Raw genomic sequence first — 72,089 nt, 5'->3', positions numbered from 1 at the left:
CACAAGTTTCAGGGCACACACAGGTTTGAAGAGAAAATCAGAGGGTATGGAAAAGAAGGGAAGTTTTTTGTAGCTTGAAGGATTTTGCTTACAGTAGGAATCTTTATCTAGCTACCAGAGTTTAGCATCAGATCCAGGTAGGATCTCGTGGTTTAATTGTATAGTAGTTTTCACTTTTCAAACTTCTGTCTGCTCCGTGTCTTTTGCATGTGTTGTTTTCCTGGTATGCAAATATTTGTTCTTGATTGAGAAATATCTGTACATGGCTTAGATGAATACTTCATTGAGTTTATTTTAGAGGATCATATTTGAATAAGAAATTAGTTAAATACGAGAATCCTTAGGCCTTTGAAATCAAGCTTGAGATTTAAAAGATAAACGTCCTCTCTAAATAGATTTTAAGAATGAAAATTAATTTGAGAAAAAGTTTGAAATAAAAAGGAAAACTTTGCATTAGAAAATTGAATGGTTTAATTTGGATTTCTTATCAAAGTAATAATGTTCATGTTAATATATATATATATATATATATATATATATATATAATCGTAGAATGAAATGAGTATCATAATTTTTTTTAATAAAATAAAAATTGTAATATTATAAAACAATTCTTATGTTTTATATATAATAATTCTAAATTTGTTTTAATAAAATTTGTATTAAATTTTTAAATGAAATTAAAAATAAAATAAAATTTAAATCAAATAAGCTACCTACCCCCATACTTAACTTGTGCGGCTGTATTTTGCTGCACAACAGCTATGACTGCTGTCGTAGCAGTAGGTACTGTTGTAAAGGCAGTACGCTGCTGCTACTGCAGCAGCATAGCGGCCACGGCAGCCACCCTTTATAAGGGTCGGCAATCATTAGCCATAGGCGGGGTTTTTTTTTTTTTTTAAAGTTTTAATAATAGTTATTATTTAGTAATATATATTTATTAATTAGTATTAATATATATATATAATGCTATTTAATATGTAATATATATTAATCAGTTTTAATTTATAAAATGATTAATGAGTTGTTATTAATAATAATATAAATTAGGTTTAAATAAACTATTAATATTAATTTAATTAATTGATTTAAATTTTGAGAATATTTAATTTAAGTCTTAATTAAATTATTATTAAAGTAATTTATAAACCATGTTCAATTAGAATTTGATATGAATCTTTTATATATTAATTAATTTAATTGAATATGATTTAATTAGAATTAATTAATAATGAAAGTTGTTTAAGTTATAAGTTTTACTTAATTATTGTAATATTAATTTTTAATAAAATCGTAGTATTATTAACAATTTAATTATTACCCTTGGGTTGTTTTGGGGACTTAACTTGAAATCAATTACGGGTAATTGTGTGTTTCATTTGGATATAGGAACAAGATATTTTTGCAAGGGTAAACTATGTGATTTATCTGATTAAAACATACGTTCAACCAAAAATGGAAACCTCAGATTAACTCAAAAGTATATTATCAATCAATTGAACTATGAGACTAGTTATGTAAACACAAACATTGAAAAACTAAAACTTTACTTGTAACCCGATTATGTATTTTTAAAACAAACCCAAACTATGAAACTGTGATGTTGCTTGTACTATCTATGGTTTGGGATTTTGGAGTTGATTAGATGTTGACCAGTCTAGGACGTACACCAGAGGTTTTGTGGGATTTCTGTTATACCATTTATGTGGCTAGTTGTCATGATGTGTTATGTCATTCAAATTGAAATTATAGTTATGAGGTTTACTTTATGAAGCATTTATGTGTACTTGGGTGGGAGAACCATCCTATTATCAGGTTGCCTGTTAAGGAACCGCGTTTGATCTTTAGGGTTGTTGTGGTATGGGACACAACTGTGGATTTATGTGTTTAGGAGAGGTTGTCTAGGTACGTGACTTGGGAGTGACTTGCATAGGGGTCCGAGACCCAAAGTGGTCAGTGCCAGGGTAACCTAATGCAAGTTATGTAATAAGTGATAATCTAGTAATTAAAACTTTTGGGGGCAAAACACACTAAAAAGATAAGTTAGAGATTTTTGATCTACCCATACCTTGAGTGCTTGTATAGACTAAGGATGGGAATGAGATGAGTGCCTCGTCTTCTTAAGAGGGCTTTCTAGTTTCCATATGTGTGATGTTGAGGGTCCGGGGTTCAGAGTAACCAGTCTAGGGTAACTCAACGCTTGAGGGTCAGGGTTCTATTAAGAGATCAGTCCAGGGTAACTCAAGCAGCCATGTGATGACACTCCCTAGTATGTAGCCTAAGTCTCCTCTGTAGATTTTGTGTACCTCTGGTGGTGTACTTATTGTTGGATGTGGTGTACTTATTATTGTCAAATGTGTTTATTATGGTTATTTACTTTCATTGAGGATGATTGGTGATTCATGGATGATGTACTTTTGACATGTGGCTTTTGACTTGAGATGATTATCTTTCGTTGACTTTATCTTATGATCTTGGTATTTGGTTTATACTTGGTTTTTGTATGATGTTTGGTTATGTGGTGTTGGTATTGGATTGAGTGTTCTTTCTTTCTGGATTATTTTATCTTCTTGAGTAGCATGTGTTACCTTTGAGGTAGTTTTGGCTATTAGGGGTACCTTGCCTAGGAATGTTTTATGTTTGATAGCCGTATGTGGATCGTTCATTATCTTCCCTACACAGTGGGACTGGAAGCCTGATTAGGTAACCACGCGGTCGGGAGGTAGTGCCTTCTTACCATTTGGGTCCCTCTTCACATTGCTAGTTGTTGGATGTTCATTGCAGAAGATGTACCTTTATCATTCTTATTTCTTATCTCAGAGACTTCTTTTCTGATGATGTATATATGTTATCATGTATTCTGATTTATTGTATCTATTTTCACATACCCTGCGACATGTGCACTGGATGTTATTTAGTGGATGTACTCTCATTGTATTGTTTATACTTATGCATTTGCTTACGTGATTATGTATCTGTTATTTCTTTATGATCTTGAGACATTGTACTTGGAACTTAATCTAATTAATTTAAAATTATTAAATGTGACTCAACATAAAGGAACTCTTGAGGAATTGAAACTGTATCTATATTTGCATATGTGTGTTTGATGTGTATGTTCATATTGCTTCCGCATTAATGTTATCTTGATGTTGTTAAAAAAATTTTAAAAAAATAGTTCAGTAAACATTGTAACATGTTAGGTTTAGTTCTCTTGGGTTCCCGAGTGGGGCGTTACACCTAGCTAGTCCAGATCCACACTCTGGTAGAAACCTCCAAGATCTCAATTTTTGTTCGCAAGCCTCCAAGCAATCTCCTTGTTTTACAAGCCTCATCAACCAGCTCTCTTCCAAAATCCACTCTTCTAGCTCCTCCTTTTATCCAAGATGAATGAATAATTGTTAAAGACTTTCCCCACAACCCCTAATTATACCAATCTAAGCCACAAGTTGGCCTAGAACACAAATTAAATACAAATACATAAATTAAATGCCACAAGTCGGCCTGCAACACCAATTGAATGCCCAAAATCGATACTCAAGTAAAATTGTGATATCTCCTAGCTCCAATTGAATTAAAACTCGTGCTTCAAATTGTGGTTAGTAGTCTATGCCCTCTTCAATAAATGGAATTTTCATCCTCTAACTCATTATGGAAAATTAGTTACATAGCCTACAACTGGTACCAAATTCCCAAGCAAGGTCGAGCTCTAAAGACCATGTCGAACAACCAAAGACCATGTCGAGTCCCCAGACCATGCTAAGAAACCAAAGACCATGCCGAGTCCCCAGACCATTCCAAGCAACCAAAGACCATTTTGAGTCTCATAGATCATGCCAAACAACCAAAGATCATGCCGAGTCCCTAGACCATGCTGAGTCCCTAGACCATGCCGAGCACCAGTCCAAGCACCCTCCAAAGTAGTCACCAAGAAAACTCAAGATGCTCCATGCTGAGCACTAGTCCAAGCACCCTCTAAAGTAGTCACCAAGAAAACCCAAGATGCTCCTGCATCACAACTTAAGGGGTTCTTTGGTCTCTACGGGTTTTATAGGAGATTTTTTATGGGATTTTCACAGATTGTTGCACCCTTGATAGACCTTACCAAGAAAGAGGCCTTCACATGGACAAAGGAATCTCAGAGAAGCTTTGATCATTTCAAGAAGGTGATGTCATCATGTCCAGTACTAGCTCTATCAAACTTCATGAATCGATTTGATCTCCATTGTGATGCGTCAGGAGATGGGATTGGGGTAATCTTGATGCAAGAGAAGCATCCCATTGTTTTTGAGAGCAAGAAGCTTCGTGGAGTGGAGAGGAGCTATTCCATCTATGGTCGAGAGATGTTGGCTATTATGCATGCATTGGCCAAGTTTCGGCCCTACCTAGTTGGGGGAAAGTTTGTTATCAAAACAAATCACAACAACATCAAATACTTCATGAGCCAGTGTGATTTGAATGATAGACAAAATAAGTGGATTACAAAGTTGCAAGCCTATGACTTTGACATTGAGTTTGTCAAAGGTAAGAAGAATGTGGTGGTAGATGCTTTATCCAAGAGACCTCATATTTGTGCTCTAGCTAATATTATAGGAGATTGGAGAAATAAGATTACAAAAAAGTATGCGAGGGACACTTGAGATTTTGGAGTGGTTGCAAGCACCATACAGGATGATCATTACGTGGTGATGGATGGATTGATCAAGTTCCAAGACAGGATCTATTTGATTCCTTCATCATAGTTTAGAGAGTTAATATTGAAGGCATTTCACGATGCGCCTACAACTGGACATCCAAGGATCTTTAAGACCTATAGGAAGATTTGTGAGCAGTTCACATGGAAAGGGCTCAAGGATGATGTTCAGAAGAATGTTAGGGAGTGTGTAGTTTGTCAACAAAATAAGGGAGAACACACATATCCTATAGGGTTGTTACAGCCTTTACCCATTCGGGATAGGAAATGGGAAAGTATTTCTATGGACTTCATCATTGGGTTATCGCAAGTACAAGGGAGAAATTGCATCTATGTGATCATTGAATAGCTAACAAAGTTTGCTCACTTCTTTGCTATTCCATCCACTTACACAGAAGCACAGGTGGCCTATCTTTTCTTTAGAGAGATATTCAGGTTACATGGGCTACCTAGTTTTATTGTTAGTGATTGGGATAGTAAATTTATGAGTAATTTTTGGCAAGAATTGTTTGGGTTGTGTGGTATAGATCTTACACCTAGCACTAGTTCTCATCCGTAGACAGATGGGTAGATAAAGATTGTGAATAAATGGGTGGAAGGATATCTAAGGAACTATGTGACTACACAACAGAGGGCTTGGGTCAAATGGCCACATATGGGAGAGTATTGTTATAGCATCACTTATCATATGTCCATCAAGATGACTCCATTCATGGCATTGTACGGTTATGAAGCCCCTAGTTTCATGGATTTGGTTTTGGGGGATACTAGAGTGCCTAAAGCAAAAAAATTATTACAAGATAGTCAGGATATTTTGAGGGTGCTCAAGGAGAATATACAAAAAGCCCAAAATAGTAGAAATTGTATGTTGACCAGCACCAGAAAGAGCACAGCTTTGAGGTTGGGGATATGGTTTACTTGAGGCTACAACCATACAGATAGTCATCACTCAAGAAAAGTGGAGCAAAAAACTTGAAGCCTAGGTTTTATGGTCCCTATAGAGTGATTCACAAGGTGGGCAAGTTTTCCTACGAGATTGAGCTTCCAGAGGGAAGTTAGGTGCATAATGTGTTTCATGTGTTGAGGCTTACGAAATCCATCGGTCAGATAGTTGTGCCTTCTGCAGAATTGCCACCATTAAATGAGGAGGGGAAGCTCGTATTGATTCCTGACGCTATCCTAGATACTAGGGAAAGGACTCTACAAAAAAAGTTGATTAAAGAATATTTAGTCAAATGGAGACACCTACCAGAGGAAGATGCTACTTGGGAGAGTGAGCAGGTGCTACAACAAATAGGATTGAGATTGCTTGAGGACAATGAATTTCAAGGAGGGCAAACTATAATGTCCCCATATTTTTAGCAACTTAGTGGAGTCCTTATCCTTTACATTATCCAAAGGCTAAGTGGAGAAACAAGGAAAGATTAGTTAAATTAATTTCTTATAAAGTCATTAAATAAATTAAAATTAAAAGGTGACTTTATATTTAATTAATTTAATTTTCTTGAAGCACAATTAATTATTGTATTGCAAGGGAGAATCTTCTAGAGAGTGCATTAATTATTGGAAAGGGGGAAGCTTCTAGAGGATGTAATTAATTAATATTTTATTTCCTTCTAGAAGGGTGAAGGAAAAGAATAAATAGGGGTGAGAGCCTCATTTTTTAGCATCTGATTATTGTGAATTGCATTTGATAAGAACTTGGATGTGTGAGTTACAGATCTGTTCTTGGCATTAGAGGACGTATATCCTCTCTTGTGACATTCCAGATGTCATTCCCTTGGGGTTTGGCCTTTGTAATTCATTGCTATCAACTCATTAACAAGTAGCTTGGATGCATTTCTAGCTACAGGAAAATTGGGTGTAATTAGTGAGTTGAAGAGTTTGTTATGTATTTGATTTTATGATGTTGGAGTAATTAGTGAGTTTTCTATGTATTTAATTTTATTAGTTTGAGAACTAATATTATTTCAGCAGTAGTTCAATCTTCAGTTTGCATAAATTCCTTCTTGTTCATGTTATGTGGTTTCAAAGTCTATGCAAAAGCATTAAAATCTTTATCAGTAGTTGGTTCAGTTCTTGGGCATTTCCAAGGTGTCCATTACAGAAGGTGTTCTTTGAAAAACTCACCATGCATTTGAATTAGTTCCTCATCAAACTTGAAGAACTTTCACAGGCTAGTTTCATCATTCATGCATGCTTTCCTATGTGAGTTCTTGCCTCCCATGGGAAACCCACCAACCTTAGCTATAACTTCTTCAATGATTTGAAAACTCATCCCATTGATGGTCACTTTTTTGTCATTCTACGAGTTTAAGTACTACATAGAGTTGTTCTCCTCATGTTTTATCATCCCTTCCATAAAAGGATAGGTCACCTTCCCACAGATAAACAATTGTCGCTTCACTCTTGCTGATGCAAGCCTCCACTCTCACAGGTTCAATACGATCACTGGTGCTCATACCACCACCCAATTCAACTACCAACTCCTTTGAATTTTCTACCAAATCCTCAAAAATTTTCTACATTGCCTTGTTGCAGGTAATGTAGTTTCCGTAATTTAAATAAAATATACCCAAAATGAAAATGTTAAGGCAGTAAAAAACCATCATAAAGCCGCAAGGTTTCCCAAAGCTTGAAAAACCTCTCTCCACAACATGTGTTAATGGTCCCTTTCCTTCCGTAATCACTCGATGCCAACTGTAGTAGGAGTGGGGCATGAACGAAGTGTCTTTATTATCTTTTTTTGTCAATTATTTGTATATAGGAAAATCCACTACCTTCGTCCTTTTGTGGAAATAATTATAGCTCGCGACAAGAGGATCATAAAAGTGTATCCATATACAATCTTGTCAAATGAAAACTTTATGAAAAGAAGTTCACTTGCCTTCCCACCCACATGAATACTTTGAGACATGCCACTTGGTGTGATGATTCATGTGGTGTTGTGAGAAGTACACTCACGTTCCATCATCACTTGAGTTGATGATGGAATTAGGTTGACATCTTCCCATTCGATTAGCTATGTGACACTATGATCAAATTTAGCCAACTCATTTGCCATGTCATTGCCTTCATCATAAATGTGGTCCACATGGATTTCTTGATACCCCTCCATCAAATTACCAAATTTTCCAATTATTGCCTTGATCACCCAACTACCCTAACCTTCTCCTTTAATAGCTTTAATAATTAATACCAAATCCCCCTCAATTGCTAACCTATTAATTCCATGTTTATGTGTGATTCTCATTCCCCACAGAAATATCAAGGCTTATGCTTCATTGTTTGATCCTCCTCTGTAGTTTCCAGAATAGGCAACCACCATTTTCCCTATACAATTGCATAAGACACCCCTAGTAACAACACTTCCCATTATGACCGAGCCATCAAAATTAAGTTGAATCCATGCCTCAAGGGGGGGGGGGGAGGGGGGCTGGGGGTGGCGGTGCCACACCGTTCTCCGCCTAGCCAAAGCTTTTTATAATGTTAGGCTTTTCGATTCGATTGTCTTTCTTTTTTGCATCATTGTTTAGGATCGTATGCTATGGTCCATAAGGATAAAAAAGTGCAAGCAACACTGTAGTAACAAGTAAACAAATAAACAAACATAAAAATTTTTTAAAAAGGAAAAAAAAAGTAAACATAAAAAAAATTAACTATATCTTACTATTTTGTTATTATAGTTTATTTTGTTACTATTTTTACTTATAATTATATTTATTTTTCACATATAAATGATTTATGATTATTTAGAAATTTAAATGTAAAAGTTTAAAATATATATATATAATTTTTTTTTAAAAAGTTTTTTATTAAATAAAAAAAACAATATGTTACCTTGGTGCAAATGAATGGACTTATTAAACAATGGAATGAAAAAAGTTAATTTTCCAACTCTCTACCCTTCTTTTCACGTTCAATCATCTTATATTCTATATTGTTAGTGTTATTAACTTAAATATAAACATAAAATGTGAATTGACTATTGCAATAACAATAAAAACTTGTTTCAACTGATAAAATAGAAACTCCCATGAAGGCTCCTGCTTCTGCTCCCGTGAAGGTTCCTTCCCACCATGTTATTCAAACTTTTTCCTCTCTTACCCATCATCTGTTGGAAGCTTCTGTGGAGGATCTTAGTTCCCTGAGTGTAGTTGTGGATGTTCCACCTCCTATGGTTGGGTTTGTCGATGTAGGTCCTTCTCCCACTGACCTTGCTATTCTTGTTGCTCAATGTTTTTCAGTTGTTCCTGTCCAGGATATTTAGGCCAGGGTTCAAACTTTGTCTTCTCCCACCCATTGTTCTCTAATTAATGTTGGGAGTGTTGTTTGTTCTATGGATGTGGCTATGGAAGCTCTTTGTCCCCTTGGGGTGGCTCAGATTGTTGTGGATGTTGTTCCTGTTGCTTCTACTATAATAGTTAACCATTATCCTAATGCTAAGTCTTGGGTTGCTGGGGGGCGATATGCAATCTCTTATGTTGATGTGGCTACTTATGAGGCAGGTATTGGGGGTCCTACTATGAAATTGGGGCTCCGTTCGACTATGCCTATCTCTATAAGTAACTCACTAGTGCTTCATTTAGATTCAAAAATTCTTGATGAGATCTCTACATATGATGCAAATTTCTCTTCTACAATTGCTATTTTTTGTTTTAGGGATTTATAGCCCTCTCTATCAAATCTGCATGCTTGGATTCCAAATATTGGGAACCTATTATCTTGAATCTAGTTCAGATTTACCTTGCGGCAAGGGGTTTTTTATTGTGAAATTTTCTAATGCTAAAGATCATATAAATTCCATCATGTGTCATGGTTTCTCTTGGGAGGAGAGTTTCCCTTTGATGGCCAAACCTTGGTATAAGGATTTTGACCCGACTACTGAATCCTTTAATAAGATTCCTCTTTGGGTAAGGTTGTTGAATCTTCTCCTTCACTTTTGGTTGGATTCAGTCCTGGAGGCTGTAGGGGAGGCCCTGGGGACTTGTTGTTGGTTGATTCAGAGTCTTCTAATGTGTTTAGGATGACGTATGCTCACATTATTACGAAGATTGATGTCTCCAAGGGGCTCCCTAAAATGATAATTTTGGCCTTTCCAAAGGGGTCTTGGCTTCAGCTTCTTGATTATAAGGGAATTCCCTTCAGATGTAGAAAATGTCATAAGACTAGCCATCTCGATGTGTGATGTTCCTCTAAAAAAGGTTAGATCAAAGAAATCACCTTCTTGGTGGTTGTGGGTTTCTGATGATCACTACACGATTTAGAAAGTATCCACAGTTGTGGATGGCCTAGATAGCTCTTCTCAGATTGATCCTTCTTCGGTGGAGAATTTTGTTGCTGACCCTAATGATTCTATTGTTGTCCCTACGATGGTGACTCAGAATCTTACTGATATCCCTACTTTTGTTGTTGAAACTATTGATTTGAATGTTGTCCCTCTGGCGGCTCATATTCAAATTGGTGTTGTCCTTTTTTCTACTGTTGTTCAAAACATTGTTGTTGGTGTTGCCAACAATTTTATCTCTTGAGTGTGAGGGTGTTGCGGGGTGATTGTGGGGTTGTTTATCTAGATTGGTAGAAGGTTGCTAGGAAGGTGGATGGATGGACATTAGCAAAAGGAAAAAAAGGAAAATCTTTCATTCCTTCATTTGATATGTCTTTACATTCTCAAAAGACGGGACCAAAATGTAAATGTTGATGGTATGTTTTGAATGAGATCTCTGGTCCTTTCTTTACCCATGGATCCTCTACTCTTTTAGAGGCTATTTCTTTTTGTCGACTCTCCTGGCCTTCTTTGGTATGTTGTTTCATTGTTTGTTTGTTATGTTCTAGGACTTAATGTCTATATCTTTTGTAAACCGTTTGGTTTTAGGAACCCATTAATACCTATTTTACTTAATCAAAAACAATAAAAACTTGTTATGTTTTAAGTTTTTATTTTATTTAATAACTTGTAAAGGAAAATTGCACACATTAAAAATAGCTTAGACATCATAGTTCCAAACAACATGAGTTTAATTTGTTGTTGAGAATCTTTAGATCTGAAACATATCACAAAAGGTATATCTTTCTATCGGGTAAACCATTGCACCTCCTTTTTGTGCAAGTACTGAACCAATGAAAAGAAATTTTCTTTAAGGTGTGTTAGAAATCTAGATACGTGGATTTGAGACAATTCATTTTAAACAAATTCCTGAATGTCAAAAATTAAAAATATATTTGAAGCTTGCCTAAGTTATAAAAGAAGTGGAAAGAGTTGATGCAGCGACTTGTTTTTATTTGGAGGCACAATTGTTGAGAAGGTGCACATCAATGATTCATTAATGCAGTCCCCAATAAATATTAGCCTCTTATGCCTCAATCTCTCAAACATTTCAGTGGGATTCAATCTTGAGCATAGTCAATTACAAGTTCTAAAAATTAGCCAATTTGTCCATTACATTATAAGACTGACAAATAGAGATCTATTACATTTTAGCTACGTAAGATTCAGGAACATAACATCGTAAGATTCGGGAACATAACATAATAAGCTTTAGCAACGGAGCACCTCAACACTACTTATAATGATCACAAACAATGGAGCTGGCTGTAAAAATGCAATTGAAAGAAAGAAAACTAAGACTTTAATTTTCCGAAATACCTTGGCAAGTCATTTTTTTTTAGGTTGCCATCTCCATTTTGTGTACTCTAAATTTTTATACGCTCATACAAGTACATACGATCAGAATAAAGTGGGTATGAATCATCATAATCCATCTGCCTCAATATAAGTCATGCTTTGATATCTTGTACGCTTTAAGTGAAAAAGTGTTGCGAGTATTTGAGCTACTGAAAAAGCATCCTTGGGATTTTGAAAGGGCTAATCTAAACTTATTTTCTCTAGTATAACAAATATAGAAAATGAAAGCTACACATAAGAAATTTCATTGAAAACAATTCTAGAATTATATCCATAAAAAGTATAGCATAATCATCATTCAACAGAAAACTCAATACGTTTATAAAGGTTTCCGATTAATCTATTTCCATTGAAATTATATTGTTGATATACGCATAAACTCTTAGCATGAAAATAATCGATAAATGTAATGATGCATGTGGAAATGGCTCCTAGTAAAATTGTTAGACTTTGAGATGACACCATTTATTTAACAAAAACTAAAATACTAGCATTTAGGTCAATTTGTAATGTAATGTACAAGATGGAGCCTTATGTGCTATCTAGAAGAAATTGCGACCATCTGCAAATAGTTCTAGGGTCAATTGCAAGGCGTGAGTGGGAGGCTATGACAATAGTGGTAATGGAGAAAAAAATATTGAAAGAAAATGTAGAGAAGGTTCAAGATAGGATGAACAAAATAAGGTTGAATTTCATGGCATTTTTGCACAAACAAGCCTTGTGTCAAACCCTATGGCTTCAGAACTTCGCTTACTTTCCCCTGTTCCTCCTTCGAATTTCACTCTATTTTCAATTTCTTGTGTTTAATGAAATTTCACATTTAATATATATAGCACATGAAATAGGCGCTTATAATATTCCTTTGCATTCTCACTTCTGTGAAATTTCTCTTTTTTGACTTATTTTTGAATTTTATTAATAGGCAGGGAACTAATGTTTCCATTAGAATTCATTTTCATTAATTAACATTAATTAGCATGGTAAGCAAATCTTACAATTCCTTGGTATTTTTTTAAAGATATTATTTTCTTTTTCTGATTGACTAAAAGCATTTTTGTTAAGGGTTATTTTAATTTTTAAATTTAAAAATTTCAAGAAAATTGTACAATTATTGAGCTGTCAGCAACTCATCATGTGTTGGAAGACATGAAGGCTATTTGGAGTTTTCCTAAAGGGTGAGAATGGGTGTCATAGTGCAGGCAGCAAACATTGATCACATAGAGATACGTTTTTCCTCACATCGGAGAGAGTGGAAAAAGGTGCTAGAAAAATGCTCAAATCTAATTTCTAAAAGATTAATCCCCTGCGCTAGACCGTATAACAATTGGGACAATTGAGGAGAATAGTCCACGAAAAGTTTAGCCATCCAATCGATAGCTGGAATATGGATGCACTACTAACGAGTCGGGTAGATAGATAGATAGATAAAATTTTAACGTCCACGAGGCTAAAAATAGCCTATGGGACAGCAAGACAACTCAAGCAGACTTAAGTAGCATTGTTCGCCTCTTGTGTAGACTAATGATGAGCCCCCCCAATTGCTCAATGTACTCTTCGTTGAACAGGTTATGCCAAGAACTGTCACATATAGTATCCGCAAACTTATCCCTGCTATCCTTGTAGGCCTCACATTCTAGAATAAAGTGTTGTTCAGTTTCCACTTTCCCAGAATTGCAAAATCTGCAAATTCTCTCTTCCCAAGCCTCCTTTGGCCTCTTCCAACGCTCGGTCTCACAATGAAGTTGGTGAGAGTTGGTTCTCAGCTGAGCAATAAGAATTTTAGCTCTCCGAGAAATGTTGGCTCCTATGTACGCTTTTTCGAGTTGATCACAAGTGGGGTTGAACTCATTTATATAATATAGTTTCTTCCTCCCAATCTTGCTTCCCCAATTTCTCTTGTAGAATTTCTCCATAACAAAGACCTTTATTTCTTTATTATTTGTGGGGCACCTATTGAAATGAATATTCCATTTACTCATCCACTTGATGTTTTGTTGCATCCATGTCCTTTTTCTCTTACATAGTGTGTCCCTAAAGACAACTTTCGGCCATCTATCCTCTTCCATTTTTTGGATTCTTTTTAGATAGCTTAAAAGGCGAACCATAGCAAGTGCCTCGATAGGTGCAACCCCCATTTCACTTAGCATGATGTCATATGGAACAGTGCTTTTAATTTTAAACTTGCTTGTAATCAAACGCTTTTGGATTCCTTCGATTCGTTTCCATTATGCTATAGTAGTGTTGCTGGCCCATAATTCACACCCATAAAGAACAACTGGCAGCACAAGAAGACCGAACAAGGTTTGGATAGTTTTCCAATCCCACAACTCCGCTTCACGGCACCTATTCTGAAGAGCGTAGAAAGCCTTCCATCCACCTAATGTCCTTTTATACCTGCAGCTAGACCAGTTTAGTTTTTTGTTGAAATCGATGCCAAAGTATTTATATTCCGCAACTTCTTCGAAAAAACTTCCATTTTAATAAAATTCATGTTGATGTTGTTTTTTATTATTAGAGAAAATCATAACCTTGGTATAATCCACATAAATATTTTACTTGAAATGAGATCCACTGGCCAAGACACAATATATAAAAGTCATAAAGTCAAAGACTATTTTTAACAAAACCAAGGATGGAATAGATTTATCTTAAATTGCGTTTAATTTAATTGACATGGATGTGTTGTGACGCATTTAAATAGCTCTCTAAAAACATTTTTGTTTCTTATGCTTGGTTGATTTTTTATTTATTGCTTTTCAATATTTTTTTTTGTGAATCAGATACTTTAAACTAATAAATATGTTTTAAAATATTCACTATGAGATGTATGACATTTTGATTGGTTTGAAGTATTATTCTTATAACAATTAATTTATGAATAATAGTATGGTTAAAATTTATTAATGTAACTATTTTACATCTTTAGGTTCTGCTTAAAATTTTAGAAAATTATATAGTTTAATTTAATGAAATAAAGATAATATTAAACTAGAACAATTATTTTAATTATGTTTCAATATAAATGCATTTAACTTTCATATAGATAAAAATAATATTAGAATTTATAAGATCAACTTTTGAAAACTCTATGCAATAAATAGACAAAAATTGATTAAAAATAAGTACTCATCATCTTGTATTAAATCTTGTTTAGTCATGCTAAAACTTCAAATATTTATTCTAACAACTATTTGTCATGGATAATTTTTTTTGAGAATTTATTATTTAAAAATAAATAGCACAAAAAATTAAAAAACTCGTGCCAAGAGATTTGAATATAATTGAAATTAGATATCTAAGTAGGTAGATAATGTACTTGACATCATTGCAAAATCCAAGATAAATATTCTATCAGTTTTTGATCATACAATTAAAATTTCAATAAAGCATTTCAATAATTATTAATATAAATATTTTAGTTTTCTTATTTATAAATACTAGTTTATGTTTTTTCACATATGTTCAATAATAATCTACTTAATCTAACATCCATAAGGCAAGGACTCTAGCTTGTAGAGAGTCTTGTAATGAAATCTCACCTTTCTTTGTATATGTTCATGAAATAGAAATCAGGCAGTTTCATGTTTTCACTTTGAGACAACTCGCTCTCTCATTTTAGGCGCTAGCACCTGACTTGGAAATTTCATTGTTTCTTTCCATTACAAATTCTCTTCTTTTGTATCATTTTTAAAAAATGAGGTCATTGATTTTGGATATCCCCGACTGATTCAGGGCATTACTACACTTTGCTCAATCCTAAATGGAATCCAACAACAAAACTTGGTCAAATCTCTGCAAGGAAAGGCATTTCTACATTTCAACATGCGGAGACAAAATGCAGAATTAGACTCGAACCAAAAATATTCCAAATACAGAGAATGAGAGACACCAATGAGCCTAAACTAACCCAAGGGTCTACAAGAAGACTTGGGACCCTTGCTTTCAACGGGGCATGAGTGCAAGACATGGTTGCGACTATATAAGATAAATAATATTCTTTAATCTTAAGATATCCACCAAGAAGCAATAGATGGCGCAGCCCTACAATGTTATATCAATGGTGCAAGGCACAAATACTAGCCCCAAACTTTGATAAAAGCTTACTTGAGGATAAGTCAAAGTTTAGAAGCGTTAGCAGGGAAGAATAGACAAACAGACATCTAGAGAACATGCCCCACCAGACATGCAGAGCTCATCATGGCTTGGAACACAGCACGTAGACCAAGTACTACTAAGCATGGATTATGTTCCATCTTGTCGATACGAATGTATTGTAAGATATGATCACCAGTATTTAGGCAGATATAGGGCAATAATACAGATATAAGGAAAGATAGATGATGCTCCAGCATCATCTTGCATCAGAAAAGAAAGGGGAAATGTTCATGGAAAAGAATACAAAATATGATGAAAATCGATGAACAAAATAAAGGCATAATAGAAAATGGATAATTTGTGGGTGTTGGAAAATATTGATGCAATAAACTAGGGTGGTCATTACAAATTTCATCGGCAAGCTGGTATGACTGGGGCTTCTAAACCAATGTGTTGTCCTATATTTAAAAAAATAAAATTCTCGGGTTATAAATAAAGAAAGAAAATTACACTCTATTGCTGAGTCTCATAGGCTTTTATATCATCGGGAAAGACTTTTTACAAATTCACAGATATTAGAAATACAATAGCTACAATTTTCTCATATCAATCATCCACAATAATTCGTAAGGTATAATCCATTGATTCCTCGTAAGTTTATAAGCTAAATGTATACAAATAATTGACTTGTTATGACAAGCTTATAAACCAAGTATTCTGGAGCAACACTAATAAATTGTTGGCAGACTGTCATTTCTATGATGAGATTGTTATTATTGTTGTTTTCTAGGATTGTTGCAAATGTATTAACAATGTCATTGTATTGATTGTGTTCCAAATGCAAATGAAGGCTTATAAATATGAGAGGAGACATGTCTCTACGGTTAAACAACACTAGTTAACATATTAATATAATAGTAATATAAATAACTATATATGTAACTCATCTTAAGCATATATGTAATATTAATACGTTAACCATATATGTAGTATATTATTATATTATTATATAATAATGAATAATGTATATATAATATATATTATATATATCAGATAGTTATCTTAAAGATGATTTCCCATCAATAAGGTATCTCATGTCAAAATCAATATGTCAGGAGCTACAACCTTAACACTCCCTCTTAGCTAGGGAGGATTTATATAACACATTATGCTCTCAAGAATATGAAGCTCGATATCATCTCAGTATGATATTCACTTTAGTATGAGACTAAATTTCTCACCTTTCATAAAACACAATTGAAGCAAATTCCTTAACTTTAATATAAGCTTAAACAACCCCTTAAGTGTGGTCTATAATAGTAACTATGTCATGGTATCCGACAAGATCCAACCCAAAGAACTGTGATAACCATATATGTAATATACTATTATATAATAATAATATAATAATGTATAATATATATAATATATATTATATTACATATTTAATATATATTATATATATAAGATATTTATCTTAAAGATGATTTACCATCAATAAGGTATCTCATGTCAAAATCAATCCAACAGAAGCTACAACCTTAACAGTTATGACAACCCAATTTTTAGGTGATGGGATATGTGAATTGTGCCAAGTTTGCCTCTTCTCTTGTATGGCTGTTGTGACCAGCAAAATACATGGGAGATCCTAAACTAATCAACTCACACTTCTAACGATTGAATGGGATATAGACCAAAAAATCCTTCTCATTTCCTAGACATGCAACTAGGTCTGACCTATTTAGATTTGTCTAAGAATATAGGCGAAACACCAATTTATTTGGACTTGCCTGGATGAACGGGCAATTGTATAGAATGGCCTATACTAGAATGTACTCTTTAACAATTGCTGGTGATAGTATTGTGCCCTCTAGTGTTGACATCTATTCGGAAAATCCAATGTTATTAATATATCACTAACAATATTGTAAGCTTTTGAATTGGCAGTACCTTACCACCTTGTCTACAACTTAGAACCATAGATCTACAATATCAAACTTGAAATTAGTTTAATCACACAATTCAGATTGGAATTGCCAATATCAATGGGTGGAAGGTTTCCTCCTCACCTCATACATCTGCTCCAGGGTTTTTTGCCCCTGAACTGAATAACTCGAATGGAAACTCATAAGCAATTTGAAACTTTGGATCGTGGATGATCTTATAAATATGCACTCATCAGATTAGGACTCATTGGACCAAATTTGTGCCAAGATTTGAAATCTGCCTGTAGCATGTTGAAGAAAACTTTTAATTTTGCAAAAACAATATTTAATCATATTTTAGGCACCAAAAGCTGATATCAAATGGCTATAAGCACAAAACTTGATTTCAATCAAATCAATCCTAACCTTAAACAGAACAGTTTACTGGTTTATTTTCACAAAAATATAAGGCACAAATTCGATAATGTACATTGCACAAGTTTCCTGAAATAAACCAGAGATGCTTATTGCACAGAAGTAATTGACGATAGAGACAGAGCTGTCTCTAATATGTTATTCGCACAAAATCACCATAATTATACTTAGTTCACAATGACAACATGAGCTTGAGACAAGCATCAAAACATGGAAGAACATGACATACATATACAGCAATGGCATTTACATATAGGTGAATTTGTATGCCAGGATAAAATCATTAGGCCATTAGACTAACACGTTCATGCTCTTATGACTCATAACTTATGCGTGTTTTTCAAATTATATGGGTTCATTGGCATTCGAGATTCCACTGCTCAACCACCTTTCCTGCCAAGAAAATCAAATGTCTAGTTCATCTTTTAGATCCAAGTAATGGAATTACTATTATACCAATTAAAATTGTAGTCATAACATAATTTCATGAACTTAATAATAAAGGTGTAGATGAACTTATCATAGTTACCAAATTTAATGCTAGACATGAACCAAAAGAACACTATCAGTTAGTTTACCTAGCATGGCGGTCCTTCAATAAGATGAGATAAAGTGGGTCTTGAGGTGAAATTTTGAATAGCTGGATTGCAATATACCAGCACGTCACCATACTGTGCAAGGCATAAAAATCTTTAAAATGTGTCTAAAAAGATAAAATCTGTATTTACAAATCAGACTGAAAAGTATTATTCCTTCATAGTCAGGACTCCTGAGAGCATTATATCAGAAAATGAAAAGCATTTATATACCTGCCAAGGCAAATCAACAAAACCGTCCAAATGAATGCACCTATCCATGTGGGCTCCTTGTAACATACCCAGGTCTGAACAATGGCACATGAACAACCAAAAGTCAAAATAGTTCATTCAGTCTGCTAATGAAACAGACTCATATTTCTAAAAGAAACAAAATTAATTTAGAAAACATCTACAGTCCAGTAAAAGGCTTCAAACAAAATACATCCGAACACAAACCGTGCAATCTATCTCCATGAATTTGTGAGAAAACAAAAGAACTAAAAAAATGGAAGAGTATCATAACCCACACAGAAGTTTCCTGACCCAGCTTGGGTAAACTCCCATGTTATGCTTCAACCTCATTGAAAGGTCCTCACTTCAAACAGCTATTTGTACTAGTACTTGTTTTCAGGCTCACTTTGTTAAGTTCACCTACATTTGTTGTACATTTCATTATTTTCTTTCTTTTCCTTGCGTTATTTTGTTAATGTTCAGGGCCCTTTCTGTCCTAGTAACTCACCATTTTAATAGTTGTACAGTCCAGTCACACTAACCAATTTTGGTCATTCATGGACATAAATATCATTTATTTCTCTATTTCTTTGTCTTTATGCACTTCATAGTCAAATGTGATACCACGGCCACCTGTGCATACAGCCTATAATGACATCTTTTAGAACCACATACAGAAATCATTAACATGAATTTTGAAGTTTATAATCATAGTTGATCAAACTTCAATGGTAAATCCAAAAAAACAATGATCTGCAAAACATTGTGATTATACCGAATTAATCATGAATCCTGGAGCCAGCTGATTTTTTCCCTAAAAAATCTTAATCTCTGATAACATCATTGACCAATTGTTGAACCAATTAGCAATGATTAGTTGCATTTAAAATGCAGTAAAACGACGTTAAAATACCTGAAAATGGCAAAAAGCATTAAAAATCATTGCAAAAATCTGTGAAATTCTAAAAAAAAAATTACAAACTTGCAAAATCACTCAAAAACAAGGCCGAGTCCACGAAGGAATCAAAATCAGTATGGAATCAAGGAGAAAACCCAAAACAAAAGAGGAGGAGTAATGGCATTCATCAACTGAACTTGAAAGGGCCTTAATCATCCAAAATTGTGGGGGTCGTGAGATAATGTTGAAGCAGTTGATGAATCAGCTCCAAATTGCACCTTCCATATAATCTGAGTTCTTTGCACACCTTGCCTAATAGATTTTGACATGAACAAGTATACTAGCACTTGCACCAAAAGAAGGTGCAATGTTTACGCCGATAGTAATATATACATGTTAATATGTTGGAGGGCACACATTAAGTGATAATAATGTATAATATGATATAGTAAACATAAATAGGTTATTCTAAACATCAAGGTAAATCAATTATTGATATTCTAAACAGATTTGGAATGATGGACAACAAACTTATGTCTACACCCATGGAAACAAATCTACATAAACTAAAAGATGCAACCTCTGAGTCAAAATTAGCCAATCCTACTCTCTATCAAAAGATAATTGGATCCTTGATGTATTTGGTGAATACTAGGCCATGCATTTGTTATGCAACAAATGCTCTCAGTCAGTTCATGTGTGAACCTAAAAGAATACATCTTGTAGCAGCAAAACACATCATGAGGTATCTACGAGGAACCATTGGACTAGGATGAAAATGCGATAATGTAGATATAAGTCTACATGGATATTGCGACTCAGATTGGATTGGTAGTGTTGTTGATTGAAAAAGTACAGCAGAAAGAAATTCTTAGTTGCACAAAGCTCTATGGAAGCCGAATACATTGCAACATCAATGGGAGCTCAAGAATGAGTATGATTGAGGAAACAACTTGTAGGGTTTTTTGGATAATCCATGGAACCCACTATTATACACTATGATAATCAAAGTTGTATAAAACTTTTAGTGAATCCAATATTTCATAATAGATCGAAACACGTTGAGATCCCATATCATTATATTAGAGACATGGTGTAAAGAAATGTCATACAACTGAGATACATCAGCATAGATGAGCAAATTGTTGACATTTTTAACCAAGCCCATCTCAAAATTTAAAGTGGATCACTTCAAAGGCAAACTTGGTGATAAAATGTAATTATATTTTCTAAGGTTGAGTCTCTGTTAAGTTTTAATGTTAAAAGATATCTATGTTTATACTGTTTTCTTATCAAGTGAGTTACTACATGAGTTTGTAGAAACATCATGAAAGGTGACGATCTTAACAAGGCTTAACCTGCTATCATGATGGATGTCATATGGATGATATCTATGGAGATCATGATAGTGCATATCTCTTACATATAAACAACCAAGTAGTGTTCGACTACTATAAGTTATTTTACTGAGATATGGCATGGTGTATAGTGTGAGATATAGTATCGCCGGAGACACCATGTACAGATATCTTCTTCGGTAGGAATCATGAGACTTGATGCTAGTGCACATACCAAGGAAGATATAAGTATGGTGAATATCTTATGGTTGATATTCATGTACGTACCGTACTTTTGATGATACTGTAAGTTAACACCTAGATGATAGATATATGTTGCTATCCTTAATCACACCATTTTCTATAATATCTTATTGAGATGATATTCCTCTCTCATAACTTAGGAGTACAATGTGTTGCTCATACAAACAATCCTCCCCAGCTAAAAGGAAGTGTTAATGTTGTAGCTTCAGTCAGATTAGTTTGATCAAGAGACAAATCATTTTAATCAGTATATTGAAATCATAATGCTTACGAGTTAAACATTAGGTCTGCTTATTAATTATTAGATTTCACACACACACATATAACTCAAGTATATATACATATGTAGATCTACACACACACACACACATTGTATAAGTTTAACAGACATCTAATAATTATTAATCATTGATCAATACTGATTATCGATCTGACTGAATCGATCATTTAAACTATGTGCAGAATTTATCATTTAACCCGACCATATAGTGTTATCGATTTAATGAAATTGTTTATTTGTGATGACCTCATAAGATTCAAAGTAGATCGTATTCCTTAATTATGTAATTGATTATCAACAACAATAATCACTGTTATGAAACAGAAATTAAATTTGTTATGAACTGGTTGTATTATGATCACCAGACATGTCTCTACGTCTCTATGTGGACTTGGGCCACGTAGAGACATGTCTCTACATGAGACATGCTTCCTTGGTATGTATAAATAATCAGATCTGCAAGTTCTTGGAACACATAGAACTGTACAAAACAGTGTTACTACAAGTTACAGCAATCGCTCACCTTTGTATTTGCATCCTATATTGAAAGCAAACATACAGATATACTTACAGATTGATAGCCAATCCACTTGTACAAAATTGCAAGAAGAATTTGATCAATCATATCAACAAGAAGATTCAAGTGAGAGTGCATTCATCACATCGAGAGATATATAGCTAAAATATAAAAAAGGTACTAAACCTGATCCTATTTCCTTAACACCTAGTACAGCTCCTTATGAAGAATCCCCATTGCCACCATTACTGTCTCCCTATTGTTATTCACAAGCTCACTACCATCATATTTCCAGGTATATTGATTCTTCATATCATACCTAATCATACATACCAGGGCAAGTTTTGGCCATGGTAATGCTGTTGGAAAAGCCCCTGCTTCTAACAGTCTTTTGTCAGCTATTTTTTGCAGCATTGACCCTTCTAGTGGATTCTTAATTCTCTCATGAAAACTGTCCAAATCAATGCCCGTCAAGGAGGCGTCTCCCATCTCAGGAAGATCACTAACCATATTAGAGGTCTATCCCAACTTAGGAAGTGTAGGCCTCATATTAATGTTACTGAAAGCCCAAGATTTATAGAACAAATAGCAATATAGCTAAAATGAAATGTAGGAGGAACTATAACTTTCTTCACAAACAAGCACAACTTTAAAGAAGGGATGAATGCTAGGACTCATCTCTGGTCTTCATCAATCCTCTTTTAATTTACAGGAAAATCTACTACTAACCATCCATAGTAGCCTACCCCATAAAGCTTATCATAACTAGGTCTTTGTGTCATGATTTGCTCATCAATTTTTTCAGTGCTTGAATACAACTTCTCAAAATGTTTATATGTAAGCTCTCCTTTCACAATAGCATATCAAGGTTTCTCTTTTTCATTCTGAATTGCTTGCTGGTTTGACATAGTGGACTAGACATTAGATAACTCTGCAATTCATCTTGATACCTATTATGGCGGTTTGAGGTTACTATGAAGGTGAATCATCTAAGAGATCTAAAGTTGCTGACGAATCAGATCTTGTGATCCAACAAACTGAACATCTGCAAGGAGATCTGAACAAGGAAGAGCCTAAGCAATCTGAAGAAGTACCTAATCAATGTGAATCACCTAAAGAAATAAAGAGGCAATTCACTAGAAAATGCTTTGCATGCAATGAAATTGGTCACATGAAGGACTGTACAGGTAAGTATACTAACCCCATCTCTGGTTATTGTTATAACTGTTATGCTTATGGACATAAGAGCTAGTGAATGTAGAAGACCTAGATTCAATATTAATAAGTTCTCCTTTCAACTGGCAGCACATAGGAATATGCTACTGAATAAATCACGTCTTCATTATTGATTGAATACTGGAATTCAGTTCATGATAATGTAATAAATTCTATCTTTCCATTCTCCATTAAAGTTATAAGTAATTCTAGAAGTTGTGTTGTTACATTAGTATTATCTTTACATTATATATATATCTTCAGAAAATTAAAATTAAAACAAGGGAACATAGAAACATTGTTCATTGGTAGGGATAATTCTGTTGGAGCATACATAGGGTTTTTACATGAACATACATACAGACAACGGAGGATATTTGATGGAGATGGAGATTCCATATCACCTTGAAGAAGTGCAGTCTGCTATTAATGCAGAGATACAGGAGTAAAGACAGCCTATGAGCAGAATTGACACCTACAACAGTTTCAGCGATTATATGATGACATGGTGGCAATACTCATAAGTCAACTTCATTTTTTAAGAGTTTGTCCAAGCCGCCATAATAGGTATCGAGATGAATTGCAGAGTTATCTAATGTCTAGTCCACTATATCAAACCAGCGAGCAATTCAGAATGAAAAAGAGAAACTATGATTCACCACAAAATAAAGACTTAGCATGAAAGTGATATGCAGAACATAGACATCTAGCAGAAAATGGAACAGGCTTATTCCAGTGAGCCTCAACTTAGTAAAAGAAGCACCGTCTACAGGTAAGAGAAACGAAAGGTAATTTCAGATATCTTTGCGTACAAGTTGAAGATGTCAAATTCAGTGCAATTTCGGTAAAACCAGGTCCTCTAAATTCCAATAGTGTTTCTAATGAGGATTACCAAACCGTTAGATGACTCAAGAAAGAAAGCAACAAGGATGGAGACATCTTCAAAGGGAGATAGTGAGTTGAATATGCTTCTACAGAGTATTTTGGACCACATTTGAACTATATTCAAACATCCGCATAAGATAGGTGAAAAGCCTGCCGTGAAGGGGTCATTCAGTGCTTCGCAAACTGCTTGCCATTGATCATCTCGCGAAAAAGAAACATTTGTCCAAGCCGAATCATCACGGGATGCAACTTTGAACAGACAAATATACTCAAATTTATCGCATACACATACAATGATAAGGCAAAGTATATATCAAGCATATTAGCAAGCAGGAATTGGAATCGTTCAAATAAGACAGGAAATGGAAGATAGTCAAAGGAGTCTATGATTGTGTCAAAGTCTACACAACAATACCCAGCACAACGTGCAACTGAGTAAAAACATCTGTGGCATATAAGACAAGGATATGTGGAGCAATTAAATACTCGAAACAATATGTGTGTCATTGGATTTTTACATGGAAGTCTCCAATTTGTTAAAGGAGTTTATTTACAAAACAAATAATCACCGTTGAGTACACAATTGAAAGAAGAGATGTGATTTCTAAAGCTTCATTTAACTAAGAACATATTATTTAGAAGAAACATCATGTTCTTTCATAAATGAAAGGACACCTTACTTCTACTTTCAGGATATAAATATGTAAACCTATCCATTGTAAAAACAAGACATATTCGACAAGAAAAAGTATTTTACATTCACTTGTAAGGAGGAATAAGGAGCAAAAATATGACTTTGTAATACAAAATTCAAATATAGTTTTGTAATGAAATATTAAAAATCTTTTGTTTATATTTAAGGCATGAAGATTTAAACTGCAGTTGATTTGTCCTCTATAATCATCTTTAAATTTTGTAAACAATTTAAATGTCAGATTAGTAGACACCGTCATTTAGCATCTTAAAAATGATCATCATAGATATAATGAAATATTGAATTGTTTCCATATTTGTGTCCAGTTTGTCTCCCTACCATAGAAGTTAAAGTTCAATCTGGACTAATTTAAGATTGCACATATATTTGATAAGTCGCATCTTGATTATTTAATTCTTGACAGCATAAGTGCAGAAAACTTTATAAAGTTGTAAGTGAAAATCTTCGTTGTAGTTGACTTTGTTGCCCGAATAAGCAAAGACACTGGTCTTTTGAATCATTAAAGTATTATTGGATTTATACTTTTGAGTCAAAAAATCTATATTTTCCTTCTTGCAAGCATCAACTTAATTATTGAAAACCTTACATAAAAATTCAACTATTTTAAGAAATCAGCATTCAATCTCATTTCGATCGAGTGTGAGGACTTTGCCAACCGGAGAACTCATAAATCTTAAAGTTGCTACAAAAAAGCCTTGAACTAGGCAGTCAGCCTTTGAGGTGAAGGTTTGCTCGCCTAGGTGTAGCGAAGCCTGAAGTGCAAGGGAATTGAAATCATTCCCATTTGTTGGCCATAATTGATTGAGAAATCCTATTGGAGAATTGACAAGCTCTTAGATTTCCAATCTATTGTTTTGGGAACCAAAATACTCGACAAAATGAAAAAGACCCTTGGAATTATATATTTTATAGTTATACATATACGAAATTATATATCATATTCCATGACCTAGGTCGAGTTATAAAAACTCTGCCAGGTTTGCTCGGCTCGACGACTTGAACAACTCGCACGACTCATGAAGAGTTATGGAACTATGATTTTGAAGCAGCGACCTCTAAATTAATAAATTCAATGCGACCTCTAAATTAATAAATTCAATGCCGTTGTTAATGGATAATGATTATTTTGTTAGAGTAATTAGTTGTTCGCACTTATTAATTAAATCACTTTGGTTTAATTAATTAAGTTGCCTATTACTCTTGTTTTCTTAAGCTATCTTGTAGGTGCATATAATTAATATTTTATTAATTATATTGTGCAACCTAGCTTTTTTAAGATTTAGTTTCCCTTTTCGGGTTTCGTGATTCCTTTATAAGGATTCACCTCTTTGTAATTATTAATTCCATTTTAGTCATTCACTTATTGGATCATAATAGAAATTTCTCTTTGCATGTCCATAAGACGTCTCTGGCTTTTTGGCCTCCATGATTTTTCCTTGCCTCTGTTCTTTGCTTCATCCATGTAACAGGTTTATGCATGCAGGTGTTCTTGGGAGATTAGTTTTTCACCTAATCTAACATGGTATCAGAGCAAGCTTGCTGCTCGCTGTTCGTGGTTTGTTGAAGCATTTCAGAATCTGCATTTTTCAAGGGTTTCGGAAGCTTTTTATGTGGATTTAGGGGGGACCTTTTTTTCTGGTCACTTTGGGCTCAAATGGATATCACCGTTGCGCTCAGAGCGCCCAAAAAACCTAGAATCCATATAAAATTTGTCCATTTTGGACACTGTTGGTGTGGGAGGCAAAAAAAATTTGTCCGACAGGGCCGTACGCCCCCCTGCACGCAGTTCGAGAAAAAAAATTAAAACAATTTGAAAAAAAAATTATTTTGCGGCTGTTTTAGCTGCCTCGGTTAATAAACCGCAGCGGAGCCGCTAGCGGTCCGCCGGCGGTGTCTTCCGCGGCCCCGCCCGGTGGCGGCTCTCCGCCCTCCCTCCTCCCGGCCACCGCTCCGCCGGCGGTGCGGGGGGGGAGGTGTTTTTTTATTTTATTTATTTAAAGAAAAAAAAAATCATGCATTTTCAGAGAGCCTAAAGGTTTTTCTTCCGTAACTTGAGCATACGGACGTGTTTTTCCAATCCGAAAAATGCGCCGGAAAGCTGGTTCCGAGACGGAGATGATGGTACAGGTTTTTTTGATTTTTGGTGCAGTTTGGTTGCCTGTTTTGGCAGTCAAAGCCAGATGTTCTGTTTTGCCTTCCGGGAGCCATATCTCGCTCATCCGGACTCTTTTTTGGGCTCGCTTTATATCGTTGGAAAGCTGGTTCTGTGAGTTATTTAGTTGCAGGGGTCTTTTATCCAGATTCTGCTCCAAGTTCTTTCTTCTCCGAGTTTTGCACTTTTGCACTCTGGCGGATTACTTGAATTCTACAGGTCCTGGGATCTCTTCTTCTGTTCTTTTGGCTCACTCTTCTTTCTGACTTCTGAGCATTGTATGCTTCTATTCTATTGCATTCTTTTTTCTGTAAACGCACTGAGATAAAGTGCCTGCTTTTGCATATCTGGGATCTTGTACACCTTGTGTTTGTTTGTACTCGCACTTAGTTATAAAGTGCCATGGGGGGTCATGATGTTTTGCCATTTTGTGCTCATCCACCTTTGTCAAGTGAATTTTTCTTCCACGACATTAGACCATGCAGTGTGTCGGTGACACCGCCCTTTATCCTGTGCTTGTACTTCTATTGCACTGTTGGTGTTCCTGATTCTTCTTCTTGCAGATGTTTTTGGCATTGCATTTCAGTGTTTTTGTCACCCCTCTCCTTGTTCAGCATTATGGGGGGGGTCACCTGTTGGCTCTATTGCTTCCTTGGTTCGGTTGAGTGATCTACGTATTCAGTTTTTGTTCCTATGTACTAGGCGGATGCAGTGGCTAGGCACCTATGCATTTCGGTGAGATGGTTCATCTACTATATAGACACTCATTCATTCCTAGTTTTGGAGGTCACCTCTTCGATTGATTAGCTCTTCAGACTTTGTCTTCTCTACCTGGTCATGCACTATTTCAGTGGGGGTTCCAGCAGTTTCTTCTGACAGTGTTTGCAGCTTCATGCTTCGGAGATACTTCATGTTTTTTTTTTTGTTCCTCTCTTTGGGACATTTCCTAGATTGGAGGCTTAGTTTCCTTCATCTAGTTCTTTTTCTTGTATTTGGGTACCTAATCAGGCCTTGTTGCTGGGACCCATCTTTTCCTGCTTTCTTAGTTGTGCTAGGTTAGCTTACCTCCTGAGCTTCGCTTAAGGGGGGGTGTTAGAGTAATTAGTTGTTCACACTTATTAATTAAATCACTTTGGTTTAATTAATTAAGTTGCCTATTACTCTTGTTTTCTTAAGCTATCTTGTAGGTGCATATAATTAATATTTTATTAATTATATTGTGCAACCTAGCTTTTTTAAGATTTAGTTTCCCTTTTCGGGTTTCGTGATTCCTTTATAAGGATTCACCTCTTTGTAATTATTAATTCCATTTTAGTCATTCACTTATTGGATCATAATAGAAATTTCTCTTTGCATGTCCATAAGATGTCTCTGGCTTTTTGGCCTCCATGATTTTTCCTTGCCTCTGTTCTTTGCTTCATCCACGTGACAGGTTTATGCATGCAGGTGTTCTTGGGAGATTAGTTTTTCACCTAATCTAAAATATTTGAATCTCCTTTGTAATATTTGGATGTAGATGAAGCAACTATACTTTTGTTCACAGCAGAGAGTTTCAAATCTGATTTAACATTCCTTAACCTATACAGATCTGCTGCAGCATTCTTCACACAAATGCTTCACTTTTCAAATCTAATTGCAGATCCTTCACATATATTTCTGTACTAAATCTTCGCTTGGTCTGCTCTAGATCTTCTCTAATTGAAATGATTTAAATTGTATTACATATCTTATTTCTTATGTCCAACTTACCTTCCTTTATACCACATCACACCTCTTCTTGAAGGGAAGCGATCTTTCAGAAGAAGTCGGCTACCTTTGAAAATAATAATGTTGTTTTAAGTTCTCCACGAGGGGCAACCATATGAAAGAGAGACATATCTACCAAGGAAGGTGCTACAACATGAGGTGTTTGGCTATTTATAAAAATTAAAATATAATAATCATTTCGAGGGTCAGCCTCCATTCAAATTAAAATGTGATAAATACTTTGACAATCAGAACATGGTCAGCCTGTGTAACAATAAATATTTCTAGTAACTCCAATGCTGTTATGGATGAGGGCTAGCCCTCTATTGGTTTTGATGAATCCATTACTCTCCTTAGCATATAACTTATTGTGATTGGCCAGCCCATTTATTTTCCTTTGCCTTCAATAAGAATGTTGTGATAGTAGTCCACCTTTGAACTCAATGGCAACAATATTTCCAACACATATAACAAGGGCTAATCCACATCATCATGGCTAATCCAACAAGTAAGAAGGAACCAGAACAGCTAATACAATTATCCTCTCCCAATGATCGAGGAACTCAATAAATACAATGGCAATTCCCTGTTCCAAAGTACCCAAAAGTTAGTGAAATGTCCACTGAGACCACAAGGAGATGGAAGTCAAGAAAAAGTCCAGATAGACAAATCCCAATTAATAAAGGGTTCTTCCAACTATGTTTTAGTTAATTACGAGAGGATAGCCAAGAAGGCTATGGATTGTTCTTGTAGCACACCTTATCTTAGGAGATAGTTGAAAACAACTTCTAGGCTTGAATAGGCCAAGGGGATCCTTTGTGTTGATGTGTGTGAACACCAAAGCAGCATTTAATTTCACTTGGCCCTTTTGCCATTTCCAAAAGGCACATTGGAGGTATTGCAGGTAAAAGCAAAATGTTCAACTGCATATAAAATTGTCTGAGAATTTTGTGAAGCTTTGATGGTTTGATTTCTTTTGAAAAATGCTTTTGCATTGTTTTGTCTGAATGCAATCTTTTTCCCTTTGCAAGAAAAATGTTGCCCAAAACCTGCATGGATGTTAATTCAAAGATTTCAGGAAAATATTGTAGGCTTGTCCTCTATAGAAAAATCACAACACGGTATTGAAAACATATGGCAGGTGGTGCTGCAAGTCCCAATTCCTATTCAAGATTAAAGGGATTCCAGTTCAATCAGTTGATCATTAGACAAGACAAAAGAGGTGCTTTGACAATTGTATGACTACTATACTTACTTATCAATATCATTAATACTGATGAAATTAATAGTAGTCTCTTTTTGCCAGTAGTAGCATAGTGTGATGGCTATATCATGGTATTATGATTCTTGCTACCAAAGATTCAAACTCTTACTATAGTGATATTTCTGACCATTCTAGTTGGGCATGAGGTCCCCCATTTGTGGTTTCATTGGTTCATAGCTCCAATTAAAAAGCTCTCTCTCCCCCCTCTCTCCCCACCAACATATGAACCAATACTGGTAACAGTTTATTCTATGATGCTATGTTGGTATTCTAAATTATTGCTCCAAATATGTGTACATTTTTTTATGGACCAAAACACCAATTTTTTTCTTTACCCAAATCCATGAACGATACCCCCAAACCCAATTTCAAGTCACTACCAAAATAAGTGATTTAGGTAAGCAGATGGAATAATGGCTACTAAGCGTCAATAACATGCCCACTTGGTTCTAAAACATCTAATAAATGTAACAATAGCTATAAAGTGTCAATAACATGCCCAACTGGCTCTAGAACATCTAATAGTTGTAATAATGGTTAAAAAGCATCAATAACATGCTCAACTGTCTATAAAACATCTAATAGTTGTAATAATGGTTGTATGGTAAAAAGTGCAATAAAAAATGTTTTTGCATTGTTTTGTGTGAATATAGTCTTTTCCCCTTTGCAAGAAAAATGTTGCCCAAAGTCTGCATGGATTTTAATTCAAGGATTTCAGGAAGGAAAATAATGTGCACTTGTCCTCCATAGAAAAATCACAATAGGGTATTGAAAACATATGGCATGTGGCACTGCAACTCCCAATTCCTATTCAGCATTAAAGAGATTCCAGTTCATTCAGTTGATCATTAGACAAGACAAAAGAGGTGCTTTAACAATTGTATGACTATTATACTTACTATGCAATATAATATATATTGATAAATATTTAAAATTAATAACAAAGTCTTTTCTTGCCAATCATAGCATAGTGTGATCAGTAAATCATGGTATTGTGATTCTTGCTACCAAGATTCAAACCCTTACTATGATGATATTGCTGACCATTCTAGTTGGAGATGAGGTCCCCTAATTGTGGTTTCATTGGTTCATAGCTCCAATAAAAAAGTGCTCGCTCTCTCTCTCTCTCTCTCTCTCTCTCTCTCTCACACACACACACACACACACACACACACCCACATCAAATATGAATTAATACTAGTAACAGTTTATTATAATAAGCTTTGTTGGTATTTCTTAATTATTGGTGCAAATATATGTACATTATTAATTTTCACACGCTTTTTATGGACCAACCAAACCCCAATTTTATTTTTCTTTACCCAAATCCATGAACCAAGGCCTCGGGCTCAAATCCAAGCTAGTACCAAGATAAGTAATTTAAAAAAGCAGTTGTAACAATGGCTACTAGGCATTCACAATTACCATTTTGTTGCCTAAACCATTTTAGGTACAAGGATAGGATTTCATTTATGTTTTATTTGAAATACTCTCTCCTTCAGGGGTTAAGTGCTCACCGTAAAAAAAAGAGTAGGCATATTCTTTGTGAGGGTCTAATATTGTTGATTGCAGAATACTGTAGAGACAAGGCTATGGGGCAATTAATGTCGTCTGTGAAGAAAAAATGGAAATTAATTAAGGGTGCTTTGGAGAAGGGTCATGTTAAAGAGTTTCTCAGGCTAGGGGCAAGGAAACTGATTCAGAGATTGGGTTTGAAGATACAGAAGAGGAGGTGGATAAATTGGAGAGAAAGAGGAATACGGGAATTGGAAAGAAGAAACCCAAAATTTCAGAAAAGGATACAAACTAGGATGATGACATGGAAGCCGAGGTGGAAGGAAAAAAGAAGAATGTGGGAGGTTGGGGTGAAGAGGCTACTATGGAGAGTGGTGGGTGTAGTTCAAACAATGATGAGTACTCTGCTAGCCAAGAGGAGGTGTCAGTTCAAACCATGAGAACTAGGAGTGGGTCGAAGAAAATGTCTGATAGTGAGGTTGATACCAGTGAAACGCCAGAATTGGAGAAAAGGAATCATGATGGATCTCAGAAGGTCCTCCTATCAGAGTCTAGAGATGTTCCTATGAAGAATTCTTCCTTGGATAAAGAGAATAAGAAAGATATGGAGCTGACTGAGAATAAGAAGGGGGATTTGCAGGAAATCTCGTGCAGCCCACTAAACAAACCTATGGAGGATGTGACTGAGATGGGCCATAATGTGGAGGAGCCGGATGATAATATTGTCATTAAGAATGAGAAGACTCTGTTAGAGGGTACTGTGGACACTAGGCTAGAGGATCTGAATAAGGGATGATGTGGTGAGAATGTTAATTATGTTATTGATGACCCCGATGAGATGGCTGGGAAGGAGTCGGATGGTAATCTTGAGTTTCTCCATAAGGCTAAGATGCATGCTGAACTATCCCTCATGGTTGACACGTGAATTTATAATGAAATAAATTCTTTAAAAAAGATGGTCAGGGGTCTGCAAGGCAATTTGGAAGAAGAAAAGAAATATAGAATGGAGCTAGAAGAAAAGGTTAGGGACATTCTTAGAAAGCTCTTGGACTATGAGGCCAAACTTAGGAAGCTTGTTAAGAACAATGAGCAGAACATGAATGCGGCTACTTCCATCTTATGTGCAACCACTGCTAGCTTGGTTAGGAGAAGTGCAGATGAGATTGTTTCTCCACTGGTTGTTTCTCTCAGTGGAGGTCCCAGCAAATGCACCAGGCAGAGCACTAAGAAGGCTATTGAAGCTCATCTGGGTTTGACTGCTAAAGAATCTATTGAGGAAGTGGCTAACATTGGTATAAACCTGGCTCAAGTAGTGAAGGAGCTCGTCTGAGGGGGTTTTGGTTTCCTTTTTGGTTCTATGGATCTTTTTGGTCTGTCGTCTAGTACTGGTTTCTAGTTCTGGTTGTAGTGTCTGGTCAATACTACTAGTCTTTTCTTTTTTACAGTAGAAAAGTGTTCTCCTTTGGGGATTTTGTTCAGTATTAAAATGCTTTATATCTAAGGTTTCAGGTCCTTGTAAAACCTGTTTATTTTGCTGAAACTTTGAACTTAACAATATATCTTAATTAATTGTTGTATGGGGTTTAGGGTCCCCTCAAAACCTGTTTTTACATTAATCCAAAACCAATGGCTACTAAGTGTCAATAACATGCCCAATTGGCTCTAGGACATCTAATAGTTGTAATAATGGCTACAAAGCATCATCAACAAGCTCAACTGGCTATAAAACATCTAATAGTTGAACTAATGGCTATATGGTACAAAGTGTAATAAACATTTCTGGAAGCCACCACCCTTCCCCTCTCCCACCCTCCCCCATCCACCCCACCCAGTCCAATCAAGCAACAATTTTTTTTTTTTAATGGATATTAGAGTGATAGGGATTAGATTGTTTACTAACATATAACACTATCTAAATTTTGGCACCAGAAGCATGCATTACAACATAGCAGTACTTCTCTTGGCAGCATGGTTGTCTTGTACATGATGTTTGCAGTGGATCCATCTCACCAATAGTTGGTTTAATTGAAATTTCGCTTGATAATTACCCCAAAACCTTATGCTCTGACTCTATAGGAATGCAGCAAAATATGCACACAAAACATAAATATTTTTTAAATTCTAAGGGTTCGGTAGATCTCATGGTCATAAGTGCAGTGCATCATGTCTTTCATCACGCATGCCATGCACTAAAATCTTTATTGGCAGAAGCAAGCATCAAGGTGCAGATCTCCATTTTTATTAGTGTTTAATGAACCCCTAAGCTAATCCCTAAGCCTTGTGGTCATTATCCTACACTGGATTGTTGATTTTTTTACAAGAAGCAGGCTAAACAACAGGGTTTCTAATAACTTGAAAGACACTCAATTCAAGGCTCAAATACACAAGAGTCAAATCACTTCTAGGTGTGAAACAAAAAAATTATCTTCGCGCACATCAATTTTGTTGATCGTCTGGTGTCGCAACTTGGTTCATAGACGCTTGACATGTCTCGAAACTTCTTAAAAAGGTTTCTCACCTACCGGATCCTCTCCCCAGAAACCCAATCTCTTATTAAAGCATCATCCCTCCTATCATGGCAATACCTTGAAGTAAAGAGAAGCCTAAACCTAATATGATAATTGTTTCGCTACCACCCCCTGTAAGAGTTGATCAGATGAAAGGAGAACGAGTGATGTGTATTCTACTTTTCCTTGAAATTTATTTTCCTTACAGAACATGTATGGAGCTAAAGTACCAAAATTTCTTTGTGCTTTTTGAATATCCATATCAAAACAGAGATTGCATTAGCTTTGAATCACATTCTTTCGATAATTAGCAGATTGTAATGGTAATATATAGAATTAAAGACAAAAAAAAGTATATGGTAGATGTATTCCATACGTCGGGACGTTTGATTTGAATGAACAGTTCCCCTCATATTTTGGACATCTTTTTACAAGCATGAGCTACAGTGTATGAAATTGTAAGAAGATGTGGTGTGATTTCATTAACAACCAAATAGAATATACTACAAAAACTTTAAGGTTCCATCCAACCGCATACCTCGGCAGTAAATACATAACAGAAATTAAGGAGATGGGGTAAAATATAAACAAATATTAGCTGTGAGAAGCGACTTACTGCTATGGCGGCAACATTCAGGTAGAAATCAATCAGTGTTGCATTCATCCATCTGCAAAAGATTAAAGTTGTGATGACTGTAATCTATAAAGCTAAGAAAACTTTCCGTGTAAATTTCATTTTCTTACGGTGTGAGGAGGTCTTTACGGAATGGAGAACCGTCTGCGATAATCGTGTAGAGAAGGGTGATGAGCATAATGAAGCCCAGTGTCACAAACACCACTCGCGCCACCACAACTGAGGATACCCACGATTCCATTTTCTTCCCTTCCCTTCCAACTCTGCGTAGATTCTCCTGACCAACCTTACAAAATGAGAGAGCGAAACTACGTAGCCCACGTCGCTACATCTCATCCACGAGAACTAATAGAGCATAAGATTTTAAAAGTTGACTCACAAGTGGTGGGATTAAATGAGCCGAAGTTTATTGTGGTTTAGATCAATGAAGAAAGCACTTAATCTTCTTTTTTGGTAAGAAAATTAAGGAGCACGATGAAAGAATCAAGATTGGTGCTCATAAGATATAAGGTAAAATTTAGCTTGAAATTTAAAAAGCGGCACTAAAAGGTTTTGAAATTGATATGAGAGGTAAAGAAGGTTATTTATTATTTATTAATTTAAGAGAGGGATGTTAATATATGTGCGGGGTACATGTGATAGTATCGGGCAAGTTTGGGGTTCATAGGTGTTTACTAAACTCTTTAGTACATAACATGTATCTTTTAGAAAATAAAATGTAAACCATCAAAATAATAATTGATACAAATACTAAAACTTTATGACGAGCTCATGTTATAGACATGCGCACACACACACATACACACATATGTAATTGAATGTAAAAGGGGTAGGTAGACAAGTCTGTCTAGATTAGACAGGGACTATCAATATTATTGACATAGTTTATCATGCCTAAATTGAGTCATATTTACAAAATAAAGATGTTCATATAAAACAAAAATAAGTTCCATAATGTCATAGTCATCTAAGACTTGCCAACTTGATCATCATCCGAGTGTAAATTATTTTACTATCATGTGGTTCCCCATGGACCCAAAAGAGGATGAGAACTAGTAAAGGAAAAGATCCACTACAAGATCTAATGCCCACTACAACATAGCCAAAATGACATGTATTGAGACCACACAATCCCATCCTACCACTTCATGTGCACACCTACTAGCCGTTTTGTGAAAAAAATCACCTACATCCACAAAAAACATGCAATGACACCATTTTCTATTGAAGGGAAACCAAATCAGAAGTAAATAGTGAAATCAAAGAAACTCTGTGAATTTAATGGAGATTCAAAACTCAATCTAGAAAGGGTACATACATTATTGAAGCCACACAAACACACATATGATTCAAACATGGAAATAAACCTAAAATCATCTCATTCAAATCATTATTATCATGAAGAAGACACAACAATCATTGAAGAGGAGGAAGAAGACATGGCAATCATCAAAAATGAATAAGCCATGTATTGTTCTAAGTTTTTCACTTGTTCCAATTTACTCTTGTTTTAAAGACCTTCATGTTTTCTATAAAATTGATGTACAAAGATTCATTAATGAAAACATGATATCATATAAAGATGCACAATTAAGTGGGTGAACCCACAATAGTGGGTTACACATTTGTGCAATCAATTTTTTAAGTTGGGGAGTTGTGCTACTAACCTCCCTAAGAATTTTGATCGAAAGTCTTGTCCTTTCGATTGAAAATCCTTTTTGCCTTAGTTTTGATCAAAATAAATAAGAAAAGTACTTTCAATCAAAAACACTGAGTTAATTTTGATCGAAAGTAAGTAGGTACTTTCGATCAAAAGTATATAGGTTACTTTCGGCTTTAAAAACCACCAAAACTCCTATCATATTCATTGTGATGTATTTCAATTAGAAGTATAAGAAACTAGGCATTTGACTCGTCAAACGCTGAAACAAGTAAACATTTTTCACATTTTTTAGTTTTGTAATATTTTTTAGTATATTTTAAATATGTTTGTTAGGTATTTTTAATGTATATATATGTGTGTGTGTGTGTGTGCGCGCGTGCGCGTTGTGTATGTATATATATGTATATATTATATGTGTATATATGCATATATGTATATACATGTATATGTGTGTGTATGCACATATTGATCGTATATGTGCACATATGTGTGTATATGTGTATATATATGTATATACACACACAAATATGTATGTATGTATATGTATCTACATAATTACTATTTTTTAATGTATATATGTTTATATTTTTAATGTATATAGGCATGTGTGGACATGTGTATATATGTATACACATGTACATATCCATATTATATATATGCATGTGTGTATAGGTATATATGCACACACACACATATAATGTATACATGACATATATATATATATATATATATATATATATATATATATATATATATATATATATATATATATATATATATACATGTGGATAAATACATGCATATATCACACATGTAGATATATACATATATACATACGCATATGTACACACACACATATGCATGCTTATAACATATAGAGTCTATATATACATATCCATACATGCATATATATAATATTTGTGTATGTTTGTGTATACATGTACATATGTAAACATTTATATATATATATATATATATATGCTTGCATATATACATGTGTATACGTACATATACAAATATTATATATATGCATGTATGGATGTGTATGTTTATAATTTATCTATTGTGTGTGCATATATGTGTGTGTGTGGACGCACATATATGATATCTCTCTTTAACCCTTAACTACTAACCCTTATCTCTCTCTAGACTAGCTCCTAAGGTCCCTAACATCTCTCTAACCCCTGAGTTCCCCTAAGTCTTATTGAGCTCTCTAGATCCTAACCCCTAAGGTCCCTATCTCTCTCTAACCCCTAATACCTATATTTCCCTCCCTCCCTATCTCCTAAGCCTTATCTCTACCTCTTAACTCTAGCTCTTAACTCTGAACTCTGAACACACACTCTCTCTCTCTCTCTCTCAACCCCTAACCTCTCTCTAACTAGGACAAACCCTATATCTCTCTCTTACCCCTAACTTCTATCTCTCACTCTCTATCTCCTAACCCCCAACTCCTATCTCTCTCTTACCCCTATCTCTCACTATCTATATCCTAAACCTAACCTCTCTCTAACCCCTAACTCTTATCTCTTTCTAAACCCTAACTGCACTATTTTCTTGGAAATGTAGTATAGACTAGGTCACTAAGAGGGGGGTGAATCAAGAACATTAAAATTTATACTTTAATTCATCAATTAAATCTTGACAATATAATTTGATCTAATTGCATGCATGAAATACTAAAAGTAATTAAACATTCATAACACTTGACACAATATTTGGTGACCCAAAAACCTTCCAAATAGAAAGTAAAATTGGGGTGGGGATGATACCCACAAGCTTTATGACTGCACTATAAAGTTAGCATGTTAAAGCTTACAATTGATCACTTCTGATGATCTATCCTGTTAGGAGCAATAAGGACTATTAGGTCCACCTTACAATACAATAAAGTATGTAATTGGTTAGGAGATTTGTACAAGATTGTTAAGTCCACCTTGTTAGAGGATTTGACTGGTGCACCTATTAGGATGAACTAATAGTAGATTTCTGATTTGCAACTTGGTTTGTTGAATGAGATTCCTTTGATGTATATTGATCACCTTGTTGTGATAGATAAGACTCTACTTTTCCTTATACTACTTGTAGCCTTTTTCTTCTAATTCACACTCATACTACTTCTTACTTGTTACGCATTCACATTTGGATATGACAAGATGTATTACATATATACCAATCCAAATCATTTTCTTCTAGAGTTGGCTAGAATACCCAATTCATCATAATTCACCAAGTCAACTCATTGCTGAAACTCGGGTCTAGAAGACCACTCGAGTGATGTTTTGACACTCGAAAACATTGTCAACTCAGTTAGCTCTGGTGCTTAGTTGACATTGGTACATAGTCCACATTGACTACTTGGGAGTAGCTTGAACTCGGTTAGCACTTGGTGATTCGACAAGCATTGAAGAACTTAGTAGATAGTAAAGAGATAAGATGACACCGCAACTCAGTCAACACTACCTTCATTCTGCTTTGTTAACACTGCCAGCTAGGTAGACACTGATAAGATCAATTAACAGTATAGATCTTGGTTAACACTATAGAGCTTGGTTAATACTATAAAGCTCGGTAAACACTGATGAGCTCCATAGACTCTGTGAAGCTTGACATGCACTGTATTTTGCCTTTAAAGCTCGGTAGACTCTTCATTATGTATTGAGAGCTTGGTAGCAACTATAAAGCTCAGTATACACAGCTATGTGTATGTGAGGCTTGGTAGAAACTATAAAGCTCGGTAGCAATGTAATCAATCAATATGATTAAGTGTTTAGTCATTAACTGACAAAATATTTGACCATAAGGTCAACAATATCCTCCTTTGGCATTAGTGACAAAAACACTTATCATACCAAAATATTGAATACTCAAAAGGATAAGTCAAAACTTCCCTATCCATATGCTTGGGTCTGCAACTCAACTTTGACTGTTGGAACTGTTGCTTGGTAGACTCTGACTCTATTTTTCAAAATTGTTTTTATAGCTTTGTTGTACATATTTTCTTCTTCCTCCTGATATACATATATTTCCTAATGATATACATTTCACCCTTTTATATAAATATCTTATTTCCTTATGATATACATTTCCCCCTTGATTTTGACACAAATGCCAAAAAAATTGCATATTTACAAGGTAACACCAAAATGTGAAAGGAAATCACTATGTACCTTAAAAATTATGGACATGACTTTGTCCCAATTATCATTCAAAACTTTGGAACTTTGCAAAGCTATTTGCACCTCAGTTGATAGTTCCATCATGTGATCAACAATTGAGAAGTTGTTGTCATGGATCAATGCTTTTGCATGTACAATATATTTTTGCATTACATTCATGTGGGGAATTATCATACCATGTATTTCTGCAAGTGTAGCCCTTATCTTGGCTTCTTCCCTCAACAACTTTTCCTACAAGTCTGTCAAATATTTGTTAGATTGTGGTGACTGATCAGGAAAGTATTGTACATACTTCATAAATAGTGGGGTTCGGGGCATCGCCTCGAAATTTTTTTTTTTTGGGAAGTAGCCGACATGGTAGCTGACATATTTTGGCTGACATATGGCCAACATGTTATAACCCTAAAGCGGTTTAATACTTGTATAAAAGGGGCTTAGGGTTGGGTATTTTTCATATGTGGTGATACAAAATTGGTTCTTGCGGCGGTATTGAGCTGTAAGGGATTACGGATTGTAATCAGGTTGTAACCACTGGATTGTAATAAGATCGGACTTGCTGTTTGGTGGACGTAGCCCAGGGATTGGGTGAACCACGTTAAATCTTGGTGCCTTGTGTTCATTTCTGTGTGTTCTATTATTTTCTGTTATTGGTTATATTTGCATGTAGTTTTTTATTTCTGTCTGTGGTTTATCCTAACAATATTTGATCTTTACAAAATGTGCAGAATTGGTGCTAGGATCAAATGACAACTAGTGCACACTTTCCTTCAAGTCAATATCTATCTTAGATAACCATTCCTTCATTTCTTTTATGAAATTGGTAGTGTCACTTAACTTAACAAATAAAGAAACAACATTATTTATAGAATTCTGAAAATTTACAAGAATAGTGGACAATTCCACTTGATCAATGGCAATTTTCTATGCCATTTTCTCCAAAACCTTATTGTCAAATTTCCTTTCTGCCCTCTGTAGTAGTTTATCTTGTCCACTCATTAATATTGTGAACAATGTCAACAAGTTGATCCAAAATGGGTTGCTTCTCATCAACCTTTGTACTAAGTGCATCAACAAATATACCCTTAATGTCTTCAGGCATTTGATTTTTCTTATCTGGGCTTCTGTTCTTTTACCGTTTTCTTCCATAGCTCTCCAAGGGTCCATTTGATCAGGAGTTAGATTGGAGAGTTCCCAATCTGGTATAATTGTGTCTTCCTCTAGATCAATTTCTTCATTTGAGGCTTCTACGTCTTTACATAGTAGAAGGAATAATTTTCTTTCCTTTATTCAAATCCTCTATGCTTGGTTGAGGCTTAATCTCAACTCTTATTGCATTGGCAATAGTCACAATAGTAGTAGAAACAACATTACTCAATGGAGAAATAATAGTAATAGTAGGAGAACTTACTATTCCTTGCTAAGACTCTATCTGGCCTAAAGTTGTGAAAAGTGGAACCTTCTTATCGGTAGATGAAGTGGTGGAAATAACACTCATCATTGCACTTAGTAGAAATGCTCCAAAAATCAATTGGGTGCTTAGTGAAATAATGTTTACCTCAATTGACTTGATAGTAGCCTTCTCTGAGCTAGATGACACTAAGGCTTTTCTCAGAGAGAGTAGGAGGGAGGCCATTACCTCAGTTGCTATCTTCTCAAGATCAAAGTCTTGAATGCTTTGTATTTCAGGAAGATTTGCACTTGTTTCTTGATCCTCTTTGTCATCTTCATCCACATTATCTATTTCATCATCATCTTTCTCCTCATCATCTTTTTCATCATCCTTTTCATCATCTATTTGCATAACCTCCTTGGTAGGCTTATGCAATCCATATATGTTTTTCCATGCAACTGTGTTTGATTTCACAACTGATTCAATATCTTTTGATAGAATCAGGAATGCATTAAACTTATGGGTCAACTTTTGTTCATTCTTCTTTAATGATTCCTTCACCTCCTTGTTAGAAAGATTTGGCATAAGTTGTCTCAAGATTTGTTCCCTGATATCTCTAGTCACATTTATTGCATTTTCCCATTAGTGTGTAACAACCTTCAATATAACATCTAGAACTTGATCAATTAGCTCACTCGGAGAATACTTCTATTTAGCCATTTTAGCCACTAAGGCTTCTTCAAATTGCTTATGTTCTTCCTTCTAGTTTCATACTTAAGAGACCTCAAGTAAGTCATACCTCCAACTTATTTTCTTCCAAGGTAGGGGAAAACCTTTTGAAGGTAACTTGTTGCTCTTCTTCATCTTCATCCTCATCCTACAATTTGAGCTTCTTCTTGGATTTTGCAGGTCTTCTTGCGAATACTGCAGGAGAGGACCTTGTAGGCCTTGTAATTGCAACCTTCCATTTCCTTTTAGGAGGTTCTTCTTATTTTGCATGTTCCTCTTTTCCTTCCTCTTCTTCTAGGTCATCTCCCTTTCCTTTTGTCAGCTAATGAAGGGAGCTAGAGTTCTTGCTTTCTATCAAAATCTTCTCCACCTTCTTTCTTCCTCTCTTAAGGGCTTGAGGAAGCTTGATTTCCAAGAAAATCCTAGCCTAAGCTTCTTCATATGTACCAAAGTACGGTGCCTTAGGGTCCATTAACTCATTGACAAGAGCCTCAATTATGTCTCTTATATCATCAATGTTCACCTCATACCCAAGATGTTTTACCCATGCTACCCTTGGCCTAACTGTCTACATAAGAACCTTGTCACAGTCCACAAGGAAACATATATCTTGTTCATAGTCATCAACTAGATGTTTGGGTATCTTAAATAATCTCTTCATTCTCTCCTTAAATATTTTCAAATATGCATCCATGATTCCCTCAAAATTTTCTCCTATTTTAGCTATAAACTCATTAATATGATATACTATAGGTATATCCTTCTTCCATACCACTGTGCCCTTGGAAGGAAAGGATTTTTGAACATAAAAGAATAGATAGGTTAAAAGTGATCCAAACTTACAAGGATTATTCATTGATGCCTAGATGCTCTCAATGTTTTTCTCAGTTGGTTCAACTACAATGTGGCAAGGTCAAATAATAGGTTTTTCTTGATCACTTTGTATGCCATGTCCACAACTTCACATGGAATGATGTTTAGTCTATTGGAACTGTAAATATTGTGGGCAATTACATGTATCTTGAATTTAATCTCCATGTTTGTTACACCATCCAACTTCATACCTCTTCCATCCCACTCAGCAAGAGTCTTCTTTGCTTGTTCAACCCAACCTAAGGTTTTGGTAGTCTTCACCTTGATGGTCATAGGTAACCCTGTTATCCTATGTATCATCTTCTTCTTGATCAGAATAGGATGATCAAGTCATGGCTACATGTTGTGAACTTAGCTGAGAATATACCTAATCCATTTTCTATTAAAGTCCCTCAGTATGTGCAAGATATGGGTTAGACCATTTATTTCCAAATGCTTGTGCTCAAGTTTCAAACTTCCACCCACATGCATTGCTTAATATGCCTAGTTTAAATCAAGGGTTCCTAATTCATGAATTGAACAATGATAAAATGACTGGATATCATGAATTAGGAGTACCTTTGGAGGGATTTGAGATTGTGCTCCAACTGGGTCAAGTTCTTCCATAATCGTTGGACATAATTTGAATGTTGGGGCTTCTCGTTCAACACCTTAGACCAACATTTTTGAACCTTTTTTCAATTTTCTACAAAAGATTCCATTTTACTCGATGATGCAAGGATAAAATTTGACAATTCTGCTTTGAATCGCTCAAGGGATCAAAGATGCTCCACTCTTTGCTCTAAAATCCATGATGAAATAATAACCTTTGATATCTTCCTTTTAACCAAATTAGTCTTTGAGTCTCCATTAATGAGTCATACAATAGTTAGCTTGGTGATAGCCTGTCCAACTTAGCTAAGTCTTCAATACTCGAAAGATACCTTTGACTTGGCAAGCTCAAGATTAGTTAAGTCTCTGAACTTGGTAAATGCTATCAGCACTTAGTTGGAACTCAAAATCCACCATCTGTATCCAAGCTCGGTAAGGTCTTGCAACTTGACCTAGCTTGGTAAGGTCTTGTAACCTAACCTTGCTCGGTAAGGTCTAAGACATTTCTTCAATTGCAATCTTAACTCAGTGATCCCAGTGCATCTAAAATGCTAATTTGGATCTTCTTGCTTGCTTATTGGAACTGATATGAGATGTCTTCTTCTAAACCATTGTTCTAATGATCTCCATGGATAGCTAGTTTGAAATGGTTGAGTCACCCAACTCATTGACTTGGGTGTCAATAGTTTCAGGACTCTGACTTGCATTCTCAGGATATTTCCTTATCCATTGCTATCTCATTTGAATTCTGATATTGTCAACCTTTGCTTTATTTTCATCTTCAACTTTTGCTTGGTTCATATAGTTCTTGGCAAGATGTCCAAGTTCTATGCATACAAAACATATCTTTGTAGGGTTTATCTTCCTCATGTGATGTTTTATGAAATTTGCTCCAATGTGCCTATACTCACCACAATAGTGATAGTTGCACCATGTATTATAATCCCAACCAAATATAGCTTTGACAATTTATTCAGCTAGATTCCATTTCTTGGTCTTGCAATTTGAAGATTTGTGCCCTTGTTTGTTGCAATTGAAACACTTTCCTTCAAACTTAGATTTCTCTGTGCATTCACTTGCTCTATGTCCTAGTTTGTTACAACTATAAATCTTTCCACTAAATTTTGATTTACTATTGCTCCAAAACTTATTTGATGTATGCCCTACTTTTCCACAATGATTACAAGTAGGTCTTTTATTCTTTTGAGCTCCTTGCTGAAATGATTCACCTTCTTCTGTGTATCCTAATCCAACTTTGCCTTTGTGTCTAAATTGATTTTTCTCATTCAATTGATTCATGCTTTCTTGAGATTTCATCATTATTTCATTAGTTTAATTTTCCATGTTAAGATCATTTTGCAACCTTTCATTCTTTGTCCTCAAGTTGATAAGCTCTTGATTTGCATCATTGAATTGATAAATAATATATGCTTGCTGAAGAGACAGTTGATGAATTTCATTGTCCTTTTCTTCTATCTTTTTAGTTTGAAATCTCTTCTCTTCTTTGTCTTTGTCATTTTGTTCCATATTTTCACACATTTTGACTGATCTAATTTCTTGCTCTCTTTTCAGTTTTTTGACTTCATCATGTAGAGTGAGATTCTTCTCAAGTAGGTCTTCGATTGTTGCATCATCTTTATCTAAACTTTTGTCTTGGCAAATGTTTTCAATTCTCTCTTTTGTGTAGAGATTATCATTCATTTGTGTTGCAAGATATTTTCTTCTTTTCAAGGATTGAGAGGGTTACTCCTTCTTTTTTATGAATTGATCCATGGCCAATTGTAGATCCAACTTTTCATTCTCAAAGCATTCTCTAGTCTATACACTTCCATTGCCTCTGATCTTTTCTCAAGTTGTTAAACTTTTGATGTGAGAACCAAATCCTTTGATACCAATTGTTGGAAATGTGGTATAGACTAGGTGACTAAGAGGGGAGGTGAATTAGGAACCAATAAAAATTATACTTTAATTCACAAATTAAACCTTCACAATATAATATGATCTAATTGCATGCATGGAAGACTAAAAGTAATAAAACATTCATAACACTTGACACAATATTTGCTAACCCATAAACCTTCCAAATAGAAAGTAAAACTGGGGTGGGGATGATACCCACAATCTATATGATTGTAGTATAAAGTTATCTCGTTAAATCTTACAATTGATCACTTATGATGATCTGCCCTATTAGGAGCAATAAGGACTATTAGGTCCACCTTGTGAAAGGATTTATACAATACAATTAAGTATGCACATGATTAGGAGACTTGCACAAGACTATTAAGTCCACCTTGTTAGAGGATTTGACTGATGCACCTATCAAGATGAACTAGTAGTAGATCTCTCATTTGCTACTTGGTTTGCTGATGAGATTCCTTTGATGTATAGTGATCACCTTGTTGCGATAGATAAGACTCATTTTCCTTATACCGCCTGTAGCCTTTGGTATTCTAATTCACACTCATACTACTTCTTTCTTGTTACACATTCACATTTGGATATGACAAGATGTATTTCATATATACCAATCCAAATCATTTCCTTTTTGAGTCAACGACAATACCCAATTCATCATAATTCACCAAGTCAGATCACTATTGAAACTTGGGTCCAGAAGACCACTCAGGTGATGTTCTAACACTCAGCAATATTGTCAATTCGAGAAGCTCTGGCACTCAATTGATAATGGTACACAGTCCAAATTGATCACTCGAGAGTAGCTTGAGGCCGGTTAGCACTTGGTGACTCAAGGAACATTGAAGAACTTGGTAGACATTGAAGGGCTTAGTTGAAACTACAACTCGATCAAGACTACCTTCATTTTGCATCATTAACATCAACATCTCGATAGACACTGATAATCTTGGTTAACACTATAGAGCTCAATTAACACTGATGAGTTTGATAGACTCTACAAAGCTGGACAAACTCTGTGAAGCTCAACATGCACTACATTTTGCCTCTAAAGCTCGGTAGAGTCTTCATTCTATATGTGTATCTTGGTAGCAACTATAACTTTAGATCAATATACACTACTATCTGTATGTGAGGCTCAGTAGAAATTGTAATGCTCAATATACACTGCTAACTATATGTGAGGCTCGGTATGTAGTGCCTCTCATGTTTGTAGTATGTACCTTTTTTATTTTGATTCGAAAGATAATTGTTACTCTTATTATTTTTACTTTGAGATTACTTGAGGGGTAGATGTTATACTTTGATTTCAGTATCATAGATGTTATAATGTTACATTGTTTAGTTATCATATTTTCATGTTGATGCTATTTTGAGATGACAGTAGGTCTATAATGATATTTGGTTATCTAGTAATTAGACATATCTCTAATTTGATTATGTCATGGATTTTATGCTAGGGTGATTTACTTCATTCTTATTTCATTATGCTCTATGTGAACGTGAGTGATGCAAATGGATTTATTTAGGTATAAATTGAATAAATAGTTAAATTAGTCATTTGATGCATTTATTCCTTTGGCTATGATATTATATTCAATTGCACTTGATCATGTGTTTTACTGTGTAGGAATTATATCCCTAGTAGTGGCACATGGAGTTAGTGATTCAACTGTTTATATTTTACCAATGTTGTCCTGGTATGGTCAATGTATCCTTAATTAATTGTTTAAATTAAACCTTTCAGTAATCAGTAAATCCAAACTCATTTGCATTATGTGATTAGAGCAGTGAGTGTGTCTGTGTATTTAGAGGTTTGCATGGTCGGGAAAGTTGTTAAGGAAATTTATGTGATTTTGGGTTTTCGGGCTTTAAATTTTATTGAATTTAATTTTTGGCAGCTTTTCCATAGATGAATTCCTATTTCTAGGAATAAGCCTATTTTCATTTGGGTCGATTCAGAGTCTAGCTAGTCTAACTGGCTATTTTCTCTAATCGATTATTCACTCAAAAAGTGAATAAGTATGGAAAGAGGACTTTAACTCCTCACTTCTCACTTTTGAAAAATATAAAATTGAGAGCTTTTTTATGAAATCCTTTTCTAAAGGATGGCATATCTATTTTTTGTGAGAACTTCAGGTGTGATATCTTTACGAGGTCAGTCTTGTTGAATCTAGCTCGGGGAGACCTTGCTTTGCCACAATTTTCAACTACTTTCACAAGATTATTATTTTATTAGGTTGATTCTCATTTCAGCCCCTTTTGCTATTAGGTAGGGCTCTCAATTTTTCTTGTTTTAGATTGGTTCAAACTGTTATAAAAAAGAGGAAGAATTGGTTGAGTAAAAACAATGGGCCCCCCAACGAGCCAGTTTTCCCTCCAACTCCTACAGGTAATATGATTGTTCATGTGCAGGAGTCTGCCAAGCCTTCTGCTCCCATCTCTTCAACTCTTAATACTCCCTTCATTTCAAAGCTTCCTGTTAAAAGCTTCTAGGAAATTTCAGATGAGTATTATGTGGAAGTCATACCAACTGCTTCATCTACAATTAAAAACCAACCTTTAATACTGGATAATGTCTCCCCTCTCATGTCTGAAAGTGAGGATTTTCCCACTTCAAAGAGGAAAGGGAGACCCCCTGGTTCCAAAAACAAAGGCAAATGCAATAAGGTTCAAAATAATGCTATTTCGGTTAATACTCCTTCTATGGAGGATAATATGGAGTTTGAAGCATCCATTTCTAAAATTATGTCTTAATGAACTGCATTTCTTGGAATATTAGAGGACTTGAATGTCTCGATAGAAAATTTGTGGTTAAGAATTTTCTTAGTGCTAAGGGTAATATTGATTTAATCATGTTGCGAGAAATTAAAGCTACTGGGTTTTGTTTGGAATCCAATCTTAATTTTATCCGAAAAGATGCAATTAAAATACACACTAATCACCCTCAGGGAAGAGGAGGTGTGGCTATCTTACTTAGCCCAAAATGGGGTCCTCGAATTAAAAGTTATGGGATCTCTCCCAACAATAGAGCTATTTGGTTGATTTTGAACTATAATAATATGGAATTTGGTATATGTGCTATTTATGCTATTTATGCTGCTAATGACTATATTGAAAGAATTTCTTTTTGGTCTTGGCTTAGCTTGCTTCCTAATATACCTTGGTTTTTTGGAGGTGATTTTAACATTATAGAAAACCAAGAAGATAAAATGGGAGGTCTTCCCTTCTCCTAGAAAGAACAAGAAAGAAATGCTTGGAATAATTTTAAAAATGCTAAATCTTTATTCTATCCCTTAAGTGGGAATAGATATACCAACCTAGGGCTCTAGTTTACATGGTGCAACTTTCAGAAAGGCTAAGCCATAATTTATTCTAGGCTGGACCGATTTTATCTTAACAGTAATTTTTTCTCTATTCTTCTTGATAAGCATAATAGTCTTGTGAGTATCTCCTTGTCTACCCTTTCAAATCATCATCCTATCTCCATATCTATCAGTTTTGGCCCTTCCTTGATCTGCAATAATCAAGATTACCATAAGTTCATTCTCAATACTAATCTTCTAAAAGATGAAGACACCCTTGCTGCTATTTCCATAATTAGGCTTATCAATGATTCACATTATCCTTCCCTATCTCATAATAATAAATGGAGGATGAATGTTAATGCTTGGAAAAAGTTACTCAAAACTATGGGTTAGAAGAGAGCTAAAGAATTTAGATATACAGAGTCTTGGTTGAATAATAATCTCTATAATGCAGAGTTGGCTATTCAAAATAACTCTGATGATCCTTATATGTGTCTTTAGCTGGCTAATGCTAAAAATACTCTTAGGAAGCATCAACATCTTAAAGCCTTGGGAGCTAGGGTTCGATCAAGAGCCCATTGGCTCCAATTCGGGGACAGAGGTAGTAAGTTCTTCTTCAATCTTATTAAGCAAAAATAGGACAAAGAGAATATTGATAATTGTTAATTAATAATCAGATAAGCATTGATTTGGATTCCATTAAGGAAGAGTTTTCCTAATTTTGTGTTGATCTCTTCACCTTCAAGGATTCTCAAGAAGTTGAGTTTCTTTGAAATTAGTGTAGAGGTCTTATTCCTAAAAGGATTTTGGATAATCATGCTTCCTTCCTCGAGCAGCCTTTAACTCTCGAGGAGATTGAGCAATCCATTAAATCTTTTAATAATGACAAAGCCCCTAGTTCTGACGAGCTACCTGCTAAATTCTATAAAGCTAATAGCAATTGGATTTGTAAAATTCTTCTTGATGTTTACAATAAAGCCATTGACACTGGTACTTTGGGTAGAAGCATTAATTCTAGGATTATCAAGCTTATCCCCAAGGAGGGTGATAAATCCCTTATAAAAAACTAGCGTCCCATAACCCTATTAAATCTTTCCTATAAAATCCTTGCTAAGGTTATGGCTTGTAGGCTGGAGAATATTCTTCCTAAGTTCATTTGCCCTTCCCAAATTGGATTTGTTAAAGGTAGATTTATCCTCAAAAACTTGATCACTAGTTGGGAAGCTCTCGATTGGGCTAAGCACACTAGTCAAAATGCTGCTATGTTTTTACTAGATTTTGAAAAGGCTTATGACAGAGTTGAGTGAAACTTCATTATCATGATGCTTGATGCTTTTGGATTCCCTTCCTTCTTCTATAATATTGTTAAAATGCTCCTCAAAGATGCGTATGCTTAGGTTGATATTAATGGATCCCTTTTAGCTCCCTTCCCTTTGGGTAGATCAATTAGGTAAGGATGCCCCCTTGGCCTAGCCCTCTTTGTTATTTCCTTTGAAGCTCTTTTCTATATAATTAGGGATGACACTCTCTCCCATGTGGTTAAAGGTAACACCCTCCCAAATAATAAGGATCTTATCAATTGCTAGTGTGCAGATGATACCTTCCTTTTCTTTGAAGTCTCTGAATCCAATTTTGAAGCCATGATTAGTAAACTAAATTTCTTTTGCAAAATAGCTGGAGCTCAGTTAGCCCATTCTAAGTCTATTTTTCTTGGATGGCAAAGCCCTTCTCTATATTGGTTTGAGAAATTTGGTTTTCAATGGGGTGGCCCATCCAAAATTGTTAAGTATCTGGGTATCCCTTTCTCTATCGATCCATCCTTAAAGGAGATGTGGAGCTAGGTCAAGGATAAAATACATAGCAAGCTTAACAAATGGCACAATAGATCCTTGTCTCTTGTGGGTAGAATTTAAGTGTGTCAAAAAATCCTTTCTTCTTTTAATATTTACTATGCTTCTGTCTGGATGTTTAATGATTATCAAGTGCTAGAAATTCAGAAAGCCGTTAGAAATTACCTATGGTCTGATGGTAAAGGAAACAAAAAGATTCACTCTGTCAATTGGACTTGGTGCCACACCAACAAGCTACTTGGTGGCTTGGGTCTTAGGGACCTTAAGTTAAGCAGCTAGCTTTGGCCTCTAAATGGATCTTTCATGCTATGGAGGGAGAGGACCCCTAGAAATTCTTGATCCATAATAATATTGGAAGAGGCTATCCAAAAAAGGCTAAGTTTTGGAAAAATCTTCCTATTGTTGACCTTATTTGTGGTGACTTCCCTACCATAGTTCAAGACTCTACTATTTTTAAGTCCATTTGGAAAGCCTAGGACTGTGTTAGGCATCTCATGACCAACAAGGATTTCTTTTATAAGAATACCCTCCATGGAGAAAGGTTCATTTGGTTGAACCTTAAGTTGGGCAATAAACCCCTTGCTCTTACCCAATGTTGCTCTACCAAGTTTTGGGCTAACCACGGGACCAAGCAATTTGCTGATATCTTTGAGAAGGATGCCCTTATTCAATGGGATGAATTAAAGAATAAATTTACCTTCCTAATGTTCATAAGAAGACTTATAATATGATTTTTAAGGCTAGTAAAGATATCCCTACCTTAGGTCATGTTGATTCTAATAGTTATTTGAAAATTAAATGGCTTGGTGGTATAAGTATCTCTAAACTCAAAGCTAAGGATATTTACAAAGTTATTAATCGCAATAAAGATATTATAAACCATATTAATAACGTTTGGTATACTGATTTGGACATTCATGCTTGGATGGAATGGTTTGATTATCTTTGGAAAAGTTCTATTGATCCTAAAATCAAATGTTTTAAATGGTTGCTTATTCTTAACAAGCTTCCTACTAGAAGCTCCTTCTCTAATACTAATTATTGCAACATCTGCAGAGTCCCAAAAATGGGAAGACATATTTTATTTGAATGTAGTTTTGCCAAAGAGGTTTGGCTTATGTTTGGCATATCTATTCCCGCTTCCTTTGCCATTTTTGAAATTATTACTGGTTTTATTTGTAATGCTAAAAAAGATGTTAGCATGTTTTGGGATATCCTCTCAGCTAACATTTTTTTGCAGTTCTGGAAGTGCAGAAATGAAGAAAGGTTTCAAAATATACCCAAGTTTCTTATTGAGTCTTTTTGAAGTCTCACTTATTTTAAAATATTTTCGCAAGTCCAAGTTACGATGAGAACCAGCAAGTCAAAGTTCAAAAGGCTGCTCAAAGATGGTTATGCTACCTTCTTTGCTAACGAGGTTAAAGATGGGCACATATGGAAACAACATTTGGATAATATTAACCTTTTCAATCAACCTGTTAAATGCATCAGCAAGGAAGTCAAGAGGACACCCCAAAGTTTCACTAGTGACATGATATATATGCTGAAACAAATCCAAGATCAGAAGAACCTAGTTTGGATGGAAGGCACTATGGGCTGGATAGCATGAATGGATACCTATGTAGATGTTCTTCATTAGTTGCTTCTATTGCTCTCTCTCTTTTGCTCAAATTGTATGTAATTCCTCCTTTCTTTTTGTGAGGCTTGTCCTCTATTGAGCTGTATCTGTTCAAACTTTATGTATGTTTTTTGATCTTATGATGCTTAATACAAAAAATAAATAAATCTCTTAAATAATAATTAATAATTTAAATAAATATAATTAAACCCAAATTAAAACCAAAACTTTATCTTTAAGCTGAATTCTTTTATTTAATCAATTCACGAGATGTTTTTTAATAATATATTTATTAACTTAATTAATAACATTATTTAGATTTTATTATTAAAATAAAACTCCTAAATAATAATTATTAAATTAAATAAATATAAATACATCAAAAATAGAACTTTAATATAATCTTTTAAATTCAATTCTTTTATTTAATTAATTTTTCAATTATTAAAAAAAATTAAATATTGAATTTTTTTAATAAAATTTTCATTAAATTAAATCATTAAATTATCTTTTAATTTGATATAATTAAAATAAAAAATCACAACATACCCACAAGACTGAATACGAAAAGCCATCATGTAGAACATAAAACTAAATCAAATACTAGGGTCAAAATCACGAATTCACATCACTTGACGAATTCGAAAAGGTGAAACTAACTCAGAAACTTTTCCTATTTTCTAGGACAATTGGCTTAGGTTAGGATTTGGACTCAAGAGTCATCTCCCCACTTATACCATTGAAATACTGCGATAGGGTATGCTCATCCTGAAAATTCAGGGAAGTTGATACCTGGTACCTACAATCTAGATAAAATCTACACATGTATAAACACAATATTCTAAACTAAACAAGTAATGACAGAAAGTGGTGCATCATGTAGATCCCGCCTAGCAAGTGACTATGACTCCCTTCCTCAACCACGTCAGAAATGTCAAACATAAAGAAAGAATACACACACACCATACACATGCAAGTATGGGGTAAGTATCCATAGAAACCACATAAAAATAATTTGTCTAACTAACATCATTAAATAACTAAAAGTCGCTAGCACTAAAGTAACTCAACACACACACACACACACACACACACACACACACACACACACACACACACACACATCAACTGAATATGAAGTACAATTAATCAATTCTGGTAATCCACCATCCCTAATCATAAAATATAATAATAGAACATGCCTAAAAGAATCTGGTCAAAAAAAATCAAAAAAGTCAACTAGGGGTAGGCATTACATCCACTCCCCCTAGACTTAGGCTTACTCCTTGAAGCCTACAAGAAAGATAAAACTAAACTAGGGGTAGGCATCAAATCCACTCCCCCTAGTCTTAGGCTCACTCTTGGAAGCTTGCTACAATGACTAGTGTAACTAAAAGTCAAGGAGTACTATCTACAATGTCAAACAAAAAGCTCATTTAAGAAACTAATACAAATAAGTTAATTATGTAACACTTTTAATCCCTTAGAGCAATATGATTCTAGTTTAATAATAAATCGCTAACCATATTGATCCAACATTCATCTTTTTAACAAATACTAAAATAGATCCCCTAAAACACTTCAAACAAAGATCAACATCTCTAACTCCATCAGAAACACAAAAGTTATAATGTATAGACATAAATAAAAAGTCAAGAACATAAATGTTATGAGTTTTTGAGTTTCATATTTAAAAGTTTCATTGCTTTTAATTTTTTTATTCAAACTGTTTAGGTTCAAGTTTGTAATTCTATTGAAAACACCCAAAAAAGAACAACATAATGCTCGCAAAGACAATAAAAGGCATACTACCTCAAAGCACAATCATAACAAAACATGTCTAAAATCCAAATCAAGAGTTATACTTTTTTCTATGTTTCAAGTATCAAGTGTTCAAGTTTGAAGTTTCCAAGAATTAAAGTTGCAAAAGATACATAGCACTATTTACATTTCATTCCAGATCAACTAATTCAAGTGTTTAGGTTTGTAATAGATACACAACAATTTAAATTATGTTTCAGTTTGAAGTTCAAGTTATATATATATATATATATATATATATATATATATATAGTTCAAGTTTTGTTTCAGTTCGACTAGTTAACAACTAGTGGCATTCCAATATACCTAAAGTTCCCAATGTAGAAACTCAAATTCTAATACCAGATGTAACACCCTACCATGTGACCCAAAAAAAAATTAACCTAAAGTTTCACTAAGTTTGCCAGAAATTTTTTTTTAAGATAACATATACAAAAATGATAAAATAGCAGAAGCAATTAACATACACTCATACATCAACAACACATAAATAGATTACAACTCTTAAGGGTCCCATGATGATGAATCACATTTAATCTTAATTAATACTAAAACTAATATATCCATATTAAAGAATAACTATAAGTACAATTTCTATTTAAATAATATAAAATTATATATGATGCCACTTGGCAATAATCATAATGTACAATCATCCACTGTACAAGTCACAGGGTATGAGAGGCTGAAATAATATACATCATGAAATAAATTACATCATCTTGTAAGATCAATGAAATCAAATACAATATACTAAGTATAGCCATCCATCATAGAAATACAAGAATAGATAGAAAGGAACATTTGCACAAACACATCCAAGAGTGACATCTGATGATTGGATCTCAATGGTATAAGAAAAAGCAACACCACCCGACCTCGTGGAACCCAAAAAAGGTACACTCCCATCATCTTGAGGAGATAATATCAAGTCCCAAACAAGATAACAAACTCAAAAGTCAAAACCAACATCTAAGTTCAAGGAATCACTTGAAAGAAAACTATCTCAAAGGGTATCAAGACACAACTATCAACTAAACCTAGTTGCAATGCAAACATGTAGGGAATCTCTTATGCATGTGGGCAAGTGTCATCGCATGAGCCAACTCTAAGGTTACCTAGCTAGTCTTTTAATCCTTTGGCCCCCTAGTGACTTTATGCAACACTAGTATCCTTTATACTAACAAGGCATACTAATGAGTCAACTCTAAGTTTACCTGACTAGTCTTTTAATCCTCTAGCTCCCTAGCGACTTTCTATAGTACCAATATCTTGTTAATTCATTTTAAACCCATTTAATGAAATGTTATGACTTATTAAATAAACTAAAATGAGTTACTCGTTAGCCTCTTTAGGGCCTTGGCCTCCATTCCAAGCTACTTCTCAACATGACATATAGATAACCTACCCTAAGCTTAGTAAAATCAAAATATCACAAAAGACCATATATCATACATCAGTTCTTAAACAAGAAACTAACAAGTACCAAAAATCATTGATCATAATCACATATTCCACCAAAATAATCATCCTAATTGTTGGTCTCAGATTAGTTTTGACAATTGAGTGTCAACACACTTAACCAATTTCCAAGATGATGTCAAGTATGATATAGATGTCGAGCTATAGTATGTGTCAAGCTAGAGATTCAATAGGTGCCAAGTGAACTTCAGGTGCTGAGCAAGATTCAAGTGTCGAGTGATAAGTGATGTCGAGTCACTATAGGTGCCGAGCAAAGTATAGATGTTGAGTGAGAAAAAGTTACTATAGGAGCCAAGCAAGATAGAAATCCTATATGTGTCGAGCATCAACAATCAGTAAGTGTCGAGTAACATAGAATCGACATATGAGTTTGTGCCTTCACAAACTCAGATATAAACCATTTTTGAGCCAACTTAAGATGAATCTTAAAGGATCTAAAAGATAAGATCGAATCTTTTACATCCCCTATGTAATAAACATGCAACCAATAAGAAAAATGATGAAAGCATGCAACTAATAGGAAAAGTGTAAATATTTGAGCAGGAAAAGAAGGATGAATATTGATCATAGATTCATACCTAACCCTAAGACTTTGAAGCCTTTATAAGGAGGATGTAGACCCATAATTTGTGCATGAGTGAAAATTATATGGGAGAATGCTAGCGAAGTTTAGAGGGGTATAAGGACTTAGAGGAAGAGTAGCATTGTAGAATCCAGTTGGTTAGAATAAAGTATCAACACTTTGAGCAAAGACATATTAGATCAGGAAAGATCAAATTAGATTGAGCAGAACAAGGATCTGGAATCAACAATTAAAAATTATAAGTTATTAGTGTAGACACCTAAATTTGATTACACCGCTTTGGTAATCCTATTTAGTTATCTCTAAAGGCATCATTAATTAAATTCTTATTTAATTAATCCTTTGCCATCCCCTAGCTGATTAATTTAATTAATCATCTATAGTCCTAATTGATAAATCAAATAACCTATTATTTATCAATTTAATTCTATTCTTCTATCTAATTCCAAAATCCTCATTTATTAAATAAATCTATTTGATAAATAAAGCTCTCAAATCTAATAACCCCTAAACTATCCTAAACCCCCTTTTTTAGCCTAATCCACCCCATCCACCCATACTAACCAAGCTTAGCTACTAACTCACCCACCCTCATGAATGCCATCCACTTGCAAATCTCTAACATCCCTAATCTAATCCTAAACCCAAGCCTAATCCCCCCCCTAACCTTGTCACATTCCCTAAGTAAGCTTAAGACTTTCCTAAGCCAAGCAAAGTCAACAATCTCAACTCCCTCCAAAATATCCCAACCACCCAACAATGAATGCTCTTACAAAGGCAATAAAGACTCTTACAAGCTCTTGCAAGCCATAATGAAGGGTCTTTATAAAGATATTATCCCTTGAGCCTCTTTTGTTGACTCATCCTTGCCCTTTCCTCCACCCACTCACCCTGTGACATGTGTCACTCTCTGGTTGGTGCTAAACAAGCACAATCCATGTGTTCCCCTTTGAGTGCATCTCAACCCTCCTTAACCATTTTCCCATCCGCACATCTTAACCATCCATCCCTCAAGCCCTTAGCCTATAAATTGAATCCCCTCCCAAGCCATTTCATCACAACTTTTGAGCTAAAGTTATAATGCCATTTTAAGACCAAATTTTATACCAATCTCATACATCCACACCAAAAATCTCAAAAATCTCCATTGAAGCTAGTTTGAAGCTTGAGCATACATCCCAATCCTTAGACTCATCTACCAAGCGAAGAGCTGAATCCTATTGGGAGAGTCTATTCATTTGGCTCATATTTTCAATTGGGGTTTCCTCTTTAGTCTCTCATTTATGTTATGGTATTTTAGTTTGTAAATGCTTTTGATTTCTTAATTTAGTGTTTCTAACATACTAATATAGCATATACATTTTGGCATGCCCGGTGGGACCCCACTATGGGTCATTTAATCATCCATTTCTATCTATATGTTGTTTTTTCTAACAATCTAATGTTTCTTGTTGTTTGAGTGAGTTGTAGGGTGTTTCACTTGTTTTTGCAGGTTGAAGGGCACACTTGGGAAGAAGACATACCCTCAAAAATCCGAAAATAACAAAAAATATAAAAAATTCTAATTTTTTTTTGCAATTTTCAGCTTTTTTCGCGCAGTGTCATCTCCGCAGCTTGGCATCTGCGCCTGCAAACTGTCATCTCCGCCAGCTACTTTGTTGTCTGCGCAACCAAATCGACGTCTCTGCAGATCGTCGTCTCCGCCAGCTACTCTGTCGTCTCCGCCAACTACTCTGTCATTTTTGCATCTTTAATCTGTCGTCTCTGCAGATTAGTGCCTCCACTAGCTACTCTATCATCTCCATCATCGCCTCTCCTGTTCTGTCATCTCTGTCGCCGCCTCTCCTATTTTGTCGTCTCCACTGCCGCCAACCCAAACTGTCGTCTCCGCAAATCAGCGTCTACGCTTGTCTCCTATTTTTTGCGTCGCAAAACTGACATGTCGTCTCTGCAGATTGGCATCTCCATAGATCAACATCTCCGAATTTTGGCATCTCTGCCTATTGAACTGTCATCTCTGCCTGTTTATGTTGCATTTTTGTTTTAAAATCTTTATTTCTGCACTTTGTAGTTGCAAAAAAAAAAAAAAAAAGAGTATAAATCAAAATTTGACTTTTAGTGGTTCCGTAGGATTTAGACCATTCTAAGCATTTTTACGCCTAGGAAAAACAACAAAAAAAGTTAATTTTTTTTTCCCATAGTTAAGCTTTCATTTTGGAAGATTTTGGGTGACTAATCAATTTTTTTTTTTTTTTTTGTCTTATTGCAGGTTGGAGCAACAGATTTAATCATGTTTTTTAAGTTTTTTGTTGAATGAACTTGAATGGTTAAACACATCTTTCTTTGAATGTATGTTGTTCAAAACATACTCTTGAATGCCATAGATTAAAATCAAATTTTCTTGGAATGCATGCTTAAAAAAAACAACTCAATCTTGAATGCAAAAGATCAATTAACCATTGCAATATCTCACACTTCAATTTTTGGTGCATTAAAAAGAACAAACAAATCTCTCTTTTGCATGCAACTTAGACAAAGTTAATTTTTGAACACTTAAGAAACTTGTTAAGTTAAAAACAAATCTCTCTTTTGCATGCAACTTAGACAAAGTTAATTTTTGAACACTTAAGAAACTTGTTAAGTTAAAAACAAATCAACAAAAATCAAATTTAGTAGCTTCTTCATTAGACTCGCCCTCTTTAATCACCCATCAATTTAACCATTGGTTGCAATCTCAGGGCCATCTATGGGGATGGGTCCACCTAAGAGAGTGTTAAGTGTTCCATAATTAGATTCTACTTAATTCGCTTTTTGAGGGTTTGTATTAAACTTATAAGATTTCTTCAATGTCCAAAAATCTAGATTAAATCGATCACACTTCAAGTTTGGGCACTAAAATTGAACAACTATTGACATGGAGGGCCTTCGAGCGCGTGCTTGAAATCGAGTTTTACACATCTTTCTTTTTGGGCTTAAAACAAAATCACACCAACTCTTGAATGCCTTAAAGAAAATTAATCGATACTTGACATGGAGGGCCTCCAAGCGCGTGGGTTTACTTTCTTGTTGACCCTAACTCTTCTTCTTGTTTGCATTCTTCGATCGATTTTGCTTTGTTGGCGCATTTCAAAGTTGGAATTGAACATTGTCTCTTAAACATGAGTGCTTGTAAAGTCTAGATCAATACACATAAGAGTCAGTTGCTAAAAGAACAAGCGTGCTTTTTAGCCCAAGGTCATCCAAGTCTTCTCTCCCCTTGTCATCTTTCGAGGCCATCTTGGGTGCATAAGATTAGGATCCAAAACCTTGTTTCTCTTTTTAGGAGGCCTGCTTAGGGATTTCATCACCCCTTGGGACGACCTCAACTCCAGCGTTCTGGTAGAGTATAAAGATTGGGAGGTGAATCCAAAAACACCTCTCTTGGAATCAAGATTTTGTCACTCGGGCTAAGCCTCAAGGAACTTTATACCCTTGAGAAGTGAAAGAGGAGAAGTGGGTTACCGCTCCTCTTGGCTGTGTGACATCTTTTTGGTTTCATCTATGGATTTGGGCCTCGCATACCTTGGGTATATCGAGGACTCCCTAGCTAAACCAATTGTCAGCCTTGTAGACAACCATCTAGGATGTTAATGTGTTTGAGGTGACTGATCGAAACATTTGTAGAACATACACGCTCCTCGGTGCAAGTATCACATTCTGAGGATCAAAAACTTCTATCTGGTTGTTTCTATCTATTGCTTGTCTTTTTATTTGTTGAATGAATGTTTGCCAAACTTGGTCAGTCCTAGCTTAGGGCACACTTAGCGTAGTCACTGCCTATTCCAGAAGTTGAATGAGTTGAAGCAAAACAATCCAGATCTCTCAAAGCTAAGAAGATTCAAGAATTCATGTTAGAACAACCCAAACCCAAACAGAAATTTCACAAAGTTAAACTCAAGCCATCTCAGGCATACCAAGAACTTTCAGCCAAGAGAAAGGAACTAACACCAAGCCTTCAAATTGCCAAACTCCACAAAGCAGAGGACAAAGCTACTGACGAAGCCCTTCAAGATGCCTGGTTAGATCGCACCATCCAACTTAACCAACATCTAGGAGTTAACAATACTTATGCCCTACCAACTAGGCATGATTTCTATGATTAGACCCCTGTGTTTCTCTACATCTTCTTGCATAAGCTCCACTTTAGAGTCATCCTTGTAAGTAAGCTAGCCATCTTTAGTCATCCTCTTAAGAATTTTTGCTCATCCATCTCATTTAGAACCAAACCATCTAGCCAACAATCCAAAAGCTTCACATCCAAGCGTTCAAAATTATTGTCACTTTGCCAAAAGTTTTCCATTCCTAACATCTTCCAAATCCACCAATCTCACCAAGGTTATCCCTTTGACAGAGCTTTTTCTAGGGTAATCTAGCTTTGTCACTTGTCATCCCTCATCACCTTGAGCTAAAGGTTGGGATCCACAAGTGGTCAATCTCGTGTTCTTCCAAAAGGATCATCAGTCTATCCTTAAGTTGACACAATCATCACCAAGCTTGCACATAGGAAAGAAAACCTTTCGTGCTTTGGCAACATATCTTTGAAGTTAGAATCCCCAACCCAATCCCCCTTAGGTTTTGTCATATAGCTTTGCCTCAACCTAGGAAATCATTTGCATAGAAAAGCCTTCCCCTTTTTCATCCATCAACATTGTTGCATCTCATCCCTAGGAACATTCTGCATTTTCATGCCACCCGTCACTCGCTTAGGCAAGAAGAAGAAGGAAATAATGGAGCCCTATCATTTGGATCCAATAGCATCGCTCCCCTTGAGCACTCAACCATCCTTCAGCCCAGAGAACACTATACCATCACCTACTAACATTGAAGCTTTCATGAACCAACCAGGAAATGCAGTATTGGTGAATGCCATTATAGACAAAAACAAGGAAACAATCATGGCTAACTTTCAAAGGGACAACATTGGAGCCTTTGAATTTGGAAGAACTCCCCCCTTATTAGATCCATCTCACCCCTTGTTTGAGCAACTCCCACCACCCATAGGCTCTTATGATTCAAATTATCCTCAATATGTGCCAAAAGAAGAGCCTCAACCCACCCCATATGATCCAACAGACCCGAACATACCACCCTCCACTCAAGTTGAAATATCCCTTCCGCAAGCCAATCCAACCACCACCACTCCACCATTGGTCCATACAACTCCATCCCAAACCCCCTTCGCCCAAAACACCTCATCATTCACTTCCTTCACTATTGCTGCTGCTGCTCTCCAAACCAGCCTTCCAAATCCACCCATCTCCCAAATCAGTGCTAGCATCTTTGGCCAACCTCAAAAATACACAACCGGGATGCCACCCAAGGGGCCAACTAACCAACCCTTCATCACCCCCAGATTGTTTACCTCAGCTCAGAACACAATTCCATCATTTCCACTAGGTCCTTGGAGCTCAGTGCCATCAGCCACAAATCCACAAGCTACTACCCTCACTCCACAAAGCTATCAAACCCCACAAACTACCTCCAATGTTCTACCCAGCTCTCAAGTGACCCAAGCTCCTGCCACCACTCTACCAAGCTTTCAAATCTAGCCACCAAGCTATCAAACCCCATCAGTTCCATTCCCAAGCTTTCAATTCCCACCACCTCCACCACCAACTAATCCATTACCTCCTATTACCAACTATTTTTCTATGCCACTTCTAGGAGGAAATCCACCACCACTAACCACCAATTACTTGGCCTCCTTTGCCATGCAGATACCTTCCCAAATGGGGGCACAACCCACATATATTGGTCAAACTCCTCAAATCCAAGGTCAAGTTCCACAAGCTCCCCGATCCTTTCCCCAAGCTTCACAACCATCTTATACCTTACCTCCACAAAGCAATCCATTTATCCCACAGCCAGCTTATGTTCCTCAATCCCAACCTCAAATCCAATATCAGCAGCAAGCCTCACAACACATGCAACAATATGTGCCCCCTCCACCTCAGCAACCCATCATCCACCATTCAGTTGCCCAAGCCATGTACAATCCCTACTAGCCCATACCTCAAAGCCATCCATATTCCATTGCCCCATCTAGCACATACCTACCTCAGGGCACTCCTACATTGGGGGCACCCCAGCCATCACCCATTAATGCAGAATGGGAAGCCATGAAGACAAATTTGAAGAACATCTAGGAAGGAAATGATCCAAAAACCTTCAAGTTTGAGAATGTGTGTCCTTACCCATTTGATAGAGCCATTACCATGACACCATTTCCCAAGCATTTTGAGACACCCAAGTTTGACAAATTCAGAGGAAAAGGAGACCCTGTCACACATATCAAAGAATTTTACATGCACTACCAAGAAGTGGCATATGATGACATCTTCCTCTTGCGCCTCTTTCCCAAAAGCTTGGATGGACCAGCTCTTGAATGGTTTTATAGAATCCCCTATGGCACAATTAAAAATTTTGCTGAATTGTCTGAGGCATTTGTAGCCCAATATGCCCATCTTGTTGAAACAGAGCTATCAGTAGTTGATCTTGTCCACACTAAGCAAAAAGGTGGAGAAAGCCTTCCTAAATATCTACAAAGATGGCAAACCCTTATCACCCGCATATCTTGCACCTTGCCAGAGTGCCATTTGGTGAAAATGTTTATTGATAATGCCCATCCTAGCTTGGCTCACCACATGACCATGAACTATTTGCAGACCTACAAAGATATCAAAGAAAAAGGAATGATCCTTGAGTAAGGACTCATTAAAGATGTTGTGGTCAAGATTTACAAGGAAGCCAACCAAAATCAATCACATTCCAATGACAAGTCTAGGTATTGGAACAAAAACAAGCATGTTGCAACAGATGGCGTCACTGACACCAGACATTGAATATTGTTGGTCCTTCTCAAAACCAGTCCAACCCACCATATCAACCAAACAATCAGCAAGCTATCAACTACCAATAGCAGAATAACCACAGTTATCAAAACCACAATCCAAGACCAAATTTTCAAGGGTCTAGCAATCAAGATAATGCCATCAATGTAGCTACAGGACAAAAGCCCGGATTCCAACCTGCACCTAGAAATTATACACCCCTTGGTGAGCCATTGGATGTCATTTTTGAGAAATTAGTCAAGGAAAACCTCATCAAATTTCCTCCTACCCAGCAAATCGACCCAAGCCAATCCAAAGCTGCATGGTACAAAGACAATGAGTACTGCAAATTTCATAGGGTAAAAGGTCACACTACCCTCATATGCATGAAATTGAAAGACTATGTGCAGGACCTCATTGATCAGAAAGAAATCACCGTTGGTGCCCAAACCTCTCCCAATGCAGGCTTACAGATCTATCAAAATGCTTTTCCTCCTCACAACAACCAAAATCTTGGAAAAGCACCTATCCAAGCCAACAACAACAACACCAACAACCACCAGCCAAACCAACAGCATGGGAAGAATAATGACCACACTTCATCCTATATAGACTATGGTAGCCTCATAGGTTGTATATCTGAGAAAGAGCCTTCTGTCAATGTTATCAATATCCAAGGACCAAATAATGAGTGTGCAGTCACCACTCGAAGAGTGCGATTTAACATCGCAGGCCCACCAGTTTCACCAGGACCATCAGCTCTATTAAAAAGCGAGTACAATAACTTGGAACACCTTGGGAACATGCCAGCCCAAATCTCCATTTTAGACCTTCTTCGCACCAGTCCTGTGTACAAGAACATCCTTGACAGTACTCTTATAGAATCCCGTGTCCCTTCAAATATCAATGCTACTAATTTTCATAATTTTGTTGGACACCTATCCTCCTCATGTGCCCTATCATTCAAACCCACTGACATACCTGTGGTCGAGTCAGATCACACCCTTCCGCTTCGCATAGCCATCATGGTATCCAATTTTGCCATGAAAAGAGAAATGATAGATAATGGATCAGCCTTGAATATTTGCACCTTAAAATTCATAAAACAAGCTGGGTATATTGAGGCAGATATCATCAGTGAGGTTATCACCATCAAAGCTTATGACAACTTGGAAAGAACCACAAAAGGAACTATTTTGCTGCCAATCAAGGTTGGGCCAGTCATCCAAGAGACACTCTGCCATCTTATTGATCTAAACCTACCATTTAACATCCTCCTCGGTCGCCCATGGATTCATGCCATGAAAGCCATTCCATCCACTTACCATCAGTGCATCAAATTTTCGCATCAGGGCACTGAGGTAACCATCCACGCCGATCCATAACCCTTTGCTTACTGCAATGCGGTTGAAGCCTCATATACAAACCATTGCTCTGGAATTGATATCGGCACAGCCATCGCCAGCTCATCCCACACTTGTAATGACCCAGAAACCATCCTGGCCTCCACCTTGTCTACCGTGAAGATCAATAACAAAGGCTGTGGAGAGTATAGTCTGTCAGATGCATTTGCTGTTGGGGCACTCCCACTTGATCTACATGCCCATGGATGACCAACATATCACAGAGCTAAGGAGATTCCACCTCCTTCTTACAAATAATTTGGTCCAACAACCTTTGTATCCTCGAAAATCCCTCTTCATGAGGAGCTTACTCCAGATATCAACAATTGGTTACATAAGGATGCACCTCAAAGAAATCAAGCATGCTTTGATCACTTCAGCTAGAAGTATCCCCAAGAACATAAGCTCATCACTGAAAAATGGAACTATCAAGGTGGTGGTCTAGGACCAGAAGAAAGAGGCATGCAGTGCCCCATCGATGCACACAAGTGGGAATCGAAGTCAGGTCTTGGCTTTGGCATACCCACAACTGGGGGCACCAATATGGATGGTCACACTTTTTTGAACATTCACCGCGACCTTGTTGAAATCGAAGACATTCCTGAGGAAGTTGAAAAGAGAGCCTACGATGATATCCTAGACCAAATCTCCCTCGGAGACTCTGTTCTCCAAGAACTATCCATCCACCTCATTGATCTACTACTCGCCCATCCACAACTCATAGATTGGGACCAACCAAGCGTCATACACATTGATGAGTTCACATTAGAGGAAGCGGTTCTGAGATTCATGGGAGCCAAAACTCCTCATAAGAAAACAAAGCTAGATTCTGCCTATATCTACAAGCTAGATCCCAAGGGGTATTTTGGAGAAAATCCCCAACCTAGTTTCGATACACCCAAAATTGGAACTAAGGTGAATCCAAGACTAGCTAAGGCAGCAAAGAGAACCCCTCAGCAAGAACATCTAGAGCCACAAGTAGAAAATGATGATTTAGCATTACCTCCTTAAGATAATCAACCAGAGGTGTCTTCTATTCTAATTGAAGATACTAGAGAAGTAAACATCAGTTCTTTAGAGATCCCCAGACTTGTTCACATTGCTGCATCCCTATCACAAGACCAAGCTGACCTCCTCTTTGAGGTCTTAAGAGAGAACATTGGCCGATTTGCATGGTCATATCAGGACATGCCAGGACTTGATCCAAAGCTTGTAGTTCATCATCTTGTAGTCGATCTAGAGATCAAGCCCGTCAGATAAAAGCTTAGAAAAATGCACCCCAAGGTGGCATTACTGGTCAAAGTTGAATTAGAAAGAATGTTAGCTACTAAGGTTATCCGACCTATCGACTACTTAGAGTGGAACTCCAACATGGTCCCCATCACTAAACCTTCCAGTGACATCATAATCTGCACTAATTTTAGAGATCTTAACAAAGCTTGTCCAAAAGATGATTTTTCCTTGCCCAACATAGATATGATTGTAGATCTCACAGCTGGACATGAAATTTTGTCCCTCATGGATGGATTTTTTGGGTATAATCAAATCAAGATTGTAGAAGAGGATCAGCATAAGACAACATTCACTACCCCTTGGGGAACCTTTTGCTACAACATGATGCCTTTTGGCCTAAAGAATGCTGGGGCTACCTATCAAAGAGCTATGACAGCCATTTTTCATGATCTCATCCATAGCATTTTGGAGGATTATGTGGATGATATCTTGGTCAAGTCTCATACCTTCATGGATCATCTTGCTGACCTAGAGAAAGTCTTTGATAGGTTAGCCAAATATCATCTCATGCTGAATCCCAAGAAGTGTGTCTTTGGGGTCACATCTAGCAAGCTTCTAGGCTTTATAGTTTCTAAACAAGGTATAGAGATTGACCCCAAGAAGGTCAAGGCTATCTTAGACATGCCTCCTCCCCAGACACTGCGGAAGCTTCGCTCTCTTCAGGGAAAGCTTCAATCTGTTCGGCGCTTCATCTCCCAGCTTGCAGATAAGTGTACACCATTTTCATATTTACTGAAGAAGGATGAGAACTTCAAGTGGGATCTTTTATGTCAGCGCACCTTCGATAAGCTCAAGCAGTATCTCACCAATCCCCCTATCTTGGTTCCACCAGTTCCTGGTCATCCCCTGATTTTGTACATATCAGTAATGCCTACTGCTCTAGGGGCACTTCTAGCACAGCTTGATGACTACAACAGAGAAAGAACCATCTACTACATTAGTAGAACCCTAGTTGGTTATGAACTCAATTATACTCCTATGGAAAAGGCTTGTTTGGCAGTTGTTTTCTCAACTCAAAAGCTTCGCCATTACATGCTAAGTCATACCATCCAACTAGTCTCCAAGATTGACCCTCTCAAGTATATGCTCTCTAGAACAACACTTATAGGCCGTTTGGCCAAATGGGTTATGCTCCTTAGCGAATTTGACATCCAGTATGTGGACAGAAAGGCAATCAAAGGGAAAGCTATAGCAGATCATCTAGCTGATGCACCTCTAATAGATGCATATCCTTTGATCACAGAATTTCCACATGAGCATATCTGTCTAATTGAAGAACAACCCCCATGGAAACTTTATTTTGATGGCTCATACACATCTCATGGATCAGGGGCAGGAATATTGTTGGTCACACCTCAAGGAGATTACATTCCAAAAGCATTCAAGCTATAATTCCCTAGCACCAACAATATAGCTGAATATGAGGCTCTCATAACAGGATTAAGGATAGCTACAGAATGGAACATTGCTGAGTTAAAAATCTTTGACAATTCTCAGCTCATCATCAAGCAAGCCCTAAATGAATATCAAACCAAAGATGAAAAGCTATTACCCTACAAAGAGCTAGCTGATCAGCTAACCTAGCATTTTACAAGGCTTCAGTTTACACAAGTGCCTCGAATACAGAACAAAGCAGCAGATGCTATGGCTACTATAGGCTCGCTCTTGGAAATTCCCCAAGCAGCTACACAATATGAGTTTTTAGTCGAGCAGCTCCTCACACCCGCCTATGCGAATGAGGATTCAAACCATGTTTGTATCTTGGTTGGTCCCCAATACCCTTGGTACCATGAGATTCACGCTTACCTTAACAATGGTATCATATCCCCTCACCTCACACATACCCAATGCCAAAACCTCATCCAAAAATCATCCTACTATGTTATCATAGCCAATACCCTATATCATCAGGGTTATCACGATACTCTCTCTCGATGTTTAGACCAAAACGAGGCCGCGATGGTGTTAAAAGAAGTACACTCCAAACTTTGTGGTGCCCACACCAGTGGTATTGTCCTAGCGCGACAAATCCTTAGAGCTGGCTACTATTGGCCTACCATTGAAGAAGACTCCTGTGACTTTGTCAGAAAGTGTCTCCTATGTTAGCAGCACACAAATCTTGTGCACGCTCCAGCATAGGATCTACAGCCTATTGCACCACCTTGGCCTTTCGCTTATTGGGGCCTTAATCTAGTTGGAACTATTACACCCCTCTCATCTGATGGACATGGATAATAACTGCTACAGACTATTTCACTAAGTGGGCAGAAGCGGTCCCCCTAGTCTTAGCTACATGAGTTCAGGTCTCCAAGTTCATCATGTACCACATTGTTTGCCACTTCGGCATCCCATCCGCCATCTTCACCGACCACGGAGGTAACTTTTAAAATCTCAACATGGAAGAATTATGCACTTCCCTCCGCATCCATCACCACTTTTCTAGCCCATATTTCCCACAAGGTAATGGCCAGGCAGAGGCAACTAACAAAAACCTCCTCAAAATCCTAAAGAAAGTTGTCAATGACTCCGATCGCGATTGTGACCTACAAATAAATCCAGCCCTATGGGCCTATCGAACCTCCTTCTGTAGATCCACAGGAACAACTCCATACTCCTTAGTGTATGGTGCTGAAGTGGTACTACCTATAGAGGTTGAACTTCCCTCCTTGCGCATATCTTTGCAAGGGAAAATATCAGATTAAGAATATAGAGTAGCTCGGCTCACCAAGCTAGATCTCTTAGACGGGAAGCGACAACAAGCCTATGATCATCTCACCATCTATCAAACTCGTCTCAAAAGGAATTTCAACAAGAAGGTGCTTCCACGACACTTTCAGCCAGGCAACATGGTCCTCAAGGAAAACATGAAAGTCCAAGTAGATGGAGAAAAGAAAGGCAAGTTTGAACCTACTTGGCTTGGTCCTTATGTTGTCACTGCATCCTCTGGCTCTGAAGCCTATCATCTATCTACACTAGAAGGGGAACTCTTGAATGATCCTACTAACATCATTCATCTCAAGAAGTTCTATGCTTGAAGATCCTTGGTATACCCAGCTTTTGAAAAATACAAAAAAATAGTAAAGAGAAATAAGCGTCCAATGGTGAAAACTTGGCAATTTAAGCACCTTGGATAGGTACCTTGGTGAAAACCTAGTAATTTAGGCGCCTTGTGTACTAAGACTAATCCATTATCTATCACTATCCTATCCTTCATCCATTCACCCACCATCCCATAACACACTTGCTTTTTCCTTTAATGTTCCAACCAAATATCCAAAATCTAATGAAGCTTGTAAATACCTCATGTACAACTTGTAAATCTTATACCTCAGCTTGTAAATCTTGTACCAAAGCTTGTATTATACCTTGTAAATATTATACCATACCTTGTATATCCAAATCTTGTCCAAAGCTTTTACTATATTCCAGCTTGTATTATATACCAAAGCTTGTATCCTAGTTTGTATCCTATCACATGCACACACGGAATCCCATTTTCACTTAAGCTTTTTGCCAACCATCTACCTATCTGCCTATCAACTATTGCAGACATCCCACCCTTCACAAACATTTCCATCTCACAAAACCCAAACATGAACAACCTTGTACATTTGTAACATATCTTGGTCGGTCAGCTTGTACATCCTCTTTAGCTTAGTCCCATTGTATCTATCCAGCTTTCGTGTCAGTTCCTCCTTGATCAGCATCTTGCACACATCGCACAACCCTTGGTTAGCTATTCCAATACATCCTTTAGCTAGATCTCCTATCACCAAAGTGTTATCCTTCTTAGTTCAGCTTGCCAGATGCATCACTCATCCAGATCCATCAGCTTAGGTGCTCTCCGATAGATCCTTGCAGGATATAGCTTTCCTCATGTATGATCTTTGTTCGTTAGTACCTCGTCCCACCCATCTCGTTGGCAAACAATTCTCTTTTGGATTTTTTTCACTTTCTTTTGATTTGGAATCTTCCCTTTTGGGTCTTGAAGTATCTTTTCCAAGCAATCTTTTTTTTCCCTCCTCACAGTTGCCACGATCTTCCATATCATGGTATGCTGCAACTGGGGCAATCTGGGCGTAAGGTCTTGATCAAGTCTTTTGTTTGTTTTTCTTTTCTACTTTTGGGTTACCTAGTGTCGGTTCCACTCTGATTCTTCTGAGATTCATGTGTGATGCTGGGGCAATCCTTGCGTGTTTGTTTTGAGTCAGTTTGTTAGTCCTCTGGACAGTTGGTGAAAAGGCCTTGATGTTCTTGGTAACCTTGGCAATTAACCAACAATCCTATAGCAAATCTAGTGCTCAACTACATGGTGGTACTTCTCTTTGAAGTATCCCCCTCACTCAAATGGCTTCAATGGATTTCCTTCATCTCCATTATCCCCCATCCATCTTCAGCATCTATCGCTCCTCCCCTAGCTTATGCATCAGTATCTCTTTGAATCACTCCTCACCTTTAGCTTTAGGGATCCACAATCCTAGTCTTAGGGATCTCCAAAACCCATCTTCCGCCAATCTGACTCTTTGAAATCCTGTTGCATCAGCTTTATAATCCCCTCATCCATCTCCCTATCCTAGATTCCTTTTTATAGCGCTTCGCTCCTTCATCCTCCCCCCAATCTCGAAAGTCTTAAGCTTGTTTCCTCTTATGCCTCTGATTCTCCCTTTATCATTCTCCCATAGTGAGAGTTTGAGCTAATTTAGCCTCTTCTCTTAAGCCACTCTTCGTCCTCCCATCCTGGATTCTTGTATTTTTCAAGAAGCCGTCAAGCCTCATTTTCTCTCTCTGCCACCTTCTTGAGGGGGCATATCTACGTCTAGTCTCTCCTCTTCTTATTCGAGACTGGGGCAACCTTTTTGGTAAAACATCTTCCTCATGTCTTCTTCATTCGAACTTCTTTGAAATAGTGTTGTCTCAACAGTATGTCAAAGAGGGGCAAAATGTAGACACCTAAATTTGATTACACCGCTTTGGTAATCCTATTTAGTTATCTCTAAAGGCATCATTAATTAAATTCTTATTTAATTAATTCTTTGCCATCCCCTAGCTGATTAATTTAATTAATCATCTATAGTCCTAATTGATAAATCAAATAACCTATTATTTATCAATTTAATCCTATTCTTCTATCTAATTCCAAAATCCTCATTTATTAAATAAATCTATTTGATAAATAAAGCGCTCAAATCTAATAACCCCTAAACTATCCTAAATCCCCTTTTTTAGCGTAATCCACCCCATCCACCCATACTAACCAAGCTTAGCTACTAACTCACCCACCCTCATGAATGCCATCCACTTGCAAATCTCTAACATCCCTAATCTAATCCTAAACCCAAGCCTAATCCCCCCCCTAACCTTGTCACATTCCCTAAGTAAGCTTAAGACTTTCCTAAGCCAAGCAAAGTCAACAATCTCAACTCCCTCCAAAATATCCCAACCACCCAACAATGAATGCTCTTACAAAGGCAATAAAGACTCTTACAAGCTCTTACAAGCCATAATGAAAGGTCTTTATGAAGATATTATCCCTTGAGCCTCTTTTGTTGACTCATCCTTGCCCTTTCCTCCACCCACTCACCCTGTGACATGTGTCACTCCCTGGTTGGTGCTAAACAAGCACAATCCATGTGCTCCCCTTTGAGTGCATCTCAACCCTCCTTAACCATTTCCCCATCCTTACATCTTATCCCTCCATCCCTCAAGCCCTTAGCCTATAAATTGAATCCCCTAGCAAGCCATTTCATCACAACTTTTGAGCTAAAGTTATAATGCCATTTTGAGACCAAGTTTTATACCAATCTCATACATCCACACCAAAAATTCCAAAAATCTCCATTGAAGCTAGTTTGAAGCTTGAGCATACATCCCAATCCTTAGACTCATCTACCAAGCAAAGAGCTAAATCCTATTGGGAGAGTCCATTCATTTGGCTCACATTTTCAATTGGGGTTTCCTCTTTAGTCTCTCATTTATGTTATGATATTTTAGTTTGTAAATGCTTTTGATTTCTTAATTTAGTGTTTCTAACATACTAATATAGCATATACAATTAGGTCAACACATTCTAATATTTTCTAGCCATTTTATTAGGAATGAAAATCCTATGATGATAGGTTGGTTTAACAACCATGTTTTAAACCTTTAACAAGGTGATAAATCTTTTAATAGGGTAACATTCCAAGTGAGTGTTTGTAAATCCTTTAACCAAGTTGCTTTTAACAGAATGTAAAGCCTTTAATAGGGTAGGCCTTTCATAGGGCAGACCATTAGAAGTGGTCAAACTTTGTAACCTTAAACAGTTACCTATTGCTGCAGTGATAATTTGTGGGTGTCATCCCCACCCTAGTTTTACCTTCTCATTTTGGAGGGTTTCTAGGTGACCAAAATCTTGTGTTATCTATTTTCATGCATGTCTTTACATTTATGTTAATTAGATATGGTAGATGCATGTGAATGATCTTAGTCAAAGTTTTAGAGGTTAAATACTGTTACTTCTTATTTACCCCCCCTCAGAAGTAAATCTTCCCACTTGTAAATTCCAATAATTGGTATCAGAGTCTAGTTCTCACAAGGAGGAGCCTTACAACTTGGAGAAAAGATCTGAAAATGGAAGTCTACAAACTTGGGAAGGTCATATAAAACTAGGTGATTGATATACAACTCACTCTACATACTCTAGAAGAAGCCATGGAAGAATTGGGAAAATCCTTAAAGAGAAGAAGAGAAATTGCCATAGCTAAGAATGATACACAATATAAGGAGATTAACACCTCAAAATTGTTTACAAAGAGTTTGATGCAGTAATAGTAGATTTGATGTAGAAGAATAGAGCCCAAGCAGAAGAGATCAAAACTCTCAAGATTGAACAAGAATCTCAAGCCATGATGATTTGTGAAGTAATTGAACAAAAGAAAAGAGACATTGAAGATAAGGCTATTCTAGAAGA

At 36.1% G+C, this 72,089-nt stretch overlaps 1 protein-coding gene across 2 annotated transcripts; it reads right to left on the bottom strand.

The window, feature by feature from the left end:
• Nucleotides 1–17,898: 17,898 nt before the first annotated feature.
• Nucleotides 17,899–35,044, bottom strand: LOC149568094 (uncharacterized). 2 transcript variants are annotated; one of them, XM_089817517.1, is made up of 5 exons: nt 34,682–35,044; nt 34,554–34,605; nt 18,643–18,716; nt 18,412–18,504; nt 17,899–18,221 (listed from the first exon to the last, which is right to left on the bottom strand). In XM_089817517.1, exons 1-5 carry the CDS (start codon nt 34,810–34,812, stop codon nt 18,179–18,181), a joined length of 393 nt encoding a protein of 130 aa, XP_089673643.1. In that variant the 5' UTR covers nt 34,813–35,044; the 3' UTR covers nt 17,899–18,178. The 2 variants fall into 2 exon arrangements, with proteins under 2 accessions (XP_089673643.1, XP_089673644.1); XM_089817518.1 differs by having other exon boundaries at nt 17,899–18,226; nt 34,682–34,957.
• Between the last annotated feature and the right edge of the window lie 37,045 nt (nt 35,045–72,089).

This window comes from Cupressus sempervirens, chromosome 3 (assembly GCF_028749045.1).
Source record: "Cupressus sempervirens isolate cs-2001-9-10 chromosome 3, ASM2874904v1, whole genome shotgun sequence".
Taxonomy (NCBI): domain Eukaryota; kingdom Viridiplantae; phylum Streptophyta; class Pinopsida; order Cupressales; family Cupressaceae; genus Cupressus; species Cupressus sempervirens.
This window is presented reverse-complemented; position numbering and strand designations above follow the sequence as displayed.

What these genes read in the sequence shown, in the direction of transcription:
- LOC149568094 (XM_089817517.1), bottom strand. Translation starts at nt 34,812, where the DNA reads ATGGAATCGTGGGTATCCTCAGTTGTGGTGGCGCGAGTGGTGTTTGTG. An exon ending in TTGTTGATTTGCCTTGGCAG is followed by an intron (nt 18,505 to 18,642) that starts GTATATAAATGC and finishes TGCCTTGCACAG; the next exon opens with TATGGTGACGTGCTGGTATA. An exon ending in TTGAAGGACCGCCATGCTAG is followed by an intron (nt 18,222 to 18,411) that starts GTAAACTAACTG and finishes TTGGCAGGAAAG; the next exon opens with GTGGTTGAGCAGTGGAATCT.